General features: G+C 35.4%; 1 protein-coding gene across 1 annotated transcript; it reads right to left on the bottom strand.

The window, feature by feature from the left end:
* Positions 1-4,135: 4,135 nt before the first annotated feature.
* LOC101893258 (solute carrier organic anion transporter family member 4A1) lies at positions 4,136-56,855 on the bottom strand. The gene is made up of 7 exons (XM_011294491.3): positions 56,408-56,855; positions 33,383-33,696; positions 33,102-33,312; positions 23,437-23,539; positions 6,258-7,184; positions 6,016-6,201; positions 4,136-5,948 (listed from the first exon to the last, which is right to left on the bottom strand). The coding sequence occupies exons 1-7, from the start codon at positions 56,574-56,576 to the stop codon at positions 5,753-5,755; spliced, it is 2,106 nt and encodes a 701-aa protein (XP_011292793.2). The 5' UTR covers positions 56,577-56,855; the 3' UTR covers positions 4,136-5,752.
* Positions 56,856-64,796: the final 7,941 nt, after the last annotated feature.

The raw sequence follows: 64,796 nt of genomic DNA, 5'->3' as shown, positions 1-64,796 counted from the left end.
TTTATGGATGTCCGTCCATCCTTCTGTCCATGTATTTTTGTAAACAAAGTACAGGTCGCAGTTATTGCCCGATCCAGATGAAGTTTTGCACAAATCATTTGTTTGGCCCATGGACAGACCCTATTAAAATTGGAGATAATCGGTCAAAATTTATATATAGCTCCCATATATATCTCCATCCGATTTGCTTTTTATTGTGGATCAAACGTGTAATATCAGCCCAAATAGTATGGAATTTTGCACATACGACGAAATTAGGCCTGAAAATAGGAATGCCTAATTTGACCGAAATCGGTTCAGATATAGCCATAGCTCCTACCATATATATTGATCATCCGATTATTTATTTTTGTCCTCCACAGCCTAATAACAACGATATTTGGGAAAATATTTCAATAACAGCTCAGAAATATCTTTGCTAAATTTTATCGAGATCGGTCCAGATTTGGATATAGCTCCCATATACATCTTCGTTCGGTTTGGCTTTGATTGTGCATCAAACATGTAATATTGGTCCAAATGGGATGAAATTTGGCACTTACGACCAAATTGGGTGTAGAAAAAAGTATGTCAAATTTGGTGAAAGTCGGTTCAGATATAGCTATATGTGCCATATATATTGCTCATCCGATTTGCTGAATTTGTCCTACACAGCCGTAATATATTCCGAGGAAATATATGAAATACAGCTCAGAAATGCCTTTGCCAAATTGTATTGAGGTTGGTTCAGGGGCCAAATCACCGCAGTCGAAATCGAGTACTTCAGCATCGTAATGTAGTTTATGCGGATCACCGTAGTCGTTATCGAATCGTTTTTACTCGAAGTTGTACAGGATAGGTAGTATGCTATCGAAAACATAGTATATAGTGATTTTTATGCGGAAAAAAGGCAAACAAAACGAAACAAGAAGTTGGTGAAAGTGTAAGTTTTATACTAATTTAAATAGAATCACTTACACCACTTCAGGCAATGTTAAAGGACTGAATTTGTTACGAATATTTTTCCTTATTAATGCCACTTTGTACTCAGGCTCTGAGTCCGAAGACGAGGAAAACAAAAAAACTTGCATTCATAATATATTGGCAATGCAATTGCAATTTTCAGCAATGTAAAAAAGTAGTAGACAAAATAAATTACGATCGAATGCGGCGATTCAAAAATTTACAGCGATCGAAATGTTTCTCTATACGAAACAGAACTCGATGACGAATGCGGTGATTTGGCCCCAGATTTGGATATAGCTCCCATATATATCATTATCCGAATTCAAATTAATTGTGCACCATATGGGTAATACAAGCCCGAATTGAAAAGGTACAAATGCCTCGGCAAATTTAGTAGAAATCGATTAAGAGGAGGATATTCCTCTCCTATATTAGTCCCTTTAGACTTTAAATTATAACCATAATCATAGTTGGTATGATTTAATTCTCCCAAGTTCCCCATAGAAACTTGTATTTGTTTTGTGAAACTCTACTAAATACGCAAAGTGGTGTAGGGTATCACAAAGTCGACTTTCTTTACTGGTTTTAGACATGTTTTTGCGTTCAAATTGGTTGACGAATTATTCTAAAACTAACTTAAAAATTGGTTGAAAAGTCATCTGGAGATCAACCAGTTGTGGCCAGTTAAATGGTTGATCTTCCAATCAGTTTGTAGTTAGTTGTAGTCTAATACATTTATAACTAACGATATTTTCAACCGGTTGAAAGAAGTCCGACAGGTAATTCTTTTGTGTGCAAAAGTAACAATACTGTCGTATTCTTTGTTCGTACAGATTAACGACAACGATTTTAAAAGTGTTTGGTTTTGTTTCATTTGCTGCTGTGGTTTGAGAAAACACACACACACACAGAAAAACAACAGCGGTATGACAGAAACCTAAAACAGTGCTCGGCAAGAATAGAATATGCTCATTTTCGAACTAATTTTGCTTTTAGTCTAATACGAGCAAAAACATGCCTTGTCCGCACACGAGTGTTCCAGATCAACTTCGAGCGATCTTCACTCTTTGCTCGAGTTCGGGCGAGTTTTTCGAATTTCTGGTAGGGTAAGTGTGAGTTTTAACTAAATGTAAACCGACATTTTTTGTTTGCCTCGAATATAATGTCAGCTATCTCTGTGTACAATTTCGCTAAGAAAAGATGATTTATTCTAATAAAAATTGAATTCTTGTCTATGAAGGTCCTCAGCATGAACGGTACAATCCATATTCTTAAGAAAAGTGTAATAAAAGAAGATGATTTCCGGAGTAAATCGAAATATTGGATGAATAAAAAAAGGAAAAATTCAAAAATAAACAAGTAAGCAAAGGCTACAGTCGAGCGGGGCCGACCGTTGAATACCCTACAACACTATAATAAACGATACAGTTTATATAGGCGAGATACTCGAAAGAATTCCACAAGATATTGTGACAAATAATAAAAGAAAACCATCAGGTTTCGTTCTCTAATTTTCGAATAATAGCAACTTAAACTAATTTAAATGGTCTTCCTAGATCTGGAACCAATATTTCCCAAAGACCTATAATCTCTCAGAAGTGGCAAAAGATTAACATTTATTATTGGTTTTTGACTGAAACGCATCTATATGAGATACAGCCATTTGACTATATTCTTCAACGAAATCAGCGTTAACGAAATAGTCAGAAGTGCGTCTTTCCTGTATTTGTGAATTCTCCAAAAAGTCACTGGAATGGTCATTTTCGTATTTTGTCTACAAAAGTTGGCAAACTATTCCACACATTGAATATTTTTGGATGGCCATCCAAAACTGCTTGGCTTTTGCAATGTCCGGTAACCCCCATTCAAATGTGCGTGAGGATCGGTTGATAATTACGACCTGCTGACAATTTTGCAGTTTTTTGGTCCATTTCAACCCCTAAATATATGGCGATCATCTCCAAAAAGAGTAGGCTTCTATTCTGACCCTCATCTTATCCAAATGCAAAATTTCGTAAGGATCGGGCCATAAATGCGATCTGTATATGCTATCCTGATATCCTAACTACTTAGTTTTGTTAGCTGTAGAAATATTACCAAATGTTTAATTCAAAATGAAAATATGCCAAAAATATGACAAAACTGAAAAAATATGAGAAAATTTTACAAAATCAATATTTTCATCATTAGAGAGATATTTTTATGCGATTTTTTTAGACGTTTTTCCTTTCCTGCCAAGAGGCCATTCTGAATTAATGAGAACTGTCGAAATCAGTTCAGCCGGTTTCGACATATAAGAGATCTTTCAAGCATATCTTCTTTGATAGACATATATATCGCACATATTTCGCTATATATCCGATTTGTTGGATATTAACATCAATGTAAAGGTCAGAAGTAACCTTGTCATGGCTTTGTGATTTCGCCGGGATTTAAAATATTCGCGGTTAAATAAAAAATTTTGAATTTTTTCAACAAAAAAGATATGGTCTATTTTACCCGCTAAATATTATCCGATGACCACCCAAATTGGTAGGCTTTTTCCCTGCCCTAAACTCTAGCTACATGCGAAATTCCGTCGATTGGTCTATAATTGCGACCTGTATAGCTACTGCAAAATCCAACATTTTTTCAGTATTTGGTCCATTTCAACCCCTAAACATTTGGCGATCATCTCCAAAAGAAATAGGGTTCTATTCTGACCTAAGCCCCACCTCCATTCTAAATTTCGTGAAGATCGGGCCATAATTGCGACCTGTAGAGTGATTACAAATTAACATGGACAGACGGACGGACGGACATACATCGACTAGCTAGATCGACTCAGCTCGGCGAGCTAGGAAGATCCATATATACTTTCCTATATGGGAAACCAATATTTCGAGGTGTTACATAAATTCTGGCCCAATCAAACTTATAATACCCCCAACACATAGTGTTGTAGGGTATAAAAACATAACATAAAACCTTAAGCCAAGCAAATAACCAAATAAGTAAAATAAATTTAACAGGTCAACAATATACAACAACAACAATATTTTAATAAATTAATTTTTTATTGTTATTAATTATCCTTACAAAAAATCGGTATGCCGACTGTTGGAACATGTCATACCGACAATTGGCAAGTGGTGCCGACTTCTGGCAAAAAAAAAAACATTATTTTAATAAAACACCAAATTTATGAAATTTATAAAAAGTTATTAAAACTTTATTTATTATTGCAGAAAATATGCAAAATTTCGAATCAGAATAAATTAATTTGTAATAATTGAAAAGTTCCACTCAGAATGGTGAACGATTGAAAACGCGAAAATCCTTAAAGTGCCGACTACTGGTACACTTACCCTATAGAATGCCTACATACGATGAGATGGTGGGTTTTTTTGTATACCCTCCACCATACTATGGAGGGTATATTAACTTTGTCATTCCGTTTGTAACTCCTCGAAATACTCATGTCAGACCCAACAAAGTATATATTTATTCGCTATCTTTCGAATGAATTGAGATAGATGGCTAAAATTTAGCACACATGTTTATTTTTCCAATAGGCAGGTTAAGTTCGTAAATGAGGTCCACGTTTTCATATAGCCCCCATATAAGGGTACTTTCCGATATCGGGTATTTTGATGATTTTAGCGACATTATTCACCGGAATTGTTTCTATTTTGGTATTTGAAGTTCGAAATGGATACTACACCCTAAGACAGAAAATTGTTTGTGCAGTTCCACGTCTTCGTATAGCCCCCATATACCGGTACCTCCCAATATTCGGTATTTTGATGATTTTAGCGTCATTATTCACCAGAATTGTTTCAAATTACGTAATTAGAGTTCGTTATGGGAACTACAGTCTTTGACAGAAAATTTTCTATGCAGGTGGAGGTCTTCGTATAGGCCCCTTATATCAGTATCTCCCTATATTCGGGATTTTGACGATTTTAGGTACAATACCCACCGAAATTGTTTAAGATGTGGTATTTGAAGTTCGTAATGGATGCTACAGCCTGTGACAGAAAATTGTCTACGCAGGTCCAGGTCTTCGCACAGCTCCGATATAACGTCACCTCCCTATATACGATATTTTGATGATTTTAGCTACATTATTCACCGTTTATTTCAAGTTTCGAATGTGAATATGGTAATGGTTTATGACAAACATTGCCTATGTAGACCCACGTCGTATAGACCCCAATATAACGGCTATATTTGGTATTTTTAAAATTTTAACAGAATGTTTTAAGGATTTCATTTTTTGAAAATTTCCAAATTCGTTCAAAATGGTGGAGGCCCGGCCGAACTTACTGCTTTTTAACTTGTTTTTTTTTTTTTTTAAAGCCACACATTTATTTTAACCCGAGCTTTAACAAGAAACTCATCCACATCTATTTTTTCATAATACGACAGAATCTATTTAAAATTATTTTTTTAAGTGTACGTTATGTATATATGTATGACTAAGTATATAGTATATAATTATGACAATGTGTTTACATATGCGTGTGCGTGTGTGAGTGTGTCCCTAACATATGTTTTTGGGGCGCATGACAATGAGATCCTTTTGTTGCTGCTGGTATATTTTTATTATTTTCCCGCCAAGCTTTTTGATGAATGAAATCAGCTGTTCCGGCTACTACCACAATGTGAACGACGATGATGATAGGTGATGCAGAATGGTGGTGGTTTTTGTTGTATCACAAAACAGAAATGACAGTGATTCGCTGGTGGGGGTAAAGGATGGGTTGGTCTGTTTTGCCGGATGTTAATGTAACAACCTCAACATCGAACGCTCGGCTCAGCTGGTTTAACTTGTTGATGCCGCCACCATCACACCCTCGACTGTGCTAATCGGGGCAGTGGTGTTGCAGTTGTTGGTGTCGTCCTTCGCATCGTAGTCCTCGGCTGGTGGCATTTCCTTCGGGGGTATGTAAAACCACCAAGCAGCGAAGAAAAATGCCACCGAACACAATTTGCCCGTCAAGGCCAACATCCACATGTACCTACAGAGGGGGTTAGAATCAGGTTATATAGACTCCAATGGGTGTACTCAACTAATAGTTGACTTACCGACTCATTTGTGAATTCTCATACACCAAACATGCTCCAGCCTGTTCGTCACATGTCTCCTGCCACAGAATGCAGGTTTCATCGATAAGTGTGCCAAATATCATTGGCGCTGGAATGGTGCCCAACAGTCGCACCTTTATCCACTGAATGCCCAGGGCAAAGGAACGCTGGTCGTCATAAACACATCTAGTAAGGGAAAGTCAAAATCACAGGGAAAGGCAAAATTAAGATTGGAAACTCACCGCAAAGTTGCCGACAATGCCGGCATTGTGGCCAAGAACGTGAACATCATCAGGACGAAGCACAATATGACAAAGTATGGCAGATATTGGCACGATGATGGACACATTGTGTTTGTCGCTTCGAACTGGGACGCAGCCAGTGTTGTGTGGATACATCCGCAGTCTCTGTAAGATTTGCTGTCGTTGTGCGCTACCTTGACGGAACAGCCGGCATAGCACGGATTATAGTACATGACATGGTCGCGGCCACAGATCGGATCGTACATATATTTACTGCACGAACAGTTGGCATTGCAGTTAGCTTCGAGTTCGACCTTGAAATTTGTCATTTGCTGGCCGTGCAGTAGAGTTGTGTCCTGGTAACCAGTTGTGACTCCGGCAAATTTCAGATTAGGACAGGACAGCAAAAAACAACTCGTAAAGACCGTTGCGATGACGGTCACCCCGAGGCACAGTTTTATTATTCCCGAACAATTGAGATTGAATTTCTTTACCAAATAACCGCCCAGGAAGGTACCGCCGCCCCCTGCAGGTACCGTGATCAGGCCCATCAGCAAGGCAGACCACACGGGTGAAATGCTGAATTGATTTTCAATTTGTTTCGGCAGGAAAGCGGCAAAGCCAGCTATTATCATACCCTCCGACGCACCGGCCAAGTTGAGGAAAACAAAAGTTGGATTTCTCAGTAGCGCCGTCAAGGCCATTGGCAACTCCTTGAGTTTGGTGAAGTGGGCAGTGGGTTGTTCCACATTCTTGTTGGCATTGTATGCCTCGGATATTTTCTCCTGTTGCAGTCTTTCGGAACCGGGCAGTACAGTCGGATAACCGAATATCGGTATGGCTAAAAGGAAACAGGCAACGGCGGCAAATACGAAACCAATCCACCAAGCTCCGATCCAAACTTTGCTGGCACTGGTCAGGCTTAATCTGAAATAAATAGGTAGATAGGTGTAAAAAAACTGCAATAACTTATTCGAAATAGTATAGATTGGAACACTAGACTCTGAAACTCTAATCGGAATATCCATTTATAAACAAAAAATCTCACACGTACATTCCATTTGCAAACATCGAAATATTCGAGAATACATATTCTGGTTGGGCTCTCTACGCTCTACGCTCTACGCCACACTGAAGTACAGGGTATTATAAATAACTAGCTGGCCCGGTCCGCGTTGCCGGCCCATAGTTTTTGTCTATTATGCATATTTGTCAAAGCATGATTATTCAAAGATATGAATGTTTTAAATGTTCACGTACTGGTCGATTAGTTTTTAATTTTTAGTGAAATGAGCAGTAATTTGGAATTTACTGTACTTTGTACAACTCGTAATTGAGGGCTAATTGATTTAAGAATAGGCAAAGTTAATTACTTTTTTGAACCCATTAGCACCTCAGATTGTGCATTAGAGTCCTCATAAGTCCCCCTAACCATGTCGGTCTGTTTGTCCGCCAAAAGGTGGACTTGAGGGGATACTATTACATGGAGAAAATCCTAAAATTTGTAGATATGTTGAAATTTTTGTGTAAGATTTTCATCCCCAAATACTCATTTTTAGCCAAATCCTTTGAAATATGGTAAAATGCGAAACATCGACCTACATTGAAAACTTTCTTCACCCCTTATAATCTAAGATGACAAATAGAGGCCAAATCAAAAATATAGCTATTTTACATCCATTACCGTAAGATGGGAATTAATTTTATTTGCCATTTAAATTGTAAGTTGGAGTCCATATTTTTCATCATAGTATAATTTAATGACGATTCAACAAATATTCGGTCCCGTGCTAATTTCTTATATTTGTAATTTGTTCATGTTTTCACAATTTATTTCATATAGATGTATATCCCAAATCTACGTTCCCAACCAATATTCTCTTGGGGGTTACAAATTCAATAGAATACAAATTTTTCTTTTCTGACCACACATTAGATGTGAAAGTGGACTTGGGGATACTCCAATGTGGGGACTTTACATGAATAGATTTCTATGTGGTAATTATCTGTACGATGGTTCCTTACCCCAGGGTAGCATAAATAAAATTTTTTAGTGGTCAAGACCAATATGGGCCCTACTCCGAAAATTTTATGCGAAGAGGTTCTCTACCCCCCTTAGAAACAAAGATGCCAAATAAGGGCCAAAAATAGAAGAAAATGGCGAAGGCTCCAAAAATGGCTTAAATCATACGATGATTATTTATGATCGATATCATGACCTGCTAAAGCGATTTAAGGTATCTTAAATGTTCAGGCAGAATTTTTGGAAGGATAGAAATCCTTTTCTTACTAAAAGTCCCATTCGCTCTACTATTTTGCACCCTTTATATTTGGTATTTTACTGATTGTACTCCCAAAAATGTTTGCATTTTGAGCTCTCATTGGACGGATTATTGTCACATGAAAGAAGTAGGGCCGCGCTTTGAAATAAGCCCCATTAGTCTTTTTCGGTCATTTTTGTTTGTTTAAATGTCTGCGCATCTTCCAGCTGAAGCACGATGTAGGCCCTGGAGTTGAAAGGTAGATGTCAGTTACCATCGTATTTCGAACTTATTTCATTTTTTTGGTGAAAAATTGTATATAGTGAAAAATTATTCTTTATTTTGTTCACAAAAAATCCACTGAATTCAATATGATATTACAAATTGAAAAAAATTGACAAAAGAAGAATAACAAATTGAAAAAATCTTTAACTTGTTCGCTGATTTTTTACAGCAACTGTTTAAAGATCCTTACAAAGTTTGTCAATAGAATGTACTTTTATTTTAAAATTCAATTCCATTGGAATTTTTTTTTCGATATTTTCCCGTTTTGAGAATTGTTGCAATGAGATCTCTTTTTTCGTGTTTCATTTTAACGATTTTGAAAAAGTATTTTTCCTTTAACTTTGGTGTGACCGCATTAAATTATTTCGGTATCATCTATTCCGTTTCGCCACCACATAATTCGGTACTACACTTCCATGTAACCCGTTATCAATTTCAGTTCTCAAGAAATCAAGTCAATTAAATAAATTGGTATTAATATTCGAATTCAAAAATAAAATATAAAAAACACTACAAATGTACATTAGAAAAAAGTAAGTCAAAATGGAAAAAATCATGCAAAATAAAACATTACTATTGTACATTTCAAAAGTCAAAATGAAAATGTTAACATATCACATTTTTACGCGATTTTTTTTGGATATTATCCTTTTCGGATAAGAGACAATTCCGAATTTGTATGAATCATTAAAATCAGTTCAGCGGTTCTTAAGTTATAAGCGTAGTAACTAACACAACTTTCATTTATATATATAGATTTTGTACATTTGTTTCGGGACATTCAAAGTGATCCGCAAAGAATCACATTCTAAGTCGATTTATCTATGCCCGTCCACCAATCTGTCGGTCTGTCTGGCCATGTATTTTTGTAATCAAAATACTGGTCGAATATAATGTTCGACTGAGGCAAGACTTTGGACAGTTTATAAGTTTGGACCCAGGACTAACCCTATTTAAATTAATGGCTATCGGTGAAGGATTTAATAACAAAGCAATACAAATCTTGTGACCTGTGACCTTCCAAACGAATGAACTCAAATGACAAACTTAGTACAATTTAGTTATTTCGAACTATCATAGTACGCATTCCCAAACTCACCTGCTTCTCTCAAAACCATATACCAACAGTGGAGTCCATGTCAAATCCCCAATCCCAAATGTATTACCTTACTTTTCAAACATTTATACTACATATGTCCAAAAGCATCTCCTTCTCTCCACCTCTATCATAACACCCAACGGCAACTCCATATCAAATTTCAGTTCTTCTTCTTTATCCCTTAACCAAATACCAAAATAGTACTATTATGTACTTTTTGTACAATGTGTACCATTTCTAAAGCCACTTTATATCCACAGACAGCAACAGTGTCCTAATATCAAAAAATTATGATTCCAGCCTCCCTTCACCCAATACCAAATTTAGTAACATTTAGTACTTTTCGCATTTCCAAAACCATCGCCATATCGCCATAATAAATTTTGGGGTTCCAGCTCTATCCGTTCACACATTCCAATTGTACCATATTTAGTACACATAAGTACACATTTCCAAAACTTCCTACATACCCCAAATCCTACACTTCAAATTTCCAAAACTACCTAAATACCTCAATCGTACAGCCCCATAGAAATCTCATTTCCTATTTCATAATTCAAGCTATATTGGTTAACCACAATTCGAATTTGTGCCAGATTGAGCACCATTTAGTACATAATTACAAATAACCATATCTACCTATATCAAAAAGTCCAATAGAAATCTCTTTTTCAAATTTCAGGAGTTCAACTCTACAGGTTCTCCCAAAATTTAAATTGTACCAAATTAAGAACCACTTTGTACACATAAGTACGAATTTCCAAAGCTTCCTACATACCCCGATTCTACACTCCGACAGCAATCTTATTTCCAATTTTCAGGATACCAGCTCCGTTGGTTCACCCAAATCGAAATTGTACCAAATTTAGTTCCTTTAGTACAAATTAGTTCAAACTTCCAAAACTACCTACATTCCTCAGTCCTAGAATGCAATAGTAATCTTATTTCTACATTTCAGGATACCAGATATCGAATATATTACCATTTAGTACAATTAAGTACAAATTTTCATAACTACCTATATCATGCAGTCCAATAGAAATCTTACTTCTAAATTTAAGGACTCCATCTCCAACGGTTCACCCAAAATTTAAATTGTACCATATTTAGTGCCATTTAGTACTTTTCGGGCGCATAAGTACACATTTTTCAGGATTCCTGATCCATCCGTTCCTCTAAATTCAAAACGTACTAAATTTTGTACTTTACGTATTAATGAGTACACACTCCCACAACTTCCTCCTTACATCGACGTACTCCTCAAACATGATACGAAATGGTAGTACTTTTCGTACATTTATAGTGCGAATTTCCAAAAATCCTTTGATACATCAATCCACACTTATTCCAAATTCAAGAGTTCTAGCTGTACTGGTTCGTCAAATAAAAAGGATATCATATTTAGTACTTTTCGTACCGTTCTAGTACGAATTTGCAAAAACCCAGCCTTATCTGACCACTTCGGAACAAATCTGACCCTCACACAAAACTTCAAGATTGTAGCTTCAGCCGTTTCGTCTGGGCGTGGATGAATCGTTAAGTCAGTCAATTACTTTACTATTTAATTCATATCGATTAAACAAACATAGTTTGAGGCTATAAATCTGTCGGCATCTGTAACTCTCGTGTTAAAAAAAAAACGTCGACAGAGTACGTCGATTTTGGTAACATTTTAAATAATCTTCTTGCCACCATACGGATTTAGGAAATAAATGCGAACTTAAAACCGTAAAAATAATTGAAAACGTTAATCATAGAGAAAAACGTTAATAACGCCCGAAAATGCGTTACCCTGGCAACAAATAAGGGATGCTGCCTTCATCGCCGTGCCGGTGTCAGTGATACTGAAGCCATTGCGACGACACCTGTAAATGGGGACGCCGACGCACGCCGGCATCACATAATCTATGCCATCGCTTTTAGACGACAGTATTAAAATTGTGTTTTATTAGTCCCCGGAGATTCCGCATGGTGAAATAGTTATTTAGGAAAGTGATTTACTACCGGCAGAAGACGCTTTACATTCTTAGGTGGTTCCTTGCCGATGTCGACCTCATCCGCAGACATGCCTTAAGGATGCCACTCACGTGTGCGGTTATGAAACAGCCGTGGATATTTCCAACAAAAATATCAGAAAGCAAGTTTCCCATCCCCTACGAAAAGCGAGTGATTTATGACCAGATTGTCGTCATGTAATTATGAGTTGTTAACCTCTTAGGTTATAAAGAACCAACAACATATGTGTATATAAATACCAATTTGTTTTCCTTTTTTATGTTTTTTTTTTTTTTTTTTAAAGGATAAAAAAGCAAGTATGCAAAGACCATAATTAAATCGGGTCGACTACGTGATACCCTACAACTAAGGGAATGAGTCTAAGTATGGATAGGTGTTTTTAAATTACAAAATATTTTTCAAATCACATTATCCATGACTTTAACTTGTGTGTATTGAAATTAGTTAAAATCAATTCACCCATGATTTTTATACCCTACAACACTATGTGTTGGGGGTATTATAAGTTTGATTGGGCCAAAAACTATGTAACGCCACGAAATATTGGTTTCCCACATAGGAAAGTATATATGGATCTTCCTAGCTCGACGAGCTGAGTCGATCTAGCTATGTATGTCCGTCCGTCCGTCTGTCCATGTTAATTTGTAATCACTCTACAGGTCGCAATTATGGCCCGATCTTCAAGAAATTTAGAATGGAGGTGGGGCTAGGGTCAGAATAAAACCCTATTTCTTTTGGAGATGATCGCATAATATTTAGGGGTTGAAATGGACCAAAAACTGAAAAAATTCATGATTTTGCAGTTGCTCTACAAGTCGTAATTATAGACCAATCAAAGCGGAAGTTAGCATGCGGCTAGAGTTAAGGGCGGGGAAGAAGCCTACCAATTTGGGTGGTCATCGGATAATATTTAGCGGGTAAAATAGACCATATCTTTTGTGTTGAAAAAATTCAAAAATTTTCATTAAACCGCGAATATTTTAAATCCCGGCTAAATCACAAAGCCATGACAAGGTTACTTCTGATCTTTAAATTGATGTTAACATCCAACAAATCGGATATATAGCAAAATATGTGCGATATATATGTCTATCAAAGAAGATATGCTTGAAAGATCTCTTATATTTCGAGAACGGCTGAACTGATTTCGACGGTTCTCATTAATTCAGAATGGCCTCTTGGCAGGAAAGAAAAAACGTCTGAAAAATCGCATAAAAATATCTCTCTAAAGATGAAAATATTGAATTTGTAAAATTGTCTTATATTTTTTCAATTTTTGCCATATTTTTGGCATATTTTCATTTTGAATCAAACATTTGGTGGTAATGTTTCTACAACTAATAAAACTAAGTAGTTAGGATATCAGGATATCATATACAGATCGCATTTACGGTCCGATCCTTACGAAGTTTTGCATGGGGATAAGATGAGGGTCAGAATAGAAGCCTACTCTTTTTGGAGATGATCGCCATATATTTAGGGGTTGAAATGGACCAAAAAACTGCAAAATTGTCAGCAGGTCGTAATTATCGCCCGGTACTCACGCATGCACATTTGAATGGGGGTTACCGGACATTGCAAAAACCATGCAGTTTGGGATGGTCATCCAAAAATATTCAATGTGTGAAGGAGTTTGCCAACTTTTGTAGACCAAATATGAAAATGTCCATTTCAGTGACTTTTTGAAGAATTCACAAATACAGGAAAGACGCACTTCTGACTATTTCGGTAATGCTGATTTCGTTGAAGAATATAGTCAAATGGCTGTATCTCATATAGATGCGTTTCAGTCAAAAACCAATAATAAATGTTAATCTTTTGCCACTTCTGAGAGATTATAGGTCTTTGAGAAATATTGGTTCCAGATCTAGGAAGACCATTTACGTGCAACATTTACCAATAAATTGGAAACGAGCAAATTAGTTTAAACCTGATGGTTTTCTTTTATTACTTGTCACAATATCTTGTGGAATTCTGTCGAGTATTTCGCCTATATAAACTGTATGGTTTATTATAGTGTTGTAGGGTATTCAACGGTCGGCCCCGCTCGACTGTAGCCTTTGCTTACTTGTTTGAAAATTGTAAAACAGAAAATGATTATTCCAAAAAATTCAAATGAAGAGATCGGTTGTGAAATTAAAGAACAGCTTTGAATAAAATATTTGTGTTCAAATTTTCTTCGCATTCAACCACACTGCAGATCCATCGTGGCCTGTGAACCTTCAAAGTATTACTGAGGAACAATTTGGTAAAGATTCCCAAAATTCAGGAATTGGAGAATGGTACTTTGCGATTTGCGCGGTTTGACTAATTTTTCTACGAATTATGAGCAACACCAACTCTAGGCTACTTTACACACCATGTTGGGGTCATCTTTGAAGAGACATTTTCATATTTATATTTTGCTATTTAGAGCGGCAATGTCGGCCCCCTCTTTCCAAGATTTTTTCTGGCTTAAGTCATAACCTGGCTTCTTCCCCTAGATCTGGTGGGAAAACGTTAACTGTCTGTTTTTGCCATTTTTTTGGAATGGTGACTGGAATTGACAAACTTGACATAAAACGGAGACATTTTCATGCAGGTGAGTTTCTGTAAACACCTTACTCGAATGCGAATCTCAAATGCAGTCACTTACTTGTCATTAACGGTTCACGAACAGAAGAAAACTTGAAAATGTTAAACAATTTTCATTAAAGAAACGACAAAAGAAAATAATCCTCGCTCCTTTCACGGTACAATAAGGAGGTAGAACAGCTTAAAACTATAGAAATACAGCTCTGAGGCTATGCCCGCTTCCTGTCCGAATTAATCAAAATTGTATGCAGCAAGTTATTTTCATTTATTTCATATTTTCCTCATTTTTAAAATGGCTTAAATAAATCCAAAGATAAATGAAGTGACTGGATTTTATTTTAAAAATATGATCCAGAGTGTCCAATCTTTCGATTCCATGGCTAAACTAGTTAATATCTTCAAAGCGCGCCCACAATCTACGTCTCTTCCCATGGTAAAATAATAGAGGTAACAGCAAATGTTGTTGTACAACAATCGTAACAACAACCACATACAAATTTGTTTTTGTACGTAATACAAGTGTCAGAGTTATGTGTCCAAAAATGTAAACAAAATAATTAATTTTCAATAAATTATTTTAACTTGCAAAATATACTTTTTTGGAATTTGTATTATTGAACTAGCTGGCCCGGTCCGCGTTGCCGGCCTATAATTTTAGTCTTTAATGCTTAATATATCCTCCACCTTGGAAAGGAGGGTATATTAACTTTTTCCTTCCATTTGTAACATCCATAAATGTCCGTCATAGACCCCATAAAGTACATATATATTCATAATCAGCATAAAATTCTAAGTCGATTTATCCGTCTGTATGTCTGGTTGTTTAAATTACGATACAGCCTACATTATTTGACGTAGATCATCAAAATTTAGCAGAACAATTTGAATTGTGTATAGGATGGTTGGTGTTGAAAATGATATGTATCGCTCCACGTTTTGGAATAGTCCCCATATAACGGTATCTCTCGAAATTCGATATTTTGATGATTTTTGCCACATTTCTCCTCGGATTTGTCTAACACATATAACGATACCTACCGATATTGGGTATGTTGATAATTCTAGTCACACAATTGTTTCAAATTTGGTATTTTAGAAGATTTGATAGATGACAATCCTTGAAGTATAAAATTGTCCACAGAGGTTCCCGTTTTGGTATGGCCCCATATAACTCATTCTCATTCATTCACTTTATGGTTTATTTGATAAGTTAACTGCATTATCCGAACCGTCTTTCTGGTATATGAAGTTTAAAGTGAAACACGCTTGAATTCAGATACTTTTATATAAAAATGTTTCCTTTACCCTAAGGTGGATGATAATAATAGTTCTGCCCGGGCGAACTTAAATTCTTTACTTGCTTTTAAAGTAATATGTAGTATTTGTCATAGAAATTGCGCGTTGGAGACCCCATAATGTCCATATCTTTTATCACAGTATAATTCAAACAAATGTCCGGTTCCTTAAATCATATGATCTATCAGTTTTTGCAAGAATGGTTTCTTCCCAAATTACCAACATTTGCCGACATTTTGCCAAGATTCCATTCCGAAGTTGTATGAATTGTGAAAATCCGTCAAAACGTTCTTGAGTTATAAGCATAATAACTAATAATAAAGAAATTGAAAAAAATCTTCAACTTGTTCGCTGGTTTTTTACAGCGAATGTTTAAAGGTCCCTACAAAGTTTGGTCCTTACTATAATTTTGAAATTTGATTCCATTGGAAAAAAAATGTTCTCTATTTTTCCCGATTTTAGAGTTTTTGCAATGCAATAGGCTTTTTTTTGATTTTTTTTAGTAATTTTGAAAAAAGTAATTATCTTTTAACTTTGGTTTGACCACGTTAAATTATTTTGACATCATCTATTTAGGTCCGCCACTCCATAATTGTCGTCGCTTTATACTACCAAAAAAGACTACACATCATATTAGAATTAAAAAAAAAAACACCACAAATGTACATTCCAAAATAGTAAGTCAAAAAAATTTGCAAAATAAAACATTACTATTGTACAAAGTCAAAATGAAAATTTTCGAATTTCACATTTTTTCGCATATTTTTTTGGATTTTATCTATTTCTGCCAAGAGACAATTCCGAATTTGTGTGAATCATGAATGAATTAAAATCAGATCAGCGGTTCTTGAGTTATAAGCGTAGTAACTAACACAACTTTCTTTTATATATATAGATAGATTAGAAGTTTGCGTGGTCAGTTCCTCAGCCCCCAAATAAATCCCTAGGGTTGGAGGGAAGGCAACAGTATCTCCTGTAATAATTTTCAAACCGATATCTTCATTATCTGGCAAATATAAAGATTTTAGATAAATCAAGATAGTGGGCGTAATTCAATATTTTTTTTAAAACCTAACTCGGGGTATGTTGAACGTTTGTACAAAAAATTATGCAAATCGATCCAGCCGTTTTCAACTGATTCGATTGCCAACGAACAACAATTGATTTTTATATATATAGATTGAAAATGCGGAAGAATAGTTCTTAATTTAATTTTAATGCTTTCGCATCATTCCCCTGAATGTATAGTTGTTAGCTGTTGGTCCTAATCTCGCAACACTTCAAGCAATCGCTAGAAAATCGTGGAAGAGGCAACATCCCTTTCAAGTTGAAACCAAACAGCATACATACATAAAGTATTCCACATTTTGCAATTTTAGGAAACATGAAATATACGAATATACTACCTAACGTGGTTCCTTAACTGCAAAAAAGTTTACGAACCATCGCATATGGCGTTTTGTTAGGTAAAAAATATGTTCACATCGCCCTGCAGTGAAATTTTATATCAAAAAAGGGTATACCTATTGTATATCAAGAAATGGAATTAAATCACAAAACGTCATATCGAGTTTGACACTGGTATTACTATAGAGTCAAATCAGCTGGGACTTGCTGTTACCTGTAATAATTATACCATGGTTTCTTCCAATCATTGATTATTAAAATATTTTGTTTTCAATTTTCAAAACAATAAATACATACACAAAATTGGCAGAAGTCGGGCACACTCAGAAAAAATTGTTACCAGGTGGTAGCTCTACCCTACATTTTTATTGTACCATGGCTCCATTCTTCTTGAAAAATGTTTCGATTAAATTTGGCATTCTTAATTTTTATTAGTGCTACCAAAAAGGGGGACTAGAGAAAAAAAATAGCCTTTGTTTCGTTTTCATTTACGAGTGACATAAAATAGCTGGAAGTCAATGTCCAGCTATGCTGCTTCCGACAAAATAGCAGCACAATACAAATGCGAGCCTTGTTTATCCTTTACTCTTCAAGACTTACGATTTAAAATGTAAAATCGAGATGTAAATGCGGTTGTAAGATTTAGAAGAAATTTCGAAAAAAAATTAAATTTTAATTCTTTGGCTCCTCTTCTGTTGAACTTTAATACTGAACCACTAAAAAATTAACGTTATTGTTTATAAAAACAACAATAATGAGATTGAACCTAACTATTTTGCAACATCAAAAACCCCAATAATGTTTATAAATTGTTTGTTAGCCGAAAAAAGGCCAGTAAGATCAAAGGATATAAGTTACAGAGCCATTTCAGCTGGAAATGTTATCGTACACGCACACGCATTAGTGCGTCCTCATTTAATACAGCCAAAACATGCCTCATTTCTTTGGACAAAATTTGTTGCTGGACATTTGGAGTCGATCTGGGGGTGTCCGTCCGTCTGTCTATCTGGCTGGTGCGCACAATAACTCTCGAAGGGAGTATCCGACTTGGTTTAAACTTGGTACATCGTATCATTATTGTCAAACTTGGGTCGAGTTCAGAAATGGGCAAGATCGAGTTCGGAGTTGGACAGTATCGGTGCACTCCTTCTGGTAACTCCCCCACAAATGTCAAAAATTTTCACAGAAAATAATTAACCGTATAGAACAAGAAAGGATAGTCCAATTTCTTACAAACTTTGCAAATCCCAATATTTGTGTACCATTCTCCCACAGCGGGTCAAAAATTTGAATAATTACATTAACAAGTACAAGACATTTTGACAATAGGTTTCGAACTGTAAAACAAAAACATACAATATAAAAACAAAACAACTTGGAATATTCCCAACATTCCGACTACTAAACGCATTTATTTAAAAGTTAATGTGATATGCGACCATACAAATTGCGTAGTCGATCAAACGATGCAGGTCCACCCGTGTAGAAAGTGTGCAAGAAAACTCTATATATCCTCGATTTGGTACATTGTATTATCACTCTCTCTCTCTCTCTCTCTCTCTCATCAAGTCAGCAGGTCGGCCATATCTGTCCACTTCTTCTTGTGCACACCCCACAATAGTTTAAAAGATTGCCATAAAAATATTAAATTCTCATCGAGGGTGAAGAGATACTCCGTTATAGTTCCAATCCGATACATAATATAATATTTATATCAGACTAAGGTCAGGTGGTAAAATAGGCAATATTGCTTCACTCGTTTGTATATCTTCACACATAAAAGTACGTTTGGAATATCAACTCTTGAAAAGTGTGAAATCAATGTCCGATTTTCTACATCCCACATCCAATATTTTCTGCATTGAGTCACACATGATGGTGTATCACATGCAGTATACTCGTATATGTCCACTCTTTCTGGTAATACCCTCATGATGGGTATATCGTACACATGGCTCAATAAGAAAGGTTGCTCAATTTCAAAGAAACTAGAAAAGCTCAACTCTGTGCTGGAGTCTTATAGTGTCAAATAGGTTCTTAAATATGCAACAGTTGGTCTTGTTTATTTTTAATTTTTTTTAACAACATTCTTATATTTTGTGAGAAAAACCCGCGAAACTAAAATTTAATTTCGGGGTCATTCCACAAGATGGATTCTTACATAGTAGGACAATACAGTTTTATCATAAAATTAAATGATGTGTTACCCATTTACGTCGAAAATTTGCATTTATTTTGCAAACAAGTTTGAAATAATTTCATATTATTGTATTTTTTATTCAAAACCATACACACACATAGACAAAATGTGTATATGTTTTGACAGAATAAGAACACCAAAAGAAAAAAATTGTATTTGGGGGGTAGCTTTGTTCTACCATCTGTAATTGTGCCATGAGTTAATGGTTATATGCTGAGGGCAATCGGCAATATCGGGATGTATCGGCAAATGAGGCAGGAGGAGGGAGAGAAAATGATGCCTACTGAATATCGAAAGGTACAGTTTGTAATTATGTTTTCTTCCAACATGAACACAAACTCCCTGTCCCACGACGGACAGACAGAACTTGTAACTCAAAATTGATCAAGAATATATTGTGGGATCTATTTCGAGTAATTACAAGCGGTATGGTAAACCCATGGTACAATAAAAAATGTAAAGGCAATCTCATTTCAAATTAGCATTTCCCAGCTTAGCTTTTTCTGTAATTTACCTTGTCAAATTTCAATGCATAAAAACAGTTCCCATCTCTGATTTTGTGTGTATACAATGGATTTACGAATGTAGATCTTGACAATGAGATGTTGTCAAATGTATAAATTTGAAAAAAATTTAATCATATGATTACAAGACTCTACCTTCTCAGTTCTACCATGAGTACAACAGAGGTAGTCGCATCGACGCAGCTGCTGGGACAATGAACTGTCAAACCTATTTTGAAATTAAAAATCTTAAATGAAAAATTATTCAGATTTGTTAAAATTTGTAGAAAATGCATATTATAACAACCTTCTATTGTTGTCGTATAAAAACACTTATAAAAATCTACTTATTTTTGAAAAAAAAAAAAAATCATTTTAGGAATTTTGACATACAAATAATTCTAAGCTAACTTGAATAGGGCAACCCTTTTCTGAAGTGCCCAACCCTGTAATTTTTCAAATAAAGTTTATTTTCATATGGAAAGAAGGGTATATTACATTTGTCATTCCGTTTGTAACACCCCTTAATATTCGTCCTAGACCCAATAAAGTATATATATTCATGATCAGCATAAAATTCTAAGTCGAACGTAACGTATTCGACGTAGAGCTTTCATATTTGGCACAGTACTTCATATTGTATCTAGGAAGGAAGGCCACCTCCCAATACGTAGGGAGCGCGTACACCCCATAGTCCGCACCATGAAGGGTTAGTATTGTAGGAAAACACCAGCTACAGTAAAACCTCAGCCGGTATTAGTAAAAGGATTAGTATTACAAAGCACACAACAACGAGCAAAAATACAAATCTGGCAGCTCCTAATACTATAATTACCAATTAAGTATTGATAGTTTTTTGCATGCAAAGGTTCAGATAGTGATAAATTATTATAGAGGTTGTTATATTTTTCACATAAAGATCTAAGGGGGTTGCTTAGTTCGTAGTTAGATCTTTAATTACTAGTTATTCTAGACGGAACATTAAACTTTATTTCGCTAATTAAAAATTGTGAATCAATTTGACCACGCAAAAGTCGTATTAAAAATATTGCTCTAAGCATTAAACGCCTTCTTTCTAACGATGGAAGGTCTATACGTTTTAATCGATTTTCATAGGGGAGGAGTGCTTCAGCCTGATTCCAGGGCAGACCTTTGAGAGCGAATATAATGAATTGTTTTTGAACTGCTTCTGTTGTATTAGAGTAACATTTATAAAATGGATTCCACAACACGCAACCATACTCTAATGTAGGTCGAACTAGACTAGTAAACAAGCGTTTAGTTACGTAAGGGTCTTCAAACTCCTTAGACCAGCGCTTAATAAAACCTAGAAGAGACTTTGCTTTATTAACGCTAGACTCAATGTGTAAGTTGAAACGAAGTTTATTGTCCAAAATAACACCAAGATCAATAAATGAGTCTACATTTTCCAATTTGTATGAACCTACGAAGTAATCAGATTGAATATGTCTAGATCTGAATAATAATAATTTTTTGCATTTTTTAAGATGTAGTGACATGCCATTTATTCCACACCAATTTACAATGGAATGTAGATCATGTTGTAAATGTAATGAGCTATTGAGAGAATCGAGATTAATGAACAGCTTAACATCATACGCAAACATTAGAATTTTGGAAAACCCTACAACTGACGGAAGATCATTGAGATAGAGAACGAAAAGTAATGGCCCTAAATGGCTTCCCTGGGGAACACCAGAATGGACTAGAATATTTTTTGAGATGGTATTTATGAAAGACACCTCTTGAGTGCGGTTTTCAAGGTATGATGAAATCCAGTCTAACAATAATGTTGGGAAACCCATTATATCAAGCTGTGGAGTAAAAAACTATGTACGACAGTGTCAAAAACTTTACTAAAATCGGTATAAATTACATCAATTTGAAATGTATTAGCAAAACAATTATGAACATAGCATGTTAATTCCATAAGATTAGTCAAAGTTGACCTACCTCTGATGAAACCGTGTTGACACGGTGAAAAAATTGGCGCCACAAAGTGTGTTAGCCTACGCGAAACCAAAAATTCAAAAAGTTTAGGTATTGCACTAAGCTTAGCAATACCCCTATAATTTTCAATATTGCAACGACTACCAGTTTTATGGAGAGGAATTATATAACTAGATCTCCAAAAATAAGGAAAGTAGCCTAAAGATAAAGAGTACTTAATGCCTAAGTGGTATGTACAATTCAATTGCGCATAATTTAAGAACGTTTGCCGGTACTCCGTCTGGACCTGGGGAGATGGAACTTTTTAAAGTTTTTAAACCATTTAAAACCTCTTCTTCCGTAAGCAAAATTTGGGGCAAAAAATTCAATCTATTAATGTTAAAGCTGTAATTGCTGGTTGAAGCAAATGTTGAATAGCTATTCTATAAAAAATCTGCGAACATTTTTGCAATATCAGAATCATTGGTAGCCTCTGTGCTGCCGAATTTCATACAATTGTCTAAAATATGGTATTGGTAGTACGTAATGGGTTCTAGCTCTTGTCTACGTTTTCCTATAGCGCTCGAATAACGGTATTCGGATATACGATATTTTGATGATTTAAGCCACATTTTCTAATAGATTTGTGTGAAATTTGGTCTTTGTACTTCATAATGGGTTCTAAAACCGGTGTCAAAACATTGTCCATATTGATCAACGGTTTCCATACAACGGTTCGAAATTAGATATTTGATATATAGGCCGATATTCGGTATTTTAATAGTCCACCACTATATTGCATACTTTTAGTGCATTCTCCTACCGAACTTACTTTTGTTTGTAATTTAAAGTGCAACACGTTTGAATACAGATATAAAAATGTTTTCTTTACCTAATGGTTCCAGCCGAACTTATTTTAAGCTTAATACATAAAAATATAGATTTTAAACTCTTCGTCTTAAGCAGACATTCTCGGTGGCAGAATAACCGGCTGAAAAATGATGACATTTTTTAACAATATCTGCTGCATGGATTCTGTATAAAACTACATCTTACGCTGATGAAATTAAAGCCAATTCGACTGAAAATTCGGGATGACAGTCTGTTACCAGCATTAAAGCAAAACAAGCCGCCTTATTGTCGATCTTCATATTTGTCCTAGCTGACGCAAAATTATACTTTACAACAAAACTCAACCATTCCATAATCAAGCCTTACATGACTTATGAAGCTAATATTTTATTGATTTATTCTTCCTTGAATTTTATACCCTCCAAAAGGCGTGAAAATGACAAAATGTTTGGTCAGAAATAAATCCAAATTTCTTACCAGCTGTGCGCTCATATTTAAGACATTACCTTGGTAACTATGCCATGGGAAAAAAAAAACCTAGTTACTGGACCGATTTATATAGATTATGTATACTTCATGTGAAAAACTATCAAAATTAATCCGTTCAACAACAACTGAACACAGCCGATTTATTTCGCTGCTTGTTTCATTAAGATGTATATCTCCTGAATGTCTTGAATGCACCCAGGGCATTTACAGGCCAAGATTCACAGTAATAGAGTTTGAATTTACTTACTCTGTAACATCGATTCGAAGGAAATCTGTATAGATCAGCAACAATTGTCCACCCAAGACATAGCCTACCGCCGGTCCAAGCATTGTCATTGTGTAGTAGGTGCCTTTGGAAGGAAAAAAGAAAAAACCGAATTACTAAAATTACAATTACAAAATCATATTGAAAATTTTATCTGTCACCAGATTGGAAATTGGCACAGCATTCAAAGCATTTTATTACATTACAAAGGGTCATGGCAATTATGTACTGTGTGCGTACTTACGAACCCACGCACATACGTAAATATGTTTCAGCCAGGGTTGGGCATATTGCACTAAATTTTTAGTGCACTAAGAATTAAATAATTAGTGGTAGTGCAAGTTTTAATTCCACTACCACTATAGGGTTAGTGGTAGTGAAAAATAAATTGCACTACCACTAACCCTTTAGTGATATTTAAAAAAAAATTGCACTACCACTAAATTTTAGTGGTAGTGAAATTTTATTAGCACTACCACTAAATTTAGTGATTTTTTAAATAAAATTTGCACTACCACTAAATTTTAGCGAAGCCAAAAAAAGCACTATGTATTTAAGTATTATACCAGCTATAATGAAGTTTATTGAAGTGAGTAGGGAACAACAATCCAGAATATATAGTACATATTCATAAAATTTGATTACTTTTTTAAATAGCACTAATCTAGTGCTATTTTTTATGAAATACCACTAATTTAGTGCAAGTTTTTTTAAATACCACTAAATTTAGTGGTAGTGCTATTGAAATTTCACTACCACTAAAATTTAGTGGTAGTGCAATTTTTTTTTAAATATCACTAAAGGGTTAGTGGTAGTGCAATTTATTTTTCACTACCACTAACCCTTTAGTGGTAGTGGAATTAAAAATTGCACTACCACTAAATGAACAGTGATAGTGAAATTATTAGTGCACTAAAAATACAGTGCATTATGCCCATCTCTGGTTTCAGCTCATAAAGCAGCTGACATATCTTGGGGGCATCGATAGAAAGAAAGCACTATTTCAATATCAAGTGAGGCATATAAAATTGTCTACAAATCGCAAACGCAAACCCATATCCCGACCGGTTGCGAGACAAATTAGTTTCTGTCTTTGTCTGCAAATGTCTTATTTTTTGTTGTCATCGAGGTTTTCGATTATCTTAACTGGAAACCAATAAATTTTCTAATATTTTCAATTCGATGTTTACATTGAGGCACTTGCTCGACAGCACAAAGCAACTGAAATTGAAATTGAAACTGAAACAGAGATGGAAACAACAGATCAAATAGACGGCAGACAGACAATGTGTTTGAATAGGAAAAAATAGAAAAAAGTTGTGGATATGGTGAGACAAGCGGAACATACGCACTGCCATGGAAATCGCCCCCTCAATGTCTGATGACAACAGCCACAAGGGGGTGGAGAACAAAAAATGTTGGTGATGATGCAAACCCCCATCGCAAGTGTCATATTCGAATGGGGCAAAAGCTTATTATGCAGCAGTAGCATCAACGCATATCGTTCCATCAACATATGTATTTGTGTGTGGGTGTGTGTGTCTGTGTGCCCGTCTGCGTTTTGCCGAATCAGCAGTTCCTAAGGATTCGTTTAATAAGCTGGAAATTATTTAGTTGCATGGTGACGAGTCAACAATGCTTTACGCATATCCTTTGCCATTCTTTAAACTGGGTCAGATATAAACACTCCATCATCCATTCAGGCAATTCGTCTTATTCCGGCTAAGTGAGAAATGGAGGGGTAGAATGAGTCAATGGGTTACTAGCCGTTGTTATTTACCCCATTGAACATGCCTCCTTTTTTAAGTTTATTGTAAAATGTACTTGGTTTCACTGTCTGTCTGTGTCGGTCAAATATAGGCGGTTAATCTACATTCATAATATTTACGTCTGTATTGCCAATAACAGGCAGCAGTGAACATAAATGCACACTCTTTGTCCGGAGAACTTCCACTCTTAGCTTCTTTCTATGTTTTTCGTATGCCACATTGCTGTCTTTATTAACTTGGCTTATAGCTCTCCCAAATGATCATGTTAGTAATTTTGTTTTGAAGTTTTCTATCATCCAGCAAGAAATGTGCAATTTGAAACACTACGTTTTTTAATTGAAAATATCAAAATGTTGAAATCCGTATTAAATATTGCAGACCAATCCTTTATAATCTTTGAAAATACCTGAAATCGGAAGTTACCGTCATATGGAGACTATACAAATATGGTAGCCCATAAGGCTTCAAACTTATCTAAGCTCGGAGAAAATACAAAATGTTAGCTCTCTCAATCTCAATATCTATTAGCTCTGATATAGATATATCAAGGGCTTCCACGACAATAACCGTGTGTCGCCAGGGGATCTTCATGCGCACATGAATTATGACATTGGCCAGAGAAGGCATAGTTCCTAAAGAATAAGGACACATATCAGAACGTAACACTTTTCTTAACTATTGGAAAGCCAATTGACATGAATTCCGAGAATATACCAATTTCTGCCCCAGAAAATTGTTCCTGAAAACATCATCAGGAAACTGGCTTTTAAAGTAAAAAAAGGCTAGGTTGCGAGCATAACGGTGAAAGTGGATAGAGCATCTGAAATAAGTTCGTGTTGACAGATCCGTAGAGCTGCGCCAGTTATTTTAACCGGAAGTTCATAGAGCACCCGAGGGTGGCAGGGCCATTAGAAAAATACTACACGGTACAGCCGAGGAGTCACCACACCCATTTACGATGGTCGATGTTGCATATGTCATCAGAAGCATAAAGTCATCCAAAGCGCTTTGTCCTGACAGAATCTCCATGGTGATGTTGAATCAGCTAGCCAAACATTCGTTGAGTAGTTAACTAAACTCTTACACTTGCCGTTAGCCATTCTAATAGTTCCTCAAGCCTGAGAAATGGACAGGGTATCCAGAAACAAGAAGTCTAAGATTCCTAAAATGATAAGGAAATTCCCCAAGGTGTGGAGATATCTCAGGAACTGTCACCATCATGAGGAGGCGAAGGTCTTACTATGGGGCCAATGCCATGTTTTTGGGGCAAAAAATCACAGGGAATAGATACAACTTCCAAATTTCTTTCGAATTGGCAAAAATATAGATATTGCTCGCACATATAACTTCCATCCGATTTGAGATTTAGACCCCTCAGAGTCGTAATATCATCTCTATAATAATGATATTCCCTACATGGTATTAGATACAACTTAAAAAAAAAACTTTTGACAAATTTTGTCGAAATCGGTTCAGATTTCCATATAGCTCCCATATATATTTCCCTCTATATTAAATTCGATTAAATTCCGTCAAGATTAAAGTCTGCCATATTTGAATTAAATCAATTCCTTTATAGCTCTGATATATATGTTTTATGCGATTTTATATGGCATAATATACCCTCTAAAACAATGACATTTGGTACAAGAGGCCCAGCATGTCTTTTGTCTTTTCCATACTCGTTCCAATATGTAGGTGACAAGGACGGATCAGATGAATCTACTAACTTGAAGACTCTGTCTGAAGCCAACAATACCTTTTTATCTTAAAACACGTAAAATAGCTGTAAGTTCTGCCGGGCCGAACTTTGAATACCCTCCACCATTTGGAACGAATTTGGCAATTCTAAAAAACAATAAAATCCGTTAAAAATTCTGTTAAAATCTGAAAAATACCGAATGTAGCTGTTATATTAGGGTCTATACGACGACATGAACCTGCATAGGTAACATTTGTCATAAGCCATTACAATATTCAAATGCGAAACTTAAAAAAATCGGTTATAATATCGATAAAATCAAAATACCGAATATGGGTAGGTACCGTTATATGGGGCTCAACGAAGACGTGGCTCAAAGTACAGACAATTTTCTGTCTTAGGCTGTAGTATCCATTACGAACATCAAATACCAAATTTGAAATATTTCCGGTGAATAAATTCGCTAAAATCATCAAAGTAGCGAATATCGGGAGGTAACGTTAAATGTCATTCAATCGGGAATGACGTTAAATTTTTCATGGTCTTAAAATATTGATCGACAACATTTAATTCACATATTGCTAAAATCTTCGTTATTACATTTGTGAGGTATCGAATATTTTCAACGCAAATGTCATGGTAAAATTAGTACAGGTAACAGCAAGTCCCAGCTGATTTGACTCTATAGTAATACTAGTGTCAAACTAGATATGACGTTTTGTGATTTAATTCTATTTCTTGATATACAATAGATATACCCATGGTACAATGAAGACAAGGTAGGCTATCTTTGAGAAAATTGCAAGTATAAAGATCTACAACTTGTTGCATTGATTTTGAATAAATAATTTAAAACCGCGAAAACTGAATGAAAGGTCAAAATTTCTTTTCAAAATCACGTTCTATATATCTCTTATCGCGACAAAAACTGTAGATTTTGTCGATGCATACGTTACAATAAGCATTTTGAAAACACCCGAATTTGAATATTTTCTGAACAATTTTTTTTATTATTGAAAAGAATACACACACATAGGCAAATGAAGTTTACATATTAAGCCAGAAAAATAAAAAAATTAAATATGGCATATGGTAGTTCTGCCAATGGTACAATAAAGAGAAGGTAGGTCAACTTTGAAAAAATTGCAAGTATAGAGGTCTACCTGGTTGGCTTGTAATGTCAGAATTAATTTCAAAACAATAAAAAAACAAACAACTTGTTGCACTTATTTTGAATAAATAATTGAAAACCGCGATAACTGAATGAAAGGTCATAGAGGTCTACCTGTTTGGCTTGTAATGTCAGGATTGATTTCAAAACAATAAAAAAACAAACAACTTGTTGCACTTATTTTGAATAAATAATTGAAAACCGCGATAACTGAATGAAAGGTCCACACTTCTTTTTAAAATCATGTACTATATATTTCTAAAGGATTATTTCGCTACAAAAACTCTAGATTTTGTCGATGCATACGTTGAAATAAACATTTTGAAAACACCTGAATTTGAATATTTTCTGAACAATTTTTTTGTTATTGAAAAGAAAACACATACATAAACAAATAAAGATGACATATTACGCCAAGAAAATAAAAAAAATTAAAATCATATGGTATCATAGCCTTACCTTGATATCATTGTACCATGGATATACCCTTTTTGATATTAAATTTCACTGCAGGGCTGTGTGAACATATTTTTTGCCTAATAATAGAAAAAATCGCCGTTGTACTTAACAAAACGCCATAGGCGATGGTTCGGAATTTTTTTTTTTTTGCGGTTAAGGAACCACGTTAGATAATATATTCGTATATTTCATGTTTCCTAAAATTGCAAAATGTGGAATACTTTAGGTATGTATGCTGTTTGGTTTCAACTTGAATGGGATGTTGCCTCTTCCACGATTTTCTAGCGATTGCTTGAAGTGTTGCGAGATTAGCTAACAACTATACATTCAGGGGAATATGTGAAAGCATTAAAATTAAATATTTTAAGAACTATTCTTCTGCATTTTCAATTGAATAATACATATTCCCAAAATGTATATTTTTGAAATTAAAATAATTTTTTTACATTTTGGACACATAAATCTTACACTTGTATTACCTACAAAAACAAATTTGTATTTGGTTGTTGTTGCACAACAACACTTGCTGTTACCTGTATTATTCTACCATGGGCAAGTGTTAAAAATTATATGAATTTTGGATCCTTAAGCTACTTGTTTTTTTTTTCAAAAAGTGCAAATTGGTGCAAACTTTTTTAAATATCATCGAACAATTTATTACCTTTCACCAGATGTACGTTGTTACCCAAATACGCCCAAATACCGAAAGTTCTACTCCAAATGGCACACAGACGAAAACAACCTTTTGTTGTTTTTATAAAAAAAACAACGTTTGTTTATTACGAGGAAATATTGTGTGGGTCCCGAAATGTAGGAGGGACAAGAACCTTTAGCTACACACAAAGAAAGCGGAGAAACTATATGTGTATTTTTAGAAATCTCTGTCCCCCACATTCGAAAAAAGCTGAAGTTTTGAATTTGCAATATTAGGCTGCTTGTGCGCCATCTTATTCTGTTTGGCAATATTCTCTTGTATTCACCTATTCATAAGGAAGGATGGAAAACATGTTGATATGTTGATGAAGAAAATCATGAATCTACATTATGGGGTCTTAAAATGCTCAAAGACAGGTGATGGACAAAATAGACGAACGGCGCCTTTCCTGGCGTAGAATAGCGGTATAATGCCGCTACAAAACTACATAAGATCAATATTGGCCACCATGAGTGACATTTTTTGGGCTTGCCTTTGAATTACCTCAAGATAATCTATAGGGGCTTTTTAGATAATATACCATCGAAGGCCAAGTAGTTTTTATATAAATATTTTTTATGACCCACCTCCTTCCAGCTCTACTAAAATTACGCGACGAAGGAGTGCTCTGCAATGATGATCGATTAATGTACTACCATCGTTTCAAACTTTTAAGGCATATTTATATTACCGTATGTTGTTAAAACAATAAAATAATTTAATAATTGCCTAGCTATACAATGCGGCACTAATATATTCTTAGATATCGTGTATTCTCCTACATTGCACAGTGGTCGAGGTCGCATGGGAACAGCGGCCAAAAATACTTTCAGTGCAGATATCAATATGAATCTTTTGTTATGGTACATTGATGGGATAAAAATAAAAAAATGTGACAAAATGGATATGGTCGAGGCATGTTTTGGCTTGGTCCCCTTACAACGTACCTCCCGAATAAGGGTTATTTGTCCAATTTTCGTCACATTTCTACACAAGATTGTTCCGTTATTTGACATTTTACGTTCTAAAGACCTAAAAAATAGTCTTATGCCATGTTTACGTTAGAAGTTTTTGTACGGTTAACCTATTTTGAGGGGATTTATTTGAAGTGAAAGTAATGGATATGACAATTTAAATCCAAATCCAGTGGGTTAACCCTCATATATATAAACGTACTATTACTGAAAATTATTTGGAACTGCCTGCCTTCAGGTAGAGTCCCTCTGTAAAGGTACCTCCAAAAATAGAAGTATTTTTATACAAATCAATTCCAAATTTGATTATTTTTTTGTAAACAAAATAGACAATTTTTTTGTAAACAAAATAAACAATTCAAAATAAAATTAAATCAAAGTTACTAATGGATATATATAAATTTCAGTGTTATTCAAGTAAATCAAATGCAGATTTTAATAATATATTTTATTGTTTGGTAACGTTCGCTGTCCCGTTATAAAAGGGTCAGAGCTCAGAAGAAAACGGTTAATAAGATCTGTGTTTGTTGAAACACGAGCATTTTTTCAGGTATGATTTAGTCGAAACTTTTTTATATATTTGTTGGCAGACTTCGCGGCCTCCCTATAATTCTCCAATCGATACAATGACATATTTTATAAAGTCGGGAGCATGTATTAAAATTTTATGAACTGTGGGTGTAAGATAGTATCATGGGTATCTATTTGTTAACTCTTTAGCAGTTTCCAGTGTAAAGTCCTTAAATCTTTCGACATTAATATGGCATCCGGAAGTCAATCCTTGTAACAATATTGAACACCTCTCATTTACATCTTTATCAATCCAAACAACAAAAACATATTCTATGTCATTAGCACCATAGAATTGACAAAATTGCAGCGAAGTCACTTCAGTATATTGGGCATAACATACAAATCTGACAAAATCTGAAAGTTAAATTAGCACTTCAAGAATCTTAGGACCATTACTAATTGCGTGAAAAAAATCACATTGGAGGATTCAGGGGGGAAAACAATTAAAACTTTAACTGAAATCCAATTTTATTTTCAAAATTAATCTTAAAGGCAACTTAGAACACTCACATCGTCCATATTATACCCAACTACTAAACACACAAATTACTGCACTAAAAATAAGTCAATACCTTGCTTATCGATAATTATACCAAGATTTGTCTTTTTAAAATGTATTTAATTTTGTTATACAGATCTATTTTTACTCCACTTTTTCACTGATCCCACTGAAAAAAGCAACTAACTGCATTTCCTCTTTTTTGATGCTATTCTCGAAGTGGGCCGTTAGAATGAAGCCAAAATTATTATGTTTTCTAAAAAGCTTAACCTCTTAAGAGTTCATGTGTACACATTTGATAATAAATATCTGATTTTCATTTTTTGAATTTTGGCCAATGGCAGTGACCACTGTGCATTGTAAGCCTCATGGCAAAGGACAATGTTTTCTTATTAAACTATTTTATACTGCAGCTATTAAGTATATAATGTATAATCTGACAATTTAATATAAATAAATGGCAAATTTAAAAGTAAAGACCCACCTCCTTCTTGACTTCTTGGGGTTACAAAAAATTGTCCACGGATTAATAATACTTTTCTCAGCAAAATCTGCGATACCAAATAGCGTCTTAAGAATGGTATATAAATGGTCAAGATAAATGTTATCCCCAGAAAAAATAATGCGGATAGTTAGCTGGTACAAGAGGCCCAGCAAAACTGGCCTCATAGAAAAACAAAGAACAAGATTTATGCATTGGGTCAGACTTGATGAGTTCGACTGGGTTATACACTTGACTGACTCGGCAATTCTTCAAATCCCCTAAATTTGGAACATCCGTAATATGAGAAGAAAGTTCCTTTTCAAGAGGAGTTAATCCATGATTTAATATTATTCTCGGACCACCAATAGCCCGAAATGTTTAATTTCAGGCACTTCTATTAGAACATTTTCCAAAAAAGTTAACTTCAAATCGGGGTTGCTATTATATGGGGACCTTCCTACATGTGAAGCAACATAGCTCAGCGGCGAAAAACAATGACTATTCGCAAAATCTTAGCTTCCAATCTCAATATGCTAGAATATAAGATTAATACCATCATACAATTAAAAGGTATGGGAGAGCTATCAGCTGATTAAATTTTTTCGAGAAATAAAAACAAATTATTTTCAAAATCAATGATTTGAAGAAACGTATATTGCATTACATAACATTAAAGAGATGTACTAGTTTCACAGGGTTCAATACCAGAGAACAGTTCGGTTCATATTTTTGGTAGAAAATCCAGGCATTTCATTCATCTTTCGCACTTTTCATTCCCTTTTTAAAATTTAGAAAAATAAAAAAAAAACAGAACAAGGTTTTACATTTAATTATGAACAGTTCTGGCAGGAAGCCGGCATAGCCTCAGGGCTGTATTTCAGTAGTTTTACCTCATTATTATACTAAGGCTAAAACGTTTTGGAGTCTATAATAACCACTTTCATGATTTACAAACGGAATAACAAACTTCATATACCCTCCATTCAATAGTGGAAATACAATGTCTTAACTACCTCGAGTAGTTCACCTTCGGATGCAGCCACACTGCAAATAAATTTCAAATAAGAAAATACAACTGTATGTTTGTATGTATGTATGTGTGAGCAAAGGGAAATTCCCACAATAGAAGTACGAAAATAATGTTTACTTATGTCTAGCACCGTCAACTACCGCTAGCACCCGCTGACGACGAGATATGCCTTAGCGGGAGAACATCTGACAAAGCCAAAATTTGCAAATAGAAATTTATGCTTCACTTGATACGCTTATTAGCCACCATCCTGCCGCCCATGCCAAGATGTGGATGCAAAAATAAAACTTACCCAAATACACGGATGACATTTTCTTTGAAACGTTCTCGTCGATGTAGGTAACACCCAGGGTGAACAGGGGCGAAGCTCCGGCCCCATGCAACAACTGAGCAGCAAAAAACAACCACACTGTCCAGGTTAGATTATCACCATTGGCATCACCCGTTTCATCAGCTACGTAGTCTCGATCCGATGTTATGTCGGTGATAACCACATCACAGGTCTGGCCATGGCGAAGAAAATTATTGTTAAGCAAGGTCAAGGGGGTTTAAAATATTTACATTTAAACTTACCTGGAGGTTGGTATTATTGCCATCGATGATTGAGTTGCAGGTGCTGGTTGTTGGCAATGTGGCCCGGTAGGGTCCCACCAAGAAATGAGGCAGAGCAAAAGTTAGCGAGCCCAGTCCCAGCAATACAACACCCCAGGCAATAATACGTGGCTTAGAAGCCCCCATGCGTCCGCCAAAATACGTCACCGGAACCAAGCACAAAAACGAGGCTATATCATAGCCGCTTGCCACCAAACCCGTCTGGCGGGAACGCAGTCCAAAGCGTCTTTCAATTGTTGTAATTACTACATTGATGAATCCATTAACTATGAGTCCTGCCAAGGCAATAGACGAGAAAGAGGTCATGTTAGACAGTCACTTTAGAAATGCAATAGAATTATTTTCAAATTGAATTGAATATACTGAATCGATGTCACTTCTGGGTGCATCTCATCAAAAGTGAACGTTTCTTATCACCATCAGACAGGCGAGTGAGTGGCAGCCTGGAGTGATGCTGCTTGGGCATTTGTGGCATCTTCAAATGAACTTCTTCCTCTTCCTAGACAAATTAACGTCCTTTGTGTGTTGCAATACGTTTACAATATGCATACATACTTGTATGTCCAAATGGGATCGTAGGATAAATAATTATTGCTCGGGGCTATACACCTTATATGAGTGTCATATGTAAAGCGACTTTTCAAACTTTTAACTTTAGCTTTTTATACCCTACACCACAAGGTGGTCAGGGTATTATGTCTTTGTGCATTTGTTTGTAACAGGCAGAAGGAAACGAGATAGACCCATAGTTCCTTTTGATGATCGGCATAGAATCACATTCTGAGTCGATTTATGCATGTCCGTCCGTCCGTCTGTCCGTCCGTCCGTCTGTCCGTCCGTCCGTCTGTCCATGTATTTTTGTAAACAAAGTACAGGTCGCATTTATTGCCCGATCCAGATGAAATTTTGCACAGATCATTTGTTTGGCCCAAGGACGAACCCTATTGAAATTGGAAATAATCGGTCAAAATTTAGATATAGCTCCCATATATATCTTCGTCCGATTTGCCTTTTATTGCGCACCAAAGGTGTAATATCAGCCCGAATTGTATGGAATTTTGCACGTACGATCAGATTGGACCTGAAAATAAGTATGCCAAATTTGATCGAAATCGGTTCAGATATAGCTATAGCTCCCATATATATTGTTCATCCGATTTTCTTTTTTTGTCCTCCGCAGCCGTAATATGCACTCTGTAACAACAATATTTGGGTAAATATATCAAATACAGCTCAGAAATACATTTGCTAAATTTTATCGAGATCGGTTCAGATTTGGATATAGCTCCCATATATAACTTCGTCCGATTTACCTTTCATTGTGCACCAAACGTCTAATATTTGCCCAAATTGGATGAAATTTGGCACTTACGACCGAATTGCGTCTAAAAGCTAGTATGTCAAATTTGGTGAAGATCGGTTCAGATATAGCTATAGCTCCCATATATACTGTTCATCCGATTTGTCATATTTGTTACTCACAGCCGTAATATGCACTCCGTAACAACGATATTCAGGGAAATATTTCAAATACAGCTCAGAAACCTATTTGCTAAATTTTATCGAGATCGGTTCCGATTTGGATATAGCTCCCATATATATCTTTATCCGATTTCAAATTAATTGAGCACCAAACGGGCAATACAAGTCCGAATTTAAAAGATGCAAATGCTTCGGCATATTTAGTTGCTTAAACTTTAGACTATAATTATAATCATAGCGTGTATGATTGAATTCTCCCATAAAAACTTTTAATTGTTATGCGGAGCTCTAAATTAGTAAAGTGGTGTAGGGTATCATAAAGTCGGCCACGCCCGACTTTAAGACTTTCTTTACTGGTTATTGAATACTTTTAGGCGCTCACAAAAAAAAAAAATGTTGAACAATACGTATATACTTATCAGAGGGCTGCAATGGGCATGATTCAGTTGGCTCGATAACACTTGGTGGAAATACTATCAAACTCGATCAGTCGGTCAGATGTAACATGTTTAGTCGAGATGCTCAAGCGAAATGAAACGAAAGTTGTGAGCAATCACGAACTGATCGAAAATCTGTGTTCGCAATCAAACAGCTCACAATGAGTGATTTGTGTACGAACTAATGTTGAATTGTTCATGACGGAGCAATCATCTATGCCTAGGTAGCATCATCTATGCATAGGTAACATTTGTCATAAGCCATTACAATATTCAAATGCGAGACTTAAAAAAATCGGCAACAATGTAGCTAAAATCATCAAAATACCGAATATCGGGAGGTACCGTTATATGGGAGCTATATGAAAACGTGAACCGGCACAGACAATTTTACGAACCTCAAATACCAAATTTGAAACAATTCCGGCGAATAATGTCGCTAAAATCATCAAAATTCCGAATATCGGGAGATACCGTTATATGGGGGCTATACGAAGACGTGGACCTGCACATTTGAAAGAATTCCGGTGAATAATTTCGCTAAAATCAACAAAGTACCGAGTATCGGGAGATACCGTTATATGGTAGCTATACGAAAACGTGAACCTGCACAGACAATCTATTACGAACTTTAAACACCAAATTTGAAACAATTTCGGTGAATAATGTCGCTAAAATCATCAAAATTCCGAATATCGGTAAAAAAAGCTGACAAATAAAAGTTTGAATAATCCAAAAATGTGGTTTTAAAATTCTATTTCATAGACCTTTCGAATTAATTGCATACTGCCATAGCGGTTGAAATTGCTTAACATTGGAAACTATGTTGTTGCCATGGGACAAATATACATTTTTTTTCTTCTTGTGCCCTTATTCTGTCAAAACACATACACAGTTTGTATATGTGTGTGTATTCATGGTACAATAAGAAAAAATTTGTAATCAGCTGGTAGCTCTACCTTACCTTTTTACTGTACCATATGTGCATTGCTTTGAATAAAAAAGGAAATAATTTGAAATATTTGAAATTAAAATATATAACTTTGGGATAAACAATCTTCTCCCACTATCTTGGATTCGATCTTGTGAAGAAACCTCAATATTCCATTTAAGTTTTGTGGGGTTTCGACCATAAAATAATTTTGGGAAAAATGTTGAATAAACAAAACCAATTGTTGCATCTACTTGACAAATAAGACAGCGGACAGAGTTGTATTTTCCTATTTTCCTTGAAGTTGAGCAACCTTTCCTACTGAGCCAAGGTTGTTACGATATCATAACAATCGAGGTATTTACACCTGCTGTAGTGGAATTCTCTAACTCATTTTTTGAGTTACCGACAAAAGTTGGTAAAATTAAAATGCTCATAATTTCGGTAATTTACGAAGTTTGTCGGTAAGTTAGCGACGAAATCAAAGTGGTGGCTAAGATCTACCGATAGACACCAATGCTGTAAGCTTTAACTTATTTTTTATATCAAAATTATTGGTTTTAAGGTTATCAATTTTTGTCGGTAACTCAAAAATGAGTTAGAGAATCCCACGGCTGTTGACAAAATTTTGACTCTGTCTAGGCCTATCTTTATACTTCTATGTCTTAGATTCATAGTGGTGTTGGGTATCATAAAGTCGGCACAGCCTGCATTTTGCCTTCAATTACTGCTTGCCAAATGTTGTTATAAAGATTTCTTCGGGAAAATCCATGGTAGAAATACTAGGTCAAAGATATAGAAGTATAAAGATGGGACAAGACAGAGCCAAGACATGGCAACCCTGTGAAAATACCTCTGTTGTTATGATATCGTAACAACATAGTTAGCAATGTTATGCGATTTAAGCCGATTACAAAGATCTAAAATGGTAAAGACTACACAAAATGCATTCTGAGCAAATGGTTTGTGGCTATACTACCTTGAATAACAGCTCATGACAGAGGCATGTTAATATAAACAAGTAAAAAAACATTAAGTTCGGCTGGGCCAAACTTTTAATACCCTCCACCTTAGGGTAAAAGAAACATTAAAAGAAATGTGGCAAAAACCATTAAAATGCCGAATATCGGAAGGTACCGTTATATGGGGGCTACACCAAAACGTGGACCTATAATTACAATGTTTCGCCACACGAACTAGGACCCATTATGACCCACAAATACTAATTTTTAGACAAATCAGTGAAAAAATGTGGCAAAAACCATCAACATACCGAATATCGGGAGGTACCGTTATATGGGGGCTATATCAAATCACGAATCCATGCATGCAATGTTTCGCCACCGAAGCTGGAACCCATTATGACCAACAAATACCAATTTTCAGACAAATCCGTTAAAAAATGTGGCAAAAATCATCAAATTACCGAATATCGGGAGGTACCGTTATATGGGGGCTATACCAAAACGTGGACCTATAATTACAATGTTTCGCCACACGAACTGGGACCCATTATAACCCACAAATACCAACTTTTAGAAAAATCAGTGAAAAAATGTGGCAAAACCATCAAAATACCGAATATCGGGAGGTACCGTTATATGGGGGCTATAACAAATCATGGACCCATACATGCAATGTTTTGCCACCGGAGCTGGAAACCATTATGACCCACAAATACCAATTTTTAGACAAATTCGTGAAAAAATGTAGCAAAAAAACTAAAATATCGAATATCGGGAGGAACCTTTATATGGGGGCAATACCACAACGTGGACCTATACATGCAATGTTTTGCCACACGCTCAGGGATCCGTTATGACCTACAAATACCAATTTTCAGACAAATCCGTGAAAAAATGTGGCATAAATCATCAAAATACCGAATATCGGGAGGTACCATTATATGGGGACTATACCAGAACGTGGACCGATATATCTCATTTTCAATACCAACCATCCTAGACACAATGCAAATAGCTCTGCTAAATTTTGGCGCTCTACGTCAAATAATGTGGGCTGTATCGTGATTTCAACAGACAGACAGACGGACATCGTTAAATCGACTTAGAATTTTATGCTGATTATGAATATATATACTTTATGGGGTCTAAGACGAATATTTAAGGATGTTACAAACGGAATGACAAAGTTAATATACCCTCCTTTCCAAGGTGGAGGGTATAAAAACGCAATTTTAGGAAAGAATGACAAATAAAAGTTTGGATAATCCAAAATATTGGTTTCAAAATTCTATTTCATATATCTTCCCAAATAATTGCATACTGCCTTAGCGGTTTAAATTGCTTAACATTGATAACTATGTTGTTACGATATCATAACAACAGATGTATTTTTCACAGGGTTGCCATATTTTGACTCTGTCTTGTTCCATCTTTATACTTCTATGTCTTAGATTCATAGTGGTGTTGGGTATCATAAAGTCGGCACAGCCTGCATTTTGCCTTCAATTACTGCTTGCCAAATGTTGTTATAAAGATTTTTTCGGGAAAATCTACGGTAGAAATACTAGGTTACAATGTAGGCGAAAATTACAAGAAATCCATTTTTTTGGAATTTGATATTTCAAAATTGTAGGTAAGGCAAATTTTCTTGACATATAAAATTTGAGGCAAATTGTTTTGCGCCAATGAAACATAGACAATTTTGGCTTTCTCTATTATATAATTAAAATTGCAATAATCAAGGCCTATGAAAGGTCGGCCAGTAAGACCATCTGACAACCGAGTTTTTGGGCCAAATATTTTTTGAATTCGCCCTATGACCACAAGAACAAATTCGTAACATTCTTGTCAAGAAAATTTCGAAATAATTTAAATTATTTTAGGATTTTGAAAACAAATCTAAATAAATTAACTTTCGAAGGGAGTATACGCTCTGGTCCAAATTTTGTACATCGTTATAATATTATGGAATTTAGATCGAGTACAGAGATGGCCCTAGTCCACAAAAGGTCAAAAATGTCAACGAAAATAATTTACCCAATACAAGAAAAACGGATCATCCAATTTTGTATAAACTCCGTACATCCAAATAATCGTATCAGTGATAGGTCTGATGAGAAAATGGCCGATATCGACCTACTCTATCAAGTACCTCCCCCACAAAGGGTCAACATTTTGAATAATTTTATTTCTAAAAAATGCGTAATAAAAATCTTTATATTGTTTACAAGCGTACAAAAGCATTTTGGTGAGACTTTTCCAGAAAAAAAGTTATTCGTGAAGGAATTTAAGCGTGATAGTGTGATTTCTTTATATTTGACTGGAATCGTTAGAGCACTCCAGCATTTAAATGTGAATAAATCTTTTGCGTCTCGTACCATCGCTCGTTACCGTGATACTGGTAGCGTAGTCCGATGTCAAGCAAGTGGACGGAAGAAAACAGCAACATCAGCAAAAGTTGTTCGAAAAGTAAAGAAGTGACTTGATCGAAACCCGCGTCGCAGTGGCCGAAAAATGGCTCGTGAGCTGAACATATCGCAATATTCCATTTGGCAAATATTGAAAAATGAGCTTGGCGTAAAGCCATTTAAATTCCAAGAACTTACACCGCAACTAAAAAAGAGTAGACTCAGACGAGCTAAAGAGTTGCTTCGCTTGGCCGAAAGTGGTGAACTGCCGAATTTGGTTTTCTCCGATGAGAAAACATTCGTTGGCCAGCAGTTTGTAAACAAACAAAATAATCGTGTTTGCTTGCCAAAGAGGTCAGAGAAGCAAGCGCTTCGCCGGGAATGGGCAAAATACCACAGAGCAACATTCGGGCAGACGGTTTCATTGGCCGTTTGAAGGCCATAATTCGTGTCAAAGGTGACCAATTCGAACGAATCTAAACATGTTCTAAAATTTCATGTCATTTCCAACATTTTTTTTTGCTTTCATTCAATGAAATGCATGGTACAATGAAATAAAGGTAACCTCATTTCAAATCAGCATTCCCAGCTCTGCATTTTCTGTAATTTACCTTGTCAAATTTCCATGCATAAAAAACAAGTCCCATATCTGATTTTGTGTGTATACAATGGATTCATGGCCTATATAAGGTCGGCCAGGAAGCGAATTGGTAATAAATACAGATCTGTCTGTTAATTTTAATGGTATGATTATTATGCATTTTATGATAGAAAAATTATTCAAAATATTGACCCTTTGTGGGGAGGGGGGGTACTTGAGAGAGTGGACTGATATCGTCCTAGCACTTATATGGAGAGTTTGAACAAAATTTGATGATCTGTTTTTGTTGTATTAGGTAAATTATTTTCTTTGAGATTGTTGACCTTTTTTGAAGTAGGTACCAGAAGGATTGGACCAATACTGCTCATCTACGAACTCGATCTAAGTTTTCTAAGCCAAATCGGGGGTTCCCTTCGGCAAGACACCTCTAGATCGATTCCAAATGTTCTGAAGCGGATTTGGTCCAAAGAGACCGTTGTTTCGATGCGACACGTTTTTGCCGTATCAAATTTTATACCTATCAATTATTCATACAGGTTGAGATAAAAAACTGCAAACAAAGTCAAACGCCATACTTTACAACAACATTTACAACATTTTATTGAATGAAAGCAAGAGATGTCGGAAATAGCATCAAATTTTATAATATGTTTAGATTTGCTTGAATTGGTCATCTTTGGCACGAATTATGGCCTTCAAACGGTCAATGAAACTGCCTGAATGTTGTTCTGCGATATCTTGGCCCATTCCCAGCGAAGCTCTTGCTTGAGGTGATCAACACTTTGGTTTTTTTTTGTGCCAACGGAGGTTTTGGTGGCCATTGTGCGCTGGAAATGAAGCGAGGAACCTCATTTTGTAACCATTCTTGGGTGGCGCGTGCTGAGTGCAATGGTGCTGAGTCCTGTTGGAATGTCCAAGGTCTGCGGCAGAATATTATCGCGATAATATTATCTTCCAGATTTCACCACATCAGCAATGTTGAAGTGTTCAGAGCATACAGAAGACGTTGCTTTAAATTCTAACTGGCAAACTATACTCCATTCTGCCTTCGCCATTTAATCCTTTTGAACCGAAAAAGTGTACCCCTTCCTGGAACCTTCTTCTTTCTGCATATTCGGCAAATTCTCATTTTCAAAATTCTCAAATTTTTCTGTTTATTTATAATTTATATAGATTTGTCTTCAAACTCCTTTAATAATGTAAATTATTTGGAAATTTGTTGACAAGAACGTCAGCCAGTTTTTTTTATCTCACCCTGTATATATATGGCGAATTCGAATTACAACAATGGTTTGACATATCAAGTTGCCATCAGCTAACCTGATGGGGTTACCTTGCAATTCTACCATGGGAAAATCTACATTTATTAAAAGAAAAATCCAAATATGTCCACATCTTAATCGATTTTGTATGCCGTCATGGGATCTGTGCTAATAAATTCAGAATCCATTTTTTCTCATATTTGTGTTCGGTGCAGGACATTTTTAGTAGATCCAGCCAGTTCGTCTCTCTGGCTGTCTAATGCGCTGGATAACTATCCAAGGAAGCATACGATTTAGTTAAAATATGATCAGATTTACAGATGGTCAAAATCGATCCACTCCCTTCCCCGCAAACGTTAAATAATTTTTCAACCTTCGTAACCCAATGTCGCACACCATTAAAAATGGGCGATCATTTGTTTTTGTGGATTGTTTAGAAAACATAAGAATATTATATGTACCATTAATAATTTCACCCGATCTAGGATTAGTCCATTCAACACTCATCCATCCACCGTCTTTCCCCCCGCAACCGGTTTTAATCTTTAAAGCTGTGCAGTGATTTTCGTAAACCTTATCAAATGACCACGCATTCCCAAACAAATTTCACCAAACAATGACTAAGTAATTTGATTTACATAAATGTGTTTGAAATTCAATAAACAGATATGAATGACATTGTTATAAATATGCATATCGCTTCCGATGAGTTTATTTGAAAATAATTTCCAGGCCATTGCCTCCTCTCGGACAAGGAGCCCAACCCCGAAAACAACAACATACATCCTCCGACGACTTAATTAGGCAGCTCGGCCCTCTTTGACCCATTTGATATTCAGTCGTACTTTTTGAGCATTTCGGATAATTGTTTTTAACGCCCGTCCATCGAACAGAGGGGAAAATTTAATCCTCTTAAATACAGATTTGAATGAAATGAACAAAGGAAATGCTTGAATATTCCACATCTCCTAGGCAACAACAAAAATCCCGTCGAAAACAAAATAAAAATAAAACACAATAATATAAAAGAAAAAAAAAAACAACAACAGCTCAGATATCATAGCAAAACACTCCAGAACTGTTTACATATTTTAAATATTATGAGGCAGATTTTTGTAGATTACGCGTCGCATGATGACCTGTGCGACAGAGCGAATGGAAACCGAAAACAAATGGCGCAGTATCGTCGCTAAATTGGCCACTAATAGGCTGCGGCCGAAGCATCAGCCATTCAATGGTGGGCAGACCGGTGGGCAGGCTGGCAGCAGGATAAATGCTAATGTTGGCGAAATGTGGAGGCTTTACAATTGGTCGGCTGGCTGAACAGGCGGCTGATGTTGCCTGTTGCACCAACAGCAGCAACATTGACCAAACACTTGACATTTTCAATTGAAGTACTCCAGCGGCAATTCAATTCATTGCTGCGCGACCTACACCATTCGTGGTGTAGGCGTGGGTCTGGGTTGTGGGTAATTGTTTTCTGTGTTTTGTTTATATTGTGACTGGTGGCCGGCCAATGGGGCGATGACACGGCTCTCTGGAAACAATCAAACGTTATAAATATTACCCACGTTACTGCCGCACGACACCGCTATATGGCAGCGATAAATCTTTGTAAACGCTTTCATTACAGCTGCTCTCGCTCGCTGCTACACGGCACGTGACCAAAAATATTAATCAGCCAACGTGAAATTTGCATGAATTATGGGAAATTTACGGGGATCAGCCGCCAACGGCAACAAATTCAAGTGGCATTTGGTTTCACATTCCACCGCCGCCATTACGGCAGACTCCCCGGACCGCATCTCTCGAAACTGACCGGTCAATTTCAGTGTGTGGAACTCAATCTGGTATTACCATCAAAGAATCATAGCCAGGCAAGCAACCAACTGTCGGTCTGCCAGCCCTATGCAAAGCAGGCAGCCAGCCGTTTAATCATTAGGCCAGCCGTGTGTGTGTCCTGGCAGTGGCAAAACAAATACATTTTGTTATCCACCATGAAATGTTAATGTTTTCAACGACTCCAGCATATTGAAATAATCTCTTTCATAAACAACAAAGACAACCGTGGCAATCCATCTATCCGCCATCCAACATTCAACCTGCCAGCGAGTGCCACATATCCTTAAAATCATGTTAGGAGGCACAACGTCAGTGTACTGCAACGCATATGAGGTCTACCAGTCCCTCTGCCTGTCTTCCGTAGAAGGACCTCAATAATTTTGTTCACGTTGTTGTTTTTCTTGCCGCAACAAGAGCCTATGGCAGGCATTTTTAATGTGGGCACAAAAGGTGGGTTAATGTTTGTTTGGAATGTATGTCACTTGAACAGGATGCACATTCCACGTTCCATTTACTCTATTCTCCATTAATTCGAGCTGTTTTACATTGGATAAATTGTAAGGGTCAAAAGAAACATATAGAGGATGGTGAATGTCCTTTTGCAACTATTTTAAGAAATCGAAAGGAAAGCTTCTCATCTGGACATACTATTTCCACTATAGCGTAATGAATTTGTGGTTGATGAGGATTTAGTGCATGACCTATGAACTATCTTACAATCAGAAATACCAAGCTGATGAGAGTAGTCCAAGCTGATGAGAGTGGCTTGAGAATAATATTATAATAAGCTTAAGACCATAAGCCTCAAATTTGAAAAAAAAAATCAGCAAGGAAAAGTCAAAAGTCGGTCGGGGCCGCCTATATATGATACCCTACACCACTATGCATATTAAGTAGAGGTCCCGTAACAAAAGATTCTATTTCATGTAGATCATACCAGCTATCAACATTTGGCTTTAGAGCAGTTATGGTTTGCTATACGGGTGAGGTAAAAAAAACTGCAACAAAGTCAAACGCCATAATTTATTGGCACGAATTATGGCCTTCAAACAACCAATGAAACCGTTACACTCTGCCCGAATGTTGCTCTGCGGTTCTTTGGTCCATTCCCGGCGAAGCGCTTGCTGAGGTGATCGACACTTTGGTATTTTTTAGTGCCAACCTTGCTTCCCAAAATACTTCAGACACAATAGTCCAACGAATTGGTATCCGGCGATTTTGGTGACCATTGTGCGCTATATTTTCGCCATAATATTCGCCATTTATTCTGATACCACGGTCGATTAATACTAGCGGAGAGCGACCACACCATCATCATGGCCGGCGCTTGAGTTCTGGTGCCAACAAAAGTTGCACATTTTCAGCTGACCTCTTTGGCAAGTAAACACGATAATTTTACTTGTTTACAAACTGCTGGACAACGAATGTTTTCTCATCGGAGAAAACCAAATTCGGCAGTTCACCACTTTCGGCCAAGCGAAGCAACTCTTTAGCTCTCTTGAGTCTATTTTCTTTCCGTTGCGGTGTAAGTCCTTGCGCATTTTGGAATTCCAATGGCTTTACCCCGAGCTCATTTTTCAATATTTGCCGAATGGAATATTGCGATATGTTCAGCTCACGAGCCATTTTTTGGCCACTGCGACGCGGCTTTCGATCAAGTCGCTTCTTTACTTTTCGAACAATTTCTGTCGATGTTGCTGTTTTCTTCCGTCCACTTCCTTGACGTCGGGCTACGCTACCAGTATTACGTTAACGAGCGATGGTACGAGACACAAAAGATTAAATGTGAATAAATCTTTTGTGTGCTGGAGTGCTCTAACGAGAGCCAATTGTCGTTTTCCAGACAAATAAAAAGAAATCACACTATTACGCTCGAATGAATTCCATCACGAATAACCTTTTTCTGGAAAATACTCAGCAAAATGCTTAAAAGTAACCTTAAATCATAGGTAACGTTCTACGGGCACTACAACTTGGCAGACAATCTTGGAGTTAGGAAATTTTTCGGTTGATAAAAAAATCTCTGGGAACCCCGGTCTAACTTTTTTAGAGTTCATTTTATATAGCTTAACCATACACAAGGGGCCACAAATACTCCGCAAAAGTTACGATAGAGTTTTAAATTTGATACAGTCCTAGGGGTTACATGAGGAATCATTTGTACAAAATATGTATCAGGTTGGTCTACATTGTGACCTCAAATGTTGGTAATTTGAGATTTTAGAAAGAAAAACAAATTCTTTCAAATAATCCGGTGATTTTAGCTATTATCAGGGTCTTGGTCACATTTTTCAATTGATTTTGCCCTTATTTGGTATCTAACTTCCAGTAGAAGACCTTCTCGCGGAAATTTTTCAATGTCAATGTTTCGGAGTATCGCTCATATAAAAGTACCTCCTGATTTTACCTATTTCGAGGGTTTGATTATACAATGGGTTCAGATAACATGAGATAACAATTAGTCATTGATGCTCATTTCGTTGTCATAAACTTTCAAATAATAGCAGATTTCCAAACCTAATCTTGAACTGCTATAAAACTGTAAGGAAGTCTACAAACTAAATGACAAAATGACTTTCACTGATACTCCTCTGGCTCCTCGCAATATGTTCTCTTGCTTTGAAAGCCTTCGTCCATGTGATTTTGTTAATAATATTTTTCCCCGAAGCGAAAATACCCACATGGTCATACAGAGCATAGAAATAGGTTATTGCACAAAATATTAATTAACAAGTAAAAAAGTTGTAAGTTCGGCGGGCCGAACTTTGAATACCCCCACCATTTGGAATGAATTTGAAAATAAAATCCTTAAACAATTCTGTTAAAATTTTAAAAATACCGAATATAGCCGTTATATTGGTGTCCATACGACGTGGACCCACACAGGCATTGTTTGTCATAAGTCATTACCAAATTCAAATTCGGAACTTGAAATAAACGGTGAATAATGTAGCTAAAATCATCAAAATATCGTATATAGGGAGGTACCGTTATATTGGAGCTATGCGAAGACCTGGACCAGCATAGACAATTTTTTGTCATAGGCTGTAGCATCTATTACGAACTTCAAATACGACATTTCAAAAAATTTCGGTGAGTATTGTACCTAAACTCGTCAAAATACCGAATATAGGGAGGTACTGGTATATGGGGCTTATACGAAGGCCTGGTCCTGCATAGACAATTCTCTGCCACAGACTGTAGTTTCCATTACGACCTCTAAATGCGTAATTTGAGTAATGACGCTAAAATCACCAAAATACCGAATATAGGTAGATACCGTTATATGGGGGCAATACGAAGACGTGGACCTGCCCAGACAATTTTCTGTTTTAGGCTGTTGCGAACTTCAAATACCAAATTTGAAACAATTCCGGTTAATAATGTCGGTAAAATCATCATCGGGAGGTACCGTTATATGGGGGCTATACGAAGACGTGGACCTACATGGCTCATTTTTTCCTGCAGACATAATAAACATTTGTAAATTTTTATCAACTTACTTAATTTCGTTTGGAAGCTACAGTGATTTCCACAGACGGACAGACATTGATAAATCGACATAGAATTCTATGCTGATCAAGAATATATATACTTTGTGGGGTTTAAAATGTATATTTCGAAGTGTTATAAACGGAATGACAAACTTAATATACCCTCCATACTATGGTAGAGGGTATAAAAAGAAGAGAAATTCGAAAGTATTTTTAATTGAGATCCCTCGTAAAATTAGAACAAAACACAATGCGTACCTACTCGCATTCAAGTACCCATCGAAAGTTGTTGTTTCCGCTGACAACAACTTGTCACCTTCTTTCGGGTTAATTCGGGCGGGCACACTCGCAACAACTGATCAAATAACTTCTAGTTTGCACACGCTCTAATAACGAACGAAATTTTATTTTCATTTTCGACGTGGGCGGTATCGTCTTTTGTCCTCTTAAGCATTTCGCCATTAGATTGAAAAATAAAACAAATAACGGTGCTTGAAAGTTCAAGTTACTTCTTTACAATTTGATAGGAACATTCAACGTGGATTTCAAATTCATAAATTTTTACTCGAAAAAATATGTAATAATAGTATTTTATTAAGAAAGTCGAGTGGATTTAAATTGTCAATACAATTTGAATTTCTATGCGTGCCCGACTTCTGCCTACTTTGTGTCTGTATTTATTGTTTTGAAAAAAGAAAATTAAATATTTTCAAAACCAATGATTGGAAGACAGGTATATTGCGGCTCGCGTATTAAATCTATTAACCAGTTTAGCCATAAAATTGAAAGATTCAACAGTTTGGATCATATTTTTGAGATATTTTCATTTTCGCGCCATTTAACTCATTTTAAAAATGGGGAAAAATATGAAAAAATTAAAACAACAAAAATTTTGAATGAGTCTGACAGAAAGCGGGCATAGCCTCAGGGCTGCCTTTCTGTAGTTTTACGAAGCTGTTCTACCTCCTTATTGTACCATGGGTTTACTCAGTAAAAAGCTCAATGGTGAACATTTTTAACCTACCGACAGATTCATACCCTCAGCACTGAGTAACGATTATTCAAAGTGTTGACCTTTTATGGGGGAGTTTCGAGACAATTGGACAATATTGACCAATTCGTATCTGATCAAAGACTGATAAAAAAATTGCAACGTGCCACATTTGGACTATATTTACTCTATTAGGAGACATGTGACAATTTTTGGAAAATGTGGAAATATGCATGAGGTAACAGAAGTAGCGGACCGAAGTATTCCATTTTCATACTTCATCTAATACAGATAAAAATATTGGTATGTGCAAAGTTTGAAGGAAATCGAACATTTATATTCAACTAGCTGGCCCAGTCCGCGTTGCCGGCCCGTAGTTTTAGTCTTTAATGCATAGTTTTTAAACCATAATAATAATTCAAAAATCTGGCTCACATAAGTGGCACAATTTTTAGTATAAATGATGACTCGATTAAATAGAAATAAATACCTCTTTCAAAAAACCTGATCTTATTTTTCAGTAAGAGGTTTTAGTTTATTAAAAAGTATACATTAACTGTCCATGTAAGATAGGAGTTAGGAAATTTTTCGGTTGGTAAATAAAAATCCCAAAAGAGGGTTTCCCGGATCTAACTTTTTAGAGTCCATTTTGTATAGCTTAACCATACCCAAAGGGCCGCAAATATTTTGCCCTATACTCCGCAAAAGTTACGATAAAGTTTTAAATTTGATACAGTCCTAGGGGTTACGTGAGGAATCATTTGTACAAAATATGTATCAGGTTGGTCTACATTGTGATATAGGCCCCCTCAAATGATATAGCCCCTTTCAAATTTCTCAAATGTTGGTAATTTGAGATTTTAAAAAGAAAAACAAATTATTTCAAATAATTATAAGTATAGGACCATGCTTCATTATAACTCGTATTTGAAGGTATCCGGTGATTTTCGCTATTACCAGGATCTTGGTCACATTTTTCAATTGATTTTGACTTTATTTGGCATCTAGCTTCTGGTAGAAGACCTCTTCGCGAAAATTTTTCAATGTCAATGTTTCGTAGTAGCGCTCATATAAAACTACCTCCTGATTTTAACTATTTCGAGGGTTTTGATTATATTTTCGAATCGATTTGACCTAAAATGTGTGTTTAGGCTACTTTGGGGGTAGAGAACCATCTTACATGGGCCTATTATAAACAGTTAATGTGTACTTCTTAATACATATGCTATATTATTAAGGTTTTTAACTCTCAAACTAAAACGGGCCAGCAACGCGGACTGGGCCAGCTAGTATAGCATATATATTAAAAAGTATACATTAACTCTTTATAATATGCCCATGTCAGATGGTTCTCTACCCATTTGGGTATGGCAACCAAATAACAGCGTGTATAGAAAATATGCAAACTTTCTCGATTTTCTTCAACTAGAATTTTTAATTCCAAAAGGAATTCTGAAACAATTCTACACAAAATTCCATATCATAATATAACAGTCAATTTTTTCAGTTTCGCGATTTTTCTCAACATTTTCTTTCATGACAACGTTTCCACTGTAATTACAAATAACCAAAAGAAAATTGGAGTCATATCGGCCCAGTCGTTCTCAACTGATATGTTACTATACTTTTTCTATTTTTTTACATATAAATTTAAAGAAGTAGGTGTGGCCAGTTCCTCTGACCCCAAATAGATATCTTGGGTTTGGGGAGGGTTGGACAGTCAAGATTCCGTCGTATACTAACTGTGGAAAACACGAACAATAAAAAAGTAGGCGTGGTCAGTTCCTTTGCCCCCAAATGAATACTTAGGATTAGAGAGAAAGTCTACAGAGTGTCGTGTAATAATTTTAAAACCGATATCTTCATTATTTGGCAAATATAAGGATTTTAGATAAATCGAAATAGTGGGCCTAAAAGTAGGCGTGGTCAATATTTTTTTTCTTTAAAAACTTAACTCGGGGTATGACGAACGTTTGTACAAAAAATTATGCAAATCGGTCCAGCCGTTCTCAACTGATTCCATTACCAACGAACAACAATTGATTTTTAAATATATAGATGGATTTTATGCGAAATCCTAAATTTCGATAAATTACATATTCATATCAGATTTCTGGTTAAGAGAAACATTTAGATATATCAAATTGTAAATAATCGGCACTTGTTTCGCAAATTATGACAGATATAAGCATTGGAAATTGTAACCCTTTGTGGGTGAGGTACCAAAAGGGGTTCACAGATATCTTCACAACAGATCTTGGGTTAGCCAAAATAATTGGATGTGTGAAATTTGAAGAGAGTTGGATGCTTATTTCGCTTCCTTTGAGCGTTTTGTTTTTCCAAAATCGTAAACCCTATGTGGAGGAGGTACCTGAAGAAATGGTCCGATCTGTACCATCTTTATAACCGATCTTATGTTGATGAAAATATTCAGATGTACCAAGTCTGAATGGAAGCAAATGATAATTTCAAGTTTTATGAGCTTCATGGGTACTCAAAATGTTGACCCTTTGTGTGGGAGGTACCAGAAGAAGAGGACCGATATATCCCAATTTTACATCAGACCTTGGGTTTATAAAAATATTGGGATGTGTGTAATCTGGAAACAATAAGACATATAATTATTCAAAATTTTGACCCTTTGTGGGGTAGGTACTTGATGGAGTAGACCGATATTGCCCATTTTCGCACCTGACCTAGGACTGACGCAAACATTAGGATTCACAAAGTTGGAGCAAAATCGGATTATCGTGTCTCTTTCTGTGCAGTAAATTATTTTCTTTGAAAATGTTGACGTTTTGTGTGGGAGGTACCAGAAGGAGTGGACCGATATTGCCCATCTCCGATCTCGATCTAAGTTTGAAAATAATATTACGATGTAACAAGTTTGAAGCAAATCGAATACTCCCTTCGAAAGTTATCGTGTGCACCAGCCATAGCCAAAGCTAGATCGACTCTAAATGTCCTGAAACGGAATTGGTCCAAAGAGACCTAGGGTATAAAACTGTTATTTCGATGAAGCACGTTTTGGCCGTATTAAATGATATATACCCTCTGTAGTCATATGACTGAGGTTATAAAAAGTTTTTTCGATGAAACATGGGGGGTTTGATTCCCATATATGTATGTTCGAGCCGTGGAAGAATTATACCTTTGCCAAAATCTCAATGTCAAAATGTATACTCATAAAGTTGCTTTCACTCGAATCGTTCGTGTTCAAATGTATTCGGTTTAATTTGGTTTTTTTATAAATATTTTGGAAGCTCTCGTCCATTCTCGAAAACCTTTCCAAAACCATTATTATACCCTCAGCCATATGGCTTCAGAGGGGATATATCATTTGATACGATCAAAACGTGCCTAGTCGAAATAACGGCTTTAGACCCTAGGTCTCTTTGGACCAAATCCGTTTCAGAACATTTGGAGTCTATCTAGCAATGTTCGTCCGTCCGTCTGTCTGTCTGTCTAGCTGGTGTGCACGATAACTCTCGAAGGGAGTATCTGATTTGGTCCAAACTTGGTACATCGTAATATTTTTGTCAAACTTAGATAGTGATCGGAGATGGGCAATATTGGCCCACTTGTTTTGGTACCTCCCCCACAAAGGGTAAACATTTTGAATAATTATAAGTCTGATAAAATGTGATGTAAGAATCCGATTGTCTTAAAATTTCATACATCCCATTTTTTTAACCCAAGATCTAGTGTTAAGATGGAATATATCGGTCCACTCCTTCTGGTACCTCCCCCACAAAAGGTCAAAATTTTGAATATCAATTAAGCTCATAAAATTAATATCAGATTCCATTTAGACTTGGCACATCTGAATATTTCTATCAACACAAGATCTGTTAAAAAACGGTAGAGATCGGACCATTCCTTTTGGTACCTCCCAAATAATTGTTAATCATAATTTAAACCTTTTGTGGGGGAGTTACGAGAAGGAGTTAGCCGATAAATTCATATCAGATCATAGATTGAGAAAAATATGTTAATTTACCTAGTTTGAAAAAATCGCCGATATGTTTCGCAATTTATGAGACATATATGCATTGCAAATTGTAAACCTTTCTGAAAGAGGTACAAGGAGGAGTAGGCCGATATCTATAATTTTCACAACAGAACTTGAGTTAGTAAAATTATTGGGATATATGGAATGCGGAGGTCATCGGATGCTGATATGATATAATTATTCAAAATTTTGACCAGTTGTGGGTGAGGTATCAGAAGGATAGGCCCGATATATCTCATCTCCACATCAGATCTTGTGCAACAAAAAATGTGAACTTTGAAGAGAATCTGATGCTTATTTCACCTTTTATGGGAAATATAATTATTCAAAATTTTGACCCGTTATGGGGGAGGTACCAGAAGGAGTAGTCCGACATATTCCATCTTCATACCAGGTCATGTATTAATAGAAAGATTGAGATGTGCCATGTTTAAAAAGGATTCGAATGCTCATTTCACGATTTGTACCGCTATGTAGGAGGTACCAGAAGGGGTAGACCGATATCAAATATCATCGATCTTGTATTTATGGAAATATTGATATGTACCAAGTCTGAGTGGAATCGGATGTTTATTTCGCGTTTTATGAACTTCAAGGATATTCAAAATTTTGACCTTTTGTGGGGGAGGTACTAGAAGGAGTGGACCGTTATATTCCATCTTAACAGCAGACTTTGGGTTAATAAAAATATTGGGATGTGTGAAATTTGAAGAGATTCGGACTCTTAAATCACATTTTATATGAGTTGCAATTATTCAAAATGTTGACCCTTTGTCAATTTTCGCACCTGACCTACCACTGACGCAAATATTAGGATTTGCAAAGTTGGAACAAAATCGGATTATCGTAACCCTTTCTGTGCAGAAATTATATTTTTTTTTTTAAATTTCGACCTTTTGTGACAGACAGGCGGACGAACATCGTTCAATCGACTTAGAATTTAATGTTGATTATTATATATATATATATATATATATATATATATATATATATATATATATATATATATATATATATATATATATGGGTCTACTTGACACAAATACATGCTCTGTTACAGTGTTTGCAAGAATCTACTAGTTTTGCAATTTTCCTCGATATTATAAAAAATCGGAAAATCGGTTTTTGTAGTAAAAACTTTTACATTCTTGCAGTTCTGGAACAGACCAATAGTTATTTTAACATGGACAAAACCCTAAGTATTTTACGTTGATTCAATCCATAATTAGTCTGTTGCAGAACTACAAGAATGTACATGTGTTTACTTCGATAACCGATTTGCCTTTATGATATCGAAAAAAATGCCAAACTGGTAGATTCTTGCAGGTTCCAAAACAGAGGAAATAATTTAGAAATTTTCAAAAAGTGAAATCCTTAAAAAATTCTGTTAAAATTAAGAAACGAATATTGTCGCTATATTGGGGTCTATACGACGTGGACCTACATAGGTATTGCTTGTCATAAGTCATTACCATATTCAAATTCGAAACTTGAAATAAACGGTGAATAATGTAGATAAAATCATCAAAATATTGTATATAGGGAGGTGCGAAGACCTGGACCAGCATAGACAATATTCTGTCATGGGCTGTAGCATCCATTACGAACTTAAAATACGACATCTCAAACAATTTCGGTGGGTATTGTACCTAAACTCGTCAAAATACCGAATATAAGGTATATAATAACGAAGACCTGGACATGCATGGACAATTTTCCGTCATAGACTGTAGTTCCCATTACGGACTTCAAATACAAAATTTTAAACAATTCCGGTTAATAATGTCGTTAAAATCATTAAAATTCCGAATATAGGGAGGTACCTTTATATGGGGGCTATATGAAAACGTGGACCTACATGGCCCATTTACGAACTTAACCTGCCTACTGGAAAATAAACATGTGTGCAAAATTTTAGCCTTCTATCTCAATTCGTTCGAAATATTGAAAGCGTGATTACAACAGACAGACAGACAGACGCACATCGCTAAATCGACTTAGAATTTTACGCTGATCAAGAATATATAACTTTGTTGGGTCTGAAGTGAGTATTTCGGGGAGTTACAAATGGAATGACAAAGTTAATATGCCCTCCATAGTATGGTGGAGGGTATAAAAATGGAAGCAATATAAAATCCCTTAACGGTAAAAGCAAATATAACATTAGTTTCTCAAAGTGGCGAATCAGTTGATCTAATCGTTCGCCTCGAACCCGTGACAAAAGTAGTAAACGAAAAGAACCGAGAACAGGGTAGTAGAATAGAATGAGAAGTAGAATATTATTATACAGGGCTGCCATTTCTGAAGATTTATCGGCATTTTGATGATTTTTCACTTTAAAAATGAAAAACGACGATTTGCCGATTTTTGCCTCAAAAAATAAAAATATTTTAACGATCATCAAATTGTCTCACGAAAGCAAACGAAGCAAATAAAATATACCTCCCTTTTTTAAGGATATATTCTCAATGTTATTAATAACACTTACAAATTATTTCAACAAGAATCAACCGAAATTCATAATTTACCTAACCAAACGGATTAACTTTTTAGAAGCGTTTTCAATTATTTCATAAAACAGGACGTCATAAGAGATAATATTCATTTAACTCACTTTAGGGACACCAACATTTTTTATAGCATATGATGAAATATATTTCGGTTTATATGCAAAAGATATTGTTTCCTTAAACGAAACATCTGCTAATCTAATATTGAAACTGCTTAATTTTAATTTTAATTCATTTAAATGATTAAAACTTATTGATCCTGAAAGAGTAATGAAGAAGAGAAATTATTTTTTGTTAGGAATTTTTAAAGATATCCTAACTTTCATTTTAGAAACTGAATGACAATGTTTAGAATCCGAACGTTTTTGGAAAAAAAAAATCCGAAATAAAACGTTGGATTTCCACTTTAGATTTTTCAATTTTATCTAAATTCCTGCAAAGAATCATTGCAAATGTGGAACGAATTTTTTGTTAGGTAAACATTAACAAAGTTAAGATTAAGAATTCAGTTAAGAATTCTAAAGATTACCTAAAATTAAAAAACGCCCATTGTTTTAATAAAATTACATGGCTTGTATGGCATCTGTTTATTGTTACGTAATTAGAGTTCAGTTTCGGAAAATACGGGTCTTTTTTAGTATCCAGCAGGATTTTTCATGACTTAAATAAATACACTGTGTTATACGTAAATCTTTAAATCTCACTACAGCATTTTTGCATAATCAATAAAATTATTGAAGCACCTTAAATATTTTGTTATTACATACACATTAATTTTCTGTGCTATTAATTGTTCTGTTTCAGAATTTTAATTTTTAATAAAGATGTGGACTCAACAATATGAATTAATAACTGAATCTAAATCTTTTGAAGAAAAATAATTCTTTTTATTCATGTTTTAAAGTCATCTTGTTATACCCTCCACCTTGGAAAATAGGGTATATTAACTTTGTCATTCCGTTTGTAACATCCCTAAATATTCATCGTAGACCCCGTTTGTCTGTCTGTTTGTATGTTAAAATCACGATACAGCCCACGTTATTTGACGAAGAGCGTCAAAATTTAGCAGAACAATTTGTATTGTATTTTTATTCTAGGATATTGGAAATGAGATATATCGGTCCACGTTTTGATATAGTCCCCATACAACGGTACCTCTCGATATTTGGTATTTTGATGATTTTTGCCACATTTTTTAAGGATTTGTCTGAAAATTGGTATTTGTAGGTCATAATGGGTCCTAGTTCGTGTGGCGAAACATTGTGTGTATAGGTCCACGTTTTGGTATAACTCCCATATAATGGTACCTCCCAATATTCGGTATTTTGATGATTTTTGCCACATTTCTTCTCGCATTTGTCTAAAAATTGATATTTGTGGGTCCTAATGCGTTCTAGCTCCGTTGGCGAAACATTGTATGTATTCGACCCTGCCGAACTTAATGTTTTTTTTTTATTATTGAAATGCAGAGTTGTCCTTGTTTTATATTCATCTTCTGCTCTTTAGATAAAATAAACTATTTTGTTTTGTTATAACTTAATAAATTATATGTGACCGATTTTGTGGCCGATTTTTTATAATGTAAATGCCGATTAGTCAGATTTTTTCTTAAAAATTAACGATTTTTCTACTACAGCTGCTGGAAGATTTCCGAATGTCTCTTTCGGCTTTTGTACTACTACTATTATTGTTATTTTTACATTTCTTCTCAAACATTTGTAACACTTGACAACATTTCATGGTCAAAATAAGGATTCATAAATCCATTTTAAATGACGTTAAATTTGAAAAAGTAAGTTTTAAACTTGAATTACAAATGAAATGAAATATGTTGAATTGAAAGGTACGAAGTACAATAGAATGTTTCGAATTACAAATTCCAACTAAAATGTCTTGAATGCATCTGTATCGAGTGCATTCATCGAGTTTGATGTTGAATATATGTAAATCGCCCAGGTGACCCATGTAACCACGACTCCTGTCCAGAATACCCCAAATTGATTTTGGTATGTAAATCTAGCTACGTATGTTGTCTTTTCAAATTCACTCACCTTGCATTGCTCCGCCCCAGCATAGCCAGAACAAAGCCCACTTCGCCGTGCAAAATCTTTGCAAACACTTCGGTTTATAGCGAAACCAGCCGTAACCTTGCGAGCCCATAAATGTGTCCGTCGAAGCTGATGGTGTTTGGACCTGATTCGATTCGTTGTTGTTATCCATAATCAGCCTAGACAATATGTGATTTTTTCCAATTCGATGACTTCTATCTTTTAATATTTATTTTATTTTCATAGATTCCACTGCGATTTTATTTGTTCTTTCTAACAAATATTTAAATAAGCACTTGACTCGAATCCGAATTGAATCCAATCGTTACATTAAATTGTCGTTGTCAATATTCCGACTGCATGAAGAGCACGCAAAGCTCCGAACATTACGAAACGACGCGTCAAATGAAACTAAACGATGGCCATGCCATAGCATTCCTTCAAAGACCAACTTCGTAACAACATTGGCTGCTGAGCGATGTTGTTACGAAGTCGGCAAGTTTTGTTGTTGTTGTTAAATAACATCGTAGTAGTTATGTTACTGTTAGGTACATCTCCGAGAAGATCTATACGAACGGCAGGATATGACAAACGATTCAATTTCACTCGTAGCATGCGACGAATTCACATCATCATCATCATCGTCTGCCTTGTGTTCAAGGAGTGGTGGGCGGGAGCGTGAACGCATTCGGTAGCAGAACTGTTAATCGTTGGGGACAACTCTGTTAAGTGTTTTCGTGCTATTGAATGAGCGTGAGTGAATGTGCTTGTGGGTGGGTGGTTGGACGGACGGGTGGATGGTTGGTTGGTTAGCCGTTTGAGTAAGAGATGGAAGCAATTGTTTCACTTTTAAACTCACCACTCACTCGCACACGTACACGCACACACGTACAATGACACAAAATCAAAACAAGCAAGTGTCAACGCTGCATAAGTAGGTGGGAATTTTAATAAACCTAAATAACAAAACAAGAGAGCATCGACAGAACGTAATGCCGGCTTTTTTCATGCTGACTGGGCGAATGTGAACGAGTTTATCTTACGCACGCATTCATGCCCGCGTAGCCATCTCGCAGCCATTGTTGTCCCCTCCCCCTCCTCATCCTTCACGTACGTCCACGTCATAGCGACAGCTTCAGCAGCTTATAATTGCCCTGGATAATAATTCCATGACACCGAACCAAGGTGTTTGTTTATTCCAGTCAATGTACTACCGACGGCATATTAGTGCGACAATGCATTGAAGTAAAACCAGAAAAATAGTAAAAAAAAAAATCAGACAACATTGAGACTTCAATGTGATTTTGCGTGAGAAGTGAAATTTTCCAATAATTCAATTAATACCCCAATATTTGGAGGAGATCCGACCAAAATCTATGAAACGTATACAGTAAGTCACATTTTACTTTACACACTCAAAACTAGTAATGGAAGTCTTCAAGTCGGGCGGGGCCGATTTATGATACCCCACACCACTTTGCATATTTAGTAGTTGATCGAACATGTGAATTGAAGTGAGCAATCACAACTGTGATTTTTTTCTTGCAATCGAGTTCGATCAGCATCATTGTTTATTTAACCATTCAATCAAGTTAGGACAGTTTATTTGACTTCTTTTTTGCGCCCTTTATATTCGGTATTTCACTGATAGCAGTCCCAATGAATTTTGCATATTGAGTTCTCATTGGACGGATTATTGTCATGTGAAAGAAGTAGGTAGGTCCACGTTTTGAAATTAGCCCCATAACGTTTTGCAAGTTTTTTTTTTTTTTTTTTGTTTAAATGTGTTCGCATCTTCCAGCTGAAGCACGATGTAGATCCTGGAGTTGAAAGCTAAACGCCAATTTCAGACGCTATTTAACATCGTATTGCGTACTATTTCAATTTTGATGTTATTCATTCAGAATTCAAAGCAATAAAAAATGCACACTTCTATATAGTTTTTAAATTGAAAAAATTTCACGCCAAAAGAATTTTTTCTTTTATATTTTTATTGGCATATTTTACGCAATTTTTTTGCCAATATTCTATTCCGAAGATGTATGAATTGTGAAAATCCATCAAAACGTTCTTAAGTTATAAGCATAGTAACTAATAATAAACAAATTGAAAAAAAAATCTTCAAGTTGTTCGCTGTTTTTTTACAGCGAATGTTTAAAGATACCTACAAAGTTTGGTCCTTACTACAATTTTGAATTTTTGATTCCATTGAAAAAAATGCAATGCAATAGGCTCTTTTTTTGATTTTTTTAGCAATTCTGAAAAAAGTAATTATCTTTTAACTTTGGTTTGACCACGTTAAATTATTTTGACATCATCTATTTAGGTCCGCCACTCCATAATTGTCGTCGCTTTTTTTACCAAAAAAGACTACACATCATATTAGAATTAAAAAAAAAAACACTACAAATGTACATTCCAAATAGTAAGTGAAAAAAATTTGCAACATAAAACATTACTATTGTACAAAGTCAAAATGAAAATTTTCGAATATCACATTTTTACGCAATTTTTTTTTTTTTTTTTTTTTTTGGATTTTATCTATTTCTGCCAAGAGACAATTCCGAATTAGTGTGAATCGTTAAAATCAGATCAGCGCTTCTTGAGTTATAAGCGTAGAAACTAACACAACTTTCTTTTATATATATAGATAGATTAGAAGTTTGCGTGGTCAGTTCCTCAGCCCCCAAATAAATCCCTAGGGTTGGAGGGAAGGCAACAGTATCTCGTGTAATAATTTTCAAACCGATATCTTCATTATCTGGCAAATATAAAGGTTTTAGATAAATCAAGATAGTGAGCGTAAAAGTAGACGTCGTCAATATTTTTTTCTTTTAAAACCTAACTCGGGGTATGATGAACGTTTGTACAAAAAATTATGCAAATCGATCCAGCCGTTTTCAACTGATTCCATTACCAACGAACAACAATTGGTTTTTATATATGTAAACTAGCTGGCCCGGTCCGCGTTGCCGGCCCGTAGTTTTAGTCTTTAATGCAAATTTTGAATAGCATAATATTTCACAAATCTAACTCATAAAGGTGAACAAATTTTAATATAAATATTGATTCGACTAAATAGAAATAAATACCTATGGAAGGAGGGCAAAATAATTTCTGAATAGTCAAAGTTAATTACGCTTTTACACCCATTACCATAGCACCTGAAATTGCGCATTAGAGTCCCCAAAAAGTCTATGTTCTTGTTCATAGAAAAATTCAATGACGATTAAACAATACCCGCGTTGTTGTCCATCAATCGGTAAACATCACTATAGATCGGCGGGCCTGGGGACTATATGGGGACTGTACCAAAATATTTACGTATGTTGACATTTTTCTGTAAGATGGTTCTCTACTCACAAAGTAGCCTAAATACAGCAAATAATAGCCAAAATAGTTGAAAAATCATGGATACATTTATATAAGGGTTATACCAAAAAGTGGCCCAACCAATATTCTCTTGGGGATTACAAATTCAATAGAAAACAAAATTTTCTTTTCTGACCACCAATTAGATGTGAAAGTGGACTTGGGGATACTCCAATATGGGGACTTTACTTAAATAAATTCCTATGTGGCAATTATCTGTATGGTGGTTCCCTACCGCAGAGTAGCATAAATACAATTATTAACCAAATCAATTAATGAATGTGGTCAAGACCAAAATGGGCCCTACTCTGAAAATTTCAATCTTTATGCGAAAAGGTTCTCTACCTCCTTAGAAACAAAGATGCCAAATAATGGCCAAAATATTTAAAAAGTGACCAAGACACCAAAAATAGCTTAAATCATACGATGGTTATATAAATATGAAATCGGGTTGTACCCTTATCCGTGAGTTATGATCGATATCATGACCTGCAAAAGCGATTTAAGGTATCTTGAATGTTTGGGAAGATTTTCTGGAAGGATACAAATCCTTTTTTAATTTGAGAGTTAAAAGCCTAAATAATAAATAACATATATTAAAAGTTTACATCAACCATTTATAATAGCCCCATGTATGATGGTTCTCTAACCACAAATTAGCCTAAACACACATTTTAAGCCAGATCGATTCAAAAATACAATCAAAACCCTCGAAATTGGTAAAATCAAAACATTGATATTGAAAAATTTCCGCGAAGAGGTCTTCTACCCCCTTAGAAGCTAAGATGCCAAATAATGGTAAAATCAATTTAAAAATGTAACCAAGACCCTGTAAATAGCTGAAATCAGCGGACACCTTCATATAAGGGTTATACCAAAGCATTGTCCTATACTTACAATTATTTGAAAGAATGTGTGGTTCTCTCTAAAATCTCAAATTACCACATTTGAGGAATTAGAAAGGGGCTATATCATTTGAGCGGGACTTTTTCACAATGTAGACCGACCTGTTACATATTTTGTATAAATGATTCTTAGTAAGGAACTCCATAAAGTATGTTAGAGAGTAGAAATCTTTGTTGATTGAATTATGTCCGTGAGCCTCTTCGTTCACCATCTGCAATTACGATTGAGGTAAACAAATTTAATACACGTCTTTCAAACTTTGCACAGGCTTTTATATTAATCTTAGGCTGATTGGTGTTAGAAAAGGTATACATTTGTTCTCATTTAGATACAAACCTCATATAATATTAGGTGTGTCTGGTTACTTTTCCAGCAAGAATTGTCCAGTAATATCTTTCTGAGAGAGTAAGGTAGTTTTATTCTCTTTTGCAAGGAAAATGCGAAAAGTAAACAGACGGTATTCCTGCCGAAGCTTCCAACGAATCAGCTGATTTGTCAAAACAAACCAATTTGTCCCCATTTAAAATAAAGGAAGCAGCACCAATTTTACAAGTTTTAAAAATAAAAAGGAAATTAGCAATAAAATAAAAATATGAACAATAAAAGAAATATATATCTGATTTGTTCCCCGGAATTCTTTAAGCGTGTTGCTAATGGCGTTTGTCTAAAAATGTTGGAAATAGTATTTTATTTTCTTATTACATATTAATATTTTCGATTTTCACATTTTGTAAAGTTGTTCTCCAAAAATTATTTGTCTTGCTAATTCCAAAAAAATATTTTCAAACTAAAAGCATAAAAAGAAATAAACAAATAATTGAAAACATCTGATTGAATGTCGATGAATGAGAAGAAGAAGAGTTGCAAGTGATTGCAAGAACAAATTTGTCCAGCAAGAATTTGCAAACTCTCACTGAAAGAACTGTCAAAATTTCTCTCTCTAACCGCTCTCTTTTGCAGAACTTTCGGGTTAACAGACGACTTCCAGTAACAATTTGTAACAATTGTTACAAATTTTAGGGTAACCAGACACACTTATTATCTTCTAATATTCGTCGACCAAATGTGCTTTAATTTGGCCGATTTGAGGTATTTTGAAGGACTCAAAAGCATTTTTGAGGTTATAAATCATTTTGGGGTTATAAATCATTAAGACATAGAAGTTTCAGAAGGTGAAGTTTCAGAGCTTTCACGTGGTATTTGCTTTAAAACGGGAAGCATAATTTTGAAAATTCCCCTGAAATAATTTGGCGCAAATGATTCTGCATATTTTTAAAGGCGAACAAATAGTGTAATATTCTGCATTTTTATGATGCCAATGTTAAAATTGTTTATTTGACTAATCTTAAATTAAAAACATATGAACGGTCAGTGATTTTATACATCTTAAATTCCTCCGACTTGAATTCTTAAAGACATTAAATAAACAATTAGATTCATTTGAAAAACAATAATTTTGAGAAATTAATGATTACTCTCATGAAATAGTTCTTTAAAATTCAACAACATGGTCCATTTATGAACTTATCCTGCCTACTGGAAAAATAAACATATCTCAATTCGTTCGAAAGACAGCGTGATTACAACAGACAGACAGACAGGCAGGCGGACATAGCTAAATCGACTTAGAATTTTACGCTGATCAAGAATATATATACTTTGTTGGGTCTGACATGAGTATTTCGAGGAGTTACTAACGGAATGACATAGTATGGTGGAGGGTATAAAAAGTAGACGTGGTCAGTTCCTCAGCAACCAAAAAAAACTTACGGCTGGATGGATATCTTCATAATTTGACAAATATAAGGATTTTAGATAAACCGAAATTCTGGGCGTAAAAGTAGACGTTTGTAACACCTCAAAATATACATTTTAGACCCCACAAAGTATATATGATTAGCATCAAATTCTATGTCGATTTAGCAATGTCCGTCCGTCTGCACTCTAGCTTCCGAACGAAATGAAGTGGGTTGATAAAATTTTACTCAATGTATATTATGTTTGCAAGACTTTTGGTATTGAAAATACCACGTTTTGGTATGCCTCCCATATATTCGGTATTTTGATGATTTTAGCGACATTATTCACCAGAATCGTTTCAAATGTGGTATTTGAAGTTCGTAATAGATACTACAGCGTCATCGTCATATTTGGTATTTTGATGATGCAAGTACACGTCGTCGTATAGACCCTAATATAAAGGCTACATTCGGTATTTTTAAGATTTTTAATAGAATATTTAGCGGATATTATTATTATTTTTTTTTTTTTTAATATTGCCAAATTCGTTTCAAATGGTGGAGGGTATTTAAAGTTCGGGCCGGCCGAACTCACAGCTTTTTTGCTTGTTTTACCAAATTCCATGACACTTTCCCAATTTTAATGAAATTGCAGATACACAGCGTGTTTGGTGCATCAAATACATAAAATCGTAAAATGTATATGGAACAGATTTTAATACAATTTGGAAAATTTAGTTTCGCATCAGATTTCGTTACACATTCCAAATTTCACTGAAATGGGAGTTACATAGCGTGGTTGGTGCATCAAATATATGAAATCAGCCGAAAAAAAATACGGGAGCTATATCCAACTCTGAACCGTCTTTAATATAATTTGGTAAATTTATTTTTGTATCCAATTCTGTTACTCATCTCAAATTTTATTTGAATCGTATCGTTTTTTTTTTTTTTTGTTTTAGAAGCACTATGAGTTAAAACACTATAATCCAAAAAGTAGGCATGGTAAATTTACCTTTCTGGGTATGACGAACATTCGTAAAAAAAAATATCCAAAAGGGTTCAGCCGTTCTCAACTGATTCCATTACTAACTAACGAGATTTGATTTGCCAGTTGTATGTTTTAAAAAGTAGGCTTAGTCAGTTCCTTAGCCCCCAAATAAATACCTAGGGTTAGATGGAAAGTCAACAGTATCTCGTGTAATAATTTTTAAACCGATATCTTCATTATTTTGGCAAATATACGGATTTTAGATAAATCAAAATAGTGGGCGTAAAAGTAGGCGCGATCAATATTTTCTTCTTTAAAACCCTAACTCGGGGTATGACGAACGTTTGCACCAAAAAATTATGCAAATCGGTTCAGCCATTCTCAACTGATTCCATTACCAACGAGCAACAATTGATTTTTATATTTATAGACTAGCGGCCCAGTCCGCGTTGCCGGCCCGTAGTTTTAGTCTTTAATGCATAGTTTTTAAAGCATAATAATTCACAAATCTGGCTCACAATTTTTAGTATAAATGATGACTCGATTAAATAGAAATAAATACCTCTTTCAAAAAACCTGATCTTATTTTTCAGTAAGAGGTTTTAGTTTATTAACAAGTATACATTAACTGTTTATTATATGTCCATGTAAGATGGTTCTCTACCCCCACAGGCCGCAATCAGTGGAATACCGAATATGAAGAGGCACTGTAATATGCGGACTATACAAAACAGTGGAGTGAATTGAAAATATAGTAAGAACAGGATTCATGTACTCGGAAAATTTTTCCGAACCCTTAAAAGTAACCTTAAATCATAGGTAACGTTACACGGGCACTTGCGCTATCGTCAGTAATTACACTGCGCCGCAGACAATCTTGGAGTTAGGAAATTTTTCGGTTGGTAAATAAAAATCCCAAAAGAGGGTTTCCCGGATCTAACTTTTTAGAGTCCATTTTGTATAGCTTAACCATACCCAAAGGGCCGCAAATATTTTGCCCTATACTCCGCAAAAGTTACGATAAAGTTTTAAATTTGATACAGTCCTAGGGGTTACGTGAGGAATCATTTGTACAAAATATGTATCAGGTTGGTCTACATTGTGATATAGGCCCCCTCAAATGATATAGCCCCTTTCAAATTTCTCAAATGTTGGTAATTTGAGATTTTAAAAAGAAAAACAAATTATTTCAAATAATTATAAGTATAGGACCATGCTTCATTATAACTCGTATTTGAAGGTATCCGGTGATTTTCGCTATTACCAGGATCTTGGTCACATTTTTCAATTGATTTTGACTTTATTTGGCATCTAGCTTCTGGTAGAAGACCTCTTCGCGAAAATTTTTCAATGTCAATGTTTCGTAGTAGCGCTCATATAAAAC

The sequence above is a fragment of the Musca domestica genome, unplaced genomic scaffold (genome assembly GCF_030504385.1).
Source record: "Musca domestica strain aabys unplaced genomic scaffold, Musca_domestica.polishedcontigs.V.1.1 5, whole genome shotgun sequence".
NCBI lineage: Eukaryota > Metazoa > Arthropoda > Insecta > Diptera > Muscidae > Musca > Musca domestica.
Note: the sequence above shows the minus strand (reverse complement) of the source record. Positions and strands in the feature narration are given on the sequence as shown.

Bases quoted from the DNA above. Each gene is read 5' to 3' on its own strand.
- LOC101893258 (XM_011294491.3), bottom strand. From the start codon at position 56,576: ATGGATAACAACAACGAATCGAATCAGGTCCAAACACCATCAGCTTCG. The intron at 33,313-33,382 runs GTAAGTTTAAAT...CGCCATGGCCAG, and splicing joins GCAATAATACCAACCTCCAG to ACCTGTGATGTGGTTATCAC. The intron at 6,202-6,257 runs GTGAGTTTCCAA...TTCCCTTACTAG, and splicing joins GCATTGTCGGCAACTTTGCG to ATGTGTTTATGACGACCAGC.